The sequence below is a fragment of the Capsicum annuum genome, chromosome 7, assembly GCF_002878395.1.
Source record: "Capsicum annuum cultivar UCD-10X-F1 chromosome 7, UCD10Xv1.1, whole genome shotgun sequence".
Taxonomy (NCBI): Eukaryota; Viridiplantae; Streptophyta; class Magnoliopsida; order Solanales; family Solanaceae; genus Capsicum; species Capsicum annuum.
Window position 1 is genome coordinate 8,146,428 of NC_061117.1, and position 72,089 is coordinate 8,218,516.

Genomic DNA, 72,089 nt, shown 5'->3' on the forward strand with positions numbered 1-72,089 from the left:
TTTATCTAACATAAAATAGCTTCCTCTGTCCCACTTCATTACCCTTTACAAAGAAAGCTTTTAAAGAATCACAACATGGTCTACGGAGCCAAAATTTTATAGACAAACGACTTACAGTGTTTTGCAGGGAGCAATGGACCAAGACCTGGTTGGCATGTACGATGATATACATTTATCACTACAGAGATCATTATCAGATTATTCAAATGATTCTTTAGTTCTTGCTCAAAATTTAAAAATGTCCACCACCTGGGCCCAAATAAAAGAACCCGACAGCCAATAACATTCTTTCTTTCAATGTAAGCACTTGTGAGTAACAATAATAATATGATAACACTAATCATATTTCTTTGTTAATTGCTCTATATAAAGCTCGTAAAGCAATTTAGTACTTTCTTCAAACATTTATTTTGACAAGGTTCAAGCAAGAATGCAAGATGTATATTCAACCTCTACAACACTCTATACTTATCGACAAAGATACACAAGACAAAAACTTTATAGCACTCAATAATATCAATAAAGGTAAATTTCTTTGTTAGAAATAGCCGATTGTTGGCACTTCTTGCGATGCCAGCATTTACCAAAACCAGTCTTCTTGCATCCCCATATGAAGGGGAGCTTTGGAGTAACTGGTAAAGTTGTTGCCATGTAACCAGAAGGTCGCAGGTTCAAGCCTTGGAAACGGTCTCTGCTAAAAATGCAAGGTAAAGCTGCATACAACAGACCCTTGTGGTCGGGCCCTTCGCCGGACCCTACGCAAAGTGCGAGCTTTAGTGCACCATGCTGCCCTTTTTTAGTCTTTTTAAAAAAAGAAAAACGCAAAAAAACAATAAGGCCAATGAGGCGTGAGGCAAAAGCGAGAAAAAAGCACATGCTTCGTCGAAGTGAAATGCATAATTACAGGAGACTAAAAAAGATCAAACACCTACGAATTTAGTATCATAAAATTAATTTTTGCACCCAAGGGTTTGGCCGTCATGTATCAACGAAGTGGGAGAAGAATCATGAGGTGTTAAGGTTCAAATCTCAGAGGACGTGAAAAAAACATTAGATGATGTTTGCCCATTTGTCTAAGCCTGGCGTTGGTAAAAGGTAGCAGATATCCGATGAAACAACTGATGTACCGAGCAAGCTGACCCAGATACCATCATCATAAAAAACTTAAACTGCAAAAATATTACTAATTCCAGCATCTAATATACCATGTTGTCGATATTAACTCAAGTCGTCAAAGTTGAGATTCAAAGAAGAGATCGATACTAGTCGGAATCACTTTGTGCACCATTGAAGCACAAACTTCTCTAAAGTGAATGGCTTCAACCATGAAGCGACAACCCATCGCTTCGCATAGCTTCATCACTTTAAGATACAAAGCAAACACTGATGATAACAATGACCCAAACATATGGTTATTCGTAAGATTGTATTATTCATAATGGTCTTTCATAAGACTTTAATCACTCATGAGTTCACAGTACTCCATATTGGCTGAGCTTTTTAAGCTGGATCAACTTCATTCACAAAGATTAACTACCAATGATCCATTTCTACATTGTACTTCTTTTGGTCATTCTAACAGAAAAATTTTATCCATAACTATTTATATTACCCATTTTCCATAGTGAGTTGTGATAATGTCATTCATAATGATTTCATTCACAATTACTAATATATCTTTCGCCGATCACATTTATTGTTTAGTACCGTTCTAATCAAGATAGACCTCATGGGCAATGAGGTACACGCCTTAGTGCCTTGCCTACACTAAAGCCCCTTCCCTGAGCTTCAGGGCTTAAGCGCACCTCAAATGAGTCTCTGAAACACTCCTTTTTACAGAAAAAAAAATTGGGCCTCATCAACTGATTTTATTGATTAATGAAATAGATCCAACCGGCCCAAAATTGGCCGATCCAAGAAAACAAAAAACAATAACGAAGAGCAAATCGAAAATAGGACAAGTACAACACTAGGTGATGTCTTCCCATTTGTTCTAGCATTGATGGAGCGAGTTACCTAATACCTGTTGCCGGTGGGAGGTGGCAAATATCCCATGAAATTAGACGAGGAATGCGAAAGATGGCCCGGACACCACGGTTATCCAAAAAAAAAAGGGGCGAGTATATCTGCAATATCTGAGCTGGTCCTATCAGTTGTTTGACTCTTCGGAAAGTAGAGTGGAAACTTAAAGAGTTTCCTTTCTCTATTTCCACCACTGATCTTCTATGGGAACTCCGACAAACTAAACATACCCAGTATATTCCCACATAGTGCGGTCTGGGAGGGTAGAATGTACGCAGTCTATACCACTACCTCAGAGGTGAGATAGAGGAGAGATAAAGAGGTTGTTTCCGATAGACTCCCAGTTCGATACCAAGAACTCCGACAAACTCTCTCCTTAGAACAGTGTCTTCACCGTTTATAGCTTCCTATCTCAAAGTTTCACAGAAATTTCACCACATGGTGGATCTATCAATTTTAGGACAGACCAAAAGATTTTCATATGTGGCAGTAATAAGTTATAAAACACTTAGCAGAAACCGTGAGCAACATTGGACTGCTTGAGATATTTAATGGACAAAACTGCTCCACAAATGAAACATCAGAGGTGGATCTAGGAGTTGAAGTTTATGGTTTCTGTGAGGCTTGGAAATCCGAGATAGTGCGTAATTTAGCCAAACAATTTAATATAATGACAATAACAAGGAGGACAGTAACGGTAAGTCGAGAAAATAAACTAGGCACACGGATTTAACATGGTTTGGTCAACATGACCTATGCCCACAACCAAAAGGAGGAAGTTTACTTAACAACCAATACACAAAAAAGAGAGTATACAAAAGTAGAGACGAAACTCTAATGATCCCCAAAATATATCCCAAGAGTATAACAACATAATTCACTCACAAAAAGAGGTTCACCCAACGCGTTTCCCAACACTAACTCTATGGGATACATAAAAGTACTCTCTATTGCTACCAAAATATGGCATGACTGAAATGAAGAAACAAGACCAATATTTATAAGCCAAGCTTTTGGTCCACAAGTATGCTAAAAAGAATAAAAGAAAACTCTTCTATTCTTTAGCTCCAAGTTGAAATACTTCGGCTCCAAGTTTGCTTTCGCTCTAAGATTAGTCATTCGCACATGACTAATTTAGGTCATATTTTACAGTTTCTTTAGCGACTTCAACTTAATATACAATAGTAACTACACACACACACACATTATGTATTTTTTAATATAAATATAGGGTCTACGCAAAAGCTAACAGGTCGCCGTGAACCCATAAACTATGACCTGAATCCATCTCTGTTAAACATTGTGGAGAAGCCATATAAAAAGTTGCATTATGGGAAGTTACCTCAAACAATGCCTCAGCAAGCATAACTATTCGTGATATACTTGCACGACTGCCAGATTCTCGACTCATTAAAATTGTCTCACATGAACATGGGCCATCTGTGTGAATCCCCGTTGGACAAGTGGCACTTCGATGATCACTAGCAATAAGACCACCGGGGAGTCTTTCCCACATCTGCGAAGAGATAATAACCAGAACTTAATGGAGCAGCAATCAAACTTCCCATTGCAGAAAAAATAAAGTAAATCACATCACCTCAGATCTGGAATGCCGTCGCCGTTCATTCCGACCTCCATTTGATGGAAAATTTCCTCCAGCCTCCTCATGAAGGGAATTATCACTAAAGTTCAGCAGTAACCTGTCATGAGATGCTACAACGTCTGAATTATCATTTGGAAAATGAAAGTTACGGGGATCAGCACGCCTCCTAGGACTTCTCCTTGAAAAAGAATCCCAAAAGAGTCTTCTACTATTCCGTCTTGCTTCACGACTACTAATTTCAGCAGGAATATTAGGGAAAATACTGGGAGAGGCATTAGCCATGTCAACATGAAGTGCGCTACCATCTCTTACACCGTCTTCCCTGTCTGACACCAACAATTCGAAACCTGAAGGCGGTGTATCCTGACGCATATCATCTCCCGCTAAACGTGGCGTAACTGAAGAATCCGAAAGAGCTGATAGAGAATCAGAATTATTGAAGATAAGAATTTCATTTGTATGGTTTACAACAAAATCTTCACTTGATGAAGATTCTCCATTTCCATGAGAAGCTGGACTGCTAGAATGAGAGTACCCTGCAAAAACTTGAGAGGCATCTAGATTCACTGTAGGAGGGACATTATTTGCAACATCATCATCTGCCCTTTTGTTTAAAGAAAGTGGATAGGAAAATGATTGGTTGTCCTGAGATGTACTAGCAGCTTCACTAAGTGTACGTCCAGGATTATATTGAGAGACTAATTCCATGTCTTTGGCTGAGTTTTCTCTTCGATTACCTCCCTGAACATTGGTTGAAGCGCCTGCAGATGTAGACTTTTCACTATTTACCAGATTGCTTGCAGATGAAGCTCCACGTTCAGCTTGTGAGGGAATAAAATCAGGTGAAGGATCCTTCCCAGAGTTTTGGAGCTTTCCAGTGTCAACATGTTCTGCAGAAGCCACCAGCATTTCAGCTGGATCATCTTCCATCTACAGAGTAACGGATATAAAATATAATTGAAGTTAAACACCTAAAGTACCTACCCTATGTCAAAAGTTTTGTAGAAAAAGTACATAGCCTAAGCGACTGGCTGTGGTGCTTTAAATAAAATGATAAATACAAGATCCGTAAGTATTCGCCCGTTGCTTGATAGAACACTCCTTTCAAGAGGTAAAAAACACGAAGCACATTACTAGAATGACATAATCAGTAAATAAGAGAAATCAACCTGAACTTGTTAGTATTTTCTAGCATAGGAAAGATAATACATGTGATAAATAAACCAAAAAACACCACTATTTTACATAGACTGAGAATTTTCCTGACGGTCTTAGAGTAGACACTGAAATTTAAGAAAATTCACCCAAACATACCTATAAGACACAGAGCCTCCCACTGACATAAGAAAATTCAGCGCTGAAGTCTCTAGTCTCCCACAATCTAGATAACTGCAGCTGGAGATTCCTCGAAGGCTGTCAGATTGATTCTCATATTTGATGACTACTATATGATATCCACACTACTGGTAGCAATGAAAGACGACTTAATTGGAATGGTCACATCAGTGCAAATTTCTTATTTGCTTTTAAAATGAGGTTAAGCACAGATAGAAACGAAGAATACCGAGCACCAAAGGAAGTGCACTAATGCATAGACTATGACTAGCAATTCTGCTTTAGCAACCTAAAATCTAAGAGGAACGAAGAATACCGAGCACCAAAGGAAGTGCACTAATGCATAGACTATGGCTAGCAATTCTGCTTTAGCAACCTAAAATCTAAGAGGAACGAAGATCACTTTGTGCAACCAATCAAATCGACTTAACAAAAACTCTCTACAGCAATACTCATGAGTTCAATCCTAGATCGCTGACGTAATAGAATCATGAAAATAAAGAAGTGGCAATGCCAACAACATAAGTTAATGTTGACAAACTCAGGTAAATAGATATTCATAAAATTTACACTGTTCAGATAAATAAAACCCTTTAAATATCCTTGTTTCTGATGGGTGCATCTAAACTTCATCAAGGAAACCAAATATACAATAAAGTTCCAGTTCTCGCCACCTTCTCAACTCTCATCCTTACTAACAAGCCAAACAGATTACCGAGAAAACTTAACAGTACCAATTCTCTTAATAATATCTCACGAAACATCTAGCGTGCACCCAAGGATGTATCCTAATGGCCAATAAAGTGGATTAAGAACTACGAGATTAAAACACCAGGTGATTTCCTCCTATCTGTCGATGTCAGAGAGCTTTGGTGGATAGAGCAACCCAGTATCTGGTGGGAGACAGCAGGTATCCTGTGGAAACAGTCGAGATGTGACAAGCTGGCCTCGACACCATGATTATCAAAAAAGAAATTCTAGCAATTTCATTAGCCATTTTCCATTTGTGCTTGTTATCCTTTAGCAACATTAATCTTCCCTGATTAATTCCAATATCATGGCTATGTGATGCTAGAAAATAAGCCTTATAAATCAACTAAATCTTATAAATATGAAATCAACCATCAAAGAGCTAACAAGAGGAAGTTGCTCGGACGGTAAGCAACCCACCAACTTCCAAACCTAAAGTTCTGAGTTCGAGTCACCAAGGGAGCAAAAATGGCTGGGAACTCCTAGAGAGGAGAAAAAAAAAATTTTAAAAAAAAAAAAAAACATCAAAGAGCTATAGATAAATAACAAAATCAATTTCTGGGTACATCACAAAATTCATAACAATCCTATACAAACATCAAAAACCATAGCATAAAAATCAAATCTTGAAATTACAATTTTAAAAAAATAATAATAAAAGCAATCCCATCATACATTTCCAAACAAAACAATCAAAAGGGGTTATCTTTTCATTATTATTTTTCTTATTTTTTTACCTGAACAACTGAATTTGATGATGATGAAGCACCACATATAAATATAGATGAAATTGTTCTTCTTTTTGTTCGATTTGTCCTACGTTGCCTTGACCCCAAACGGCTACTCCCAGAACCCATTTCAACCCAACCAAGAACAAAGGGGGGGGTGTTTGGGGGGGGGGGGGGGGGTAAATGGAGGTTTTCTTCTTCTCTTGGTAATGGGGAGGTTGGAAAGTCACTCTCCCATTTTTGGAGTTCTTGAAAATCAAGAATCCATTTTTTGTTTTTACATTTTAATTTTCTCCCTCTTTTGTTTTTGTGAGGTACAAAGGAGAAAAATAATAATAATGATTTTGTTTTTGTATGATAAGGATATGTTACTATCAAATTGATTTGTGGTTAGGACCTAATATTGAATGTGATGGTTGTAATTAATTCTTTTTGTGGGAAATGTTACCTATGATTTGAGAATCTAGAAAGTTATGTTGGGCCAAGTATTATGATGTTGACTTGGTAGAGTTCAAATTCCTTAAATTGTATGATTATTATCTTGTTTTATTTTTTTGTTATGTTGGGCCAAGTATTATGATGTTGACTTGGTAGAGTTCAAATTCCTTAAATTGTATGAGTATTATCTTGTTTTATTTTTTTGAATTAACCTTACTTTTGAAATAAACTACCAGTAAGTTTGGAAAATATTACCTCTTAGGAGTTGTTTCATAGAGCCTATAAAAATAAAATATAGTATATTAGTAATGTTTGTGTTGGTTATATTTTGCATTAGTTATGTTTGTATTTTTTTAATGCAGTATTTGGTTTGGTGTATTAAAAATAACATAAATAACATAATATTTCTTTAAAAAAAATCTTTTTACAAAAATACCCTTCATATATATGTTGGAAAGGATGCTGAAAAATTTTTGAGGGTTAATAGCATCTTTAATCATGTTAATACATGCATTGGATCCATTGCATTGCTAATACCCTAAATTTTGATGTATTAATAATACACATCTCAATACACAATAGAGTGTAAGCCTTAGTTTTACATAGCATGAAAAAATATACCAAATAAGGTACTAGTAGTACATGTTGCTTGTTCTTTTCTTTATAACAACATACATAGTATATTCTCATAAAGTGGGTTTGGAGAGATTAAAATGTATGCAACTCATACCATTATCTACATAGTATATTCTCATAAAGTGGGGTCTAGAGATGTTAGAATGTATACAACCCATGTCACTACCTTAGAGGCGAGGTAGATGGACTGTCTTTGATAAACCTCTGGCTCGAAACCAAACAATATAGGGAAAAACATATTAATATAAGAATACGAAATAAAAGTTAGAAAAAAAACAACATATAGTACCAAAACAACAGATTATAGCTTAAATAAGATTATCACCAAATAATACCACGATCAATCTACTTGAAACCACAAACAACACCCAAAAACTCCAAGAACAAGACACTATTCGTGAAACGCTACAACTACTAGCACGAATAGGCCCCGTTTGTCCATGAAAATCATAATTTTTCGGAGTTGAAATTGGAGTTGGAGTTGGAGTTGTATTTGACCATGAATACAATTTTAAATTGTATTTGAAATTCTCATGGTCAAACACATACTGTTTTCACTTTTTTCACTAAAGTGAAATAATTTTTCGAAAAGAAGTAAAAACTTTTCATGGCCAAACGGCTACAAAACAAATGCTCCTATCTACTAGCCCCCTTCATTAACCTCGTACCCTAATACGCGTCCTCTACATCTTTCTATCTAGAGTCACGTCTTCGATAAGTTATAACTGCTCTATGGCATGTCTAAGTATGTCTCTTCAATATTTTTTCAGTCTACCTGTACCTCCTTTAAATCTATCCATAGCCAGATTCTCGCACAGTGTCCCTCCTCGTCACATGCTTGAACCATCTCAACCTCATTTCGCACATCTTTTCTTCTATCGAAGACACTACCACTTGTCACATATAACTTCATTTCTGATCCTATCTATCCTAGTAAACCTATAGATCCATCGCAGCATCCCCATCTCCACCACTTTCAACAAACAACAAACTTTATTAACTTCTATTATATTGCCATTCAAATGAATTGGTAGATATATTAGAAGAGACATAATTATGAACGAAGTTATATGATGTAAGGTAAAAGTGATATATGCGGTGAACAAGACGAAAAAACGAGGATGAGATGGTTTATGTAATACCCCAATCGTTCCTTAAGCTTAAATCCGTCTTTTGAGTGAATATGGATGACTTTCAAAGTGATTGATGTCTATACCGTGTTGTATTTCTCTAATTTCTACTTTTTGTCATGTAGATCATTGAGTAAGCTTTTCATCGATACCAAATTCGCCCAAATCCGACACTCAAGTGAAGAGTTAGAGTCATTTTAGTGAGACAGTGTGTCACCTGACACTTTAGCGCGTCGCGGAGCCAGCCAAAATGGCAATTGTCATTTTCCAGTGAGCCTCCGTGATATTGACGCATCGCGCCAAGGCTCAATATTAGGATTGTCAAATTCCAGTGCACCAACGCGATTCCACCGCGTCGCGGTGCCCTTCCAGGTCACGACCAAGGTGACAACGCGATTTCACCGCGTCGCGCCACTGAGCAGTTTCCCAATTGTCCAAATCCAGTGAAGGACCGCGATCCTGGCGCGTCGCACCAGAGCCAAAAATCGGGCTCCAGTTCTAGAATTTGCTCAAGGGTATTTTGGTCTTTTCCACCCGTTCTTACCCTCTATATATATCCAAGTAGAGGAGAGAAACCCATTTTTTTCCCTTTCTCTTCCAAGAAATATCTAGAACTAGGGTTTCTCTCTTCCAATTCCAAATCCAAATCTTCTCCAAGAAAATTCAAGAATCTTCCATAAGTCTTACAGGCTTGTTCGAGAATCAAGATATCCAAGTCACAAGCATCAAGGATCCTAACTCAAGAGTGTGAAAAAAGGAGTCTAAAACAAGTTTCTTCCTCTCAAAATCATAATCCAAGGTATGTGGGGCTTGAACAAGAATATCCTTTCATTCTTGTGACCAAAGAATTGATTTTTGCTATTAGAATTTCATGATCCTTGCAAGTGGGTTTATTCCCAAATTTCTTCATTGATAATTTATGAGAGTTGAGTTGATTAAGTTTGATATTTATGATTATTTTACCATCATATTTCTTAAATTGAGAATTTATGCCATGAATTGTATATTGTTATTATGTATTGATGATTTCTAAGTGATTTAAGATAAGTGTCATGAGTTATGCTTTTTCATGAGAAGTTTGAATATTAAATATATATATATATATCGATATTGAGCTTGAGAGTCAAGAATGAGTTCCATGATGTTTTCTTGAAGCTTTTGATATTTGATATGATTTGATAAGCAAGTGTACTTAATGTTGAGAAAGACTGTTTTAAGTTTGAGTCGAGTTAGGAATCCACAAGTTGTTTATGATTTACAGATGAGATGTATTTATATTTTGGTCTTCATGATAGACCCTTGAGTTGGTTGAGGTGGATTTCCTAACCCGTTCTGAGCTGAGTCTGGAAGGAGTATTTAGCACCGAACGGGAAGTGTGGGTTCAGCGCATCCTACTTTTCCAAAACTACGTGCCACCGTAGGATTAAGATTTGAGGGCCAGAGAGCCGAGTTTGTGATCATAGAGATGAGTTTGAGGTTATACTCCCTGGCAAGAGTATAACGCTCCCGCCAATGTCGGGTTCCTTCCTTAGGAGGGCAAAACGTTGGACTCCATGCGGCTCACATGGTTTATGTCGGTTATAAGAAACTTCCAAGTCTATAATAGTCTAAGTTTCTTGAGTTACCGAGTCACGAGTCAAAGAGTTTGAGTTGAGTCCAATGATTTATGAGATTTATGAAGCATGTGTTATTATTGATGATTTATGGAAATTATGTTTCAGGAAATTCAAGCGAAAAGAGTCATTATTGTCAGCATGCATGATTTTATTTTACATTTATGATATTATTTAAAAATGTTGCATACACCCTCACATACTCAATACATTCTCAAGTACTGATTCTCATACTCTTCTGTGTTCTATATTTCCTCGTGATGTAGGTTCAGGTGCTCAATCTCAGCAGCGACAGTGATCTTTGAGTACCTTCATCTATATTTCTGTAGTTGGTGAGTTATCATGGTTCGAGGACCTATATCCCTGATTTTGTCTTGCTAGTAAATGGTTGTTTCCTTTCAGTTCAATACGAGTCAGTTGGGGATCTGTCTCAATGGCTCCTTAGTCTTATGTAGTAGAGGCTTTGTCAGACTAGAGTACCAGTATGTACAGAACTTTTAGTATTTTGTTTGTACAGGACAGTATTTCTTCATATTCCAGTATGTTCATGACATGATTATTAATCCCTATTTAGCATGATTAGTGATATAGTGAGATCTGAAAGTGATGACAGGCTTAGAGGGTTAACTTGAGGCCACGTGTGACCTTAAGCACAGTGTGATGTCTCGGGATAGGTTTTCGGGTTGTTACAGTTTAGGTATGCGAAGAATTGTATGTGCAAATTTGCCGGTTAGGAGGTGTGAGAAGTCGACTACAACAAGAATTTAGAGAGGTAGATGTAGGTCGAAAAAGAACTAAAAGAGGTGATTCGTCATGACGTGACACAACTTTAAATTATTAAGGATATGACCCTAAATAGATAGATATGAAAATTGAAGATTAACGTAGAAGGTTAGTAGATAACTGTGTGTGCTCGCCCCTTAGTTGGGAGAGAAAATGAGCTAGTTTCATATCCTCTTGCATTTTTTATTTAGTGATAGTTTTTAGTTATTGTTGAATTTTTGTTTAAAATAAATTAATTATAAGTTTTTTTTTATTTATAAAAAGGTGTATTTAGAAAAAGGTTGTGTCTTTTATGAAAATAGATGTCTCTTAGTGAAGTGGCGACTTTTAGATGAAGAGGTATCTTTTATTTGAAAGGTTGTATCCTTTCATGATCATTTCTTTTTAAATCAACTTTCTGAAAAGATGAAGTGAATAGAGAAATAACTTTCCCCAAAAGGTTTTCTTTCTTCCCAAAAAGATTAAGTCTTGACTTTTTGCTTTTCAGAAGAATTTCTTCACTATTTGCTTAGTGCAAAATTCAATAGGTTTGTCATATCCATTAAAACTATTTGCGTTAAATCTCATAGCAATCTCGCAGAGGAGAGGGAACAAATATCATTTTAGGAAAGCGTTTCGAGCGTGTTTCAAGCCTCTAATCCCTTTTCAATGTTCATATCACTAATCTTCATCATTGTCTTCTTCTTCATATATTTTTATATGTGTTCATGAAATATATTTTCCAACAATCTAAAAATGATATTTTGTTATATACAAAGAAGATACTGCATAGTTGAATTTGGTGTAAAGTTGCAACGTTCACTTGACGAACCATGCTATAAATTGTAGAGACATGAAAGTGACGAAAGAAGTTAGAATATAGAAGATTACAACGGTGGTTGTCATGAAATCAATCTGTCATTCTTGGCTATACCTAGCAAAATACAATTTGTTGTTGTGATGATAAAGTCATTTAATATATTAAAGATGTGATGGTGAATTTGAAGGTGCGAGATAGGCGTCGATTGAATGCAGACGAAGGCACTAGTTTGAAGTTGATAAGAAGTGGTAGAATAAGTCATCTGGAGAAAAAGATTTTCACATGTAGATTTTCTTTCTTTGAGAAATGACTTGAAAAAAATTAGGGCTGCCACCTGGGTGAAATATTGAACATCAAATTCTTAAGTATATGAAAATAGTCGCAGTATGTTAGTGGCTTTGAAGAAAGGGCATTTGGTCCAGTAGTGGTAGCATTTTGAAGTTTGTGTTGATGATATTGAAAGTTCAGTAGATGTAACCATACAAACGGGAGTAAGATGGTGTGAGAGATTACAAATTCCTCTTCTTTGGCAAGAAACGGTTTTTTGTTTTAAAAAGGGAAGAAGTTTTGGACTTTGGTTTCTGTTTTGAGGCACCGATTCATTCATTAATGATACTCCAATTGTTGCTAGAAAAAATGAACGATGGACATAAAAATAGTTGCTCGTGTTGTCATTTGAGATGTCAAAGATGAAAGAAATAAAGCAAGCAATAAAAATCGGGTTCTACTTTCTTAACTCTACTTATTATTTACTTATGGGTTTCTATCCTTTGTGATTTCGTGAATTTATTTTCATAAATGGTAGGGTAGATGATATTTGTGATGATTTATTCTTGCATAAAGATCATATGTGAAATTCATTTTCATATCTGTAACACCCCAACTTAGAAAGGAGTCCCATATCGACAAAACACAGGAGGGATACTGGGTATATAAGTACGAAAGTCTTACTCCCTAGTGATGCGTTTTAAAGTCGTGCGGGCCTGGGCCCAGAGCGGACAATATCACTAGTGGGTTGGGACATGACAGGGATATCTCGGGTCTGTGTGGTTCGGAATGCTCATCGCGGCCAGGGTCTCGGTCCGGATCGTGATAATATCATAGGATGATAAGAAAAAATTACATTACTTACAAGTACATGTATATACTTGAAAACTATTTTAAGTGACTGTGATTTAGAGAACATGAGTTAGCTAGTGAATTCAATTCTCTATATAATATAAAAAGACAATTAATATATTCGAAGTATGGGGGTGTTTGGCATGTGAATAGAAGTTAATATTAGACTTAATATTTTTTAGAGAGAAGTATCGATTACCCCTGAACTTTTCACGTTTTATTCATGGTACATCTGAACTTTGGCTTGTCCTAAGTACCTCCCTAAACTTGTTCTTTTAGTACATCGCGTGACCCTTTTTTGCTGACATGGCAAAATGTTTGGTTTCACACTCCATCACGCGCGTGATGGAGTGATTTTTAGGCCAAATAAGCATTTTCAATGTTTAAAAAACAAAACAAAGCATTTTTCTTTAATTTTTTCAAAAAATTCAACTATCCCTCTTCCTATTTAACTTCCAAACTAAAAAAGAAATCATCAAACCCCCCAAAATATTAAAGGACTTGATTATTTTAATATTTGATGCTTGAAAGAAATGATAATTGTTGGAAATCATGTACAAATTTGAGTAATTTATTTGTAATGTGTATTAGTTATAATTATATGTAATTAAGTGTTTGATTTATATTTATCAGTAAAGCTAGGAGTTTTCAGTTTGAAAGAGTTTAGGCCTTTTATTAGTTAATTTTTGAAGATTAATTGATTATATCATAATATATATGGATTGTTTTTGTAATTAAATATTTTGGGGCTCCCCCCCCCCCCCCCCACAAATACCGTATCAAATACTAAGTTTCTTAAAATAATAATTTAGTATAAATTTATTGGGTTATCGGTTTACCCAATAACCCATTAAAAAATCAAAATCGAATCAATAACTCAATAATTTTTTTTTATAAAATCATTAAAAAATCGTTAACCCTATAATGATAAATTAATCATATTTTTATCGATTTGATTTTTGTACACCCCCCAACTTAAATTGTAATTTCTTACTCCATTAATTGTAATAAGAAACGTATTTGTACATGCGAGTCTCCTCAAAATCCTAATTGAAACACTAATCGAAAACTACTATGAAACACTAACCAAAAATAATAATTTCATATCTTTAACACACACCAAAAATATAAATTTTTAAATAATAGATTACTTGATTGACGAAAATTCAACCTTTCACAATTTTGGAGTAGAAGAAAACTGAAAAATGTAATTTTTTTAGAGAAAAATCGGATATTTAAGGATAAAAGTGGGTTATTTTTTAATATAGTATAAATATAAGGAAAGTGGATGGTATTTATTCACGTGGACAGCCACATCAACACTTTTTTTCCACGTGTACACGCGTGGTTTGCACGCACTGGTCCATCAGCAAAAAAAGGGCCACACGACGTACTAAAAGAACAAGTTTGGGGTGGGGTGGGGGGGGGTACTTAGGACAAGTCAAAGTTCAGGTGTAGCATGAATAAAACGTGACAAGTTCAGGAGGTAATTGATACTTCTCTCTATTAGTTATATTATTTATTATATATTTTAAAAAGAAAAACATAAACTATTTGAGATAGTTACTATGCCTTCACTTTAGAATTCTTAATGAATATTATTATATTGTGTGATAGCTTGTCGATATATTGATCGAAATAAATGATACAAAATCCATTATAGAAATGAGAAGGTTTTTTAAAATCTTCACATTTGTAATGAAGGATCTTGGAGAAATTGATACTATGTTGGGTATCAAGATTATACAAAATAGTGAGGATAATATGTTGAGTTAATCTCGTTACATTGAGAAAAGAGTGCTAAATAATTTATCGCTTAAACATAAGTGGTCAGAGTCCTATTTGATCCTAGATCGAGTCAATCCATGATGATGAAAGAATCTTGACTAATTAATTTGTGTAAAATGCTATTGGAAGGGCCAGTAGTTGAGTTTTGATTTTCTTCCGAGAACTAGAGATTTAAGAAACTCTAAGTTTCATACAATTTTATAAGAATATATAGATACAAATTGGTATTGAAAATGTGAGAAAATAAATTTGTCACATGATGAATATTTACCTCGCGAGGAGCTATAATTTCTTGAAATCAAGAAAACCTTGCATAGGAAAAGCAAGCAAACTAAGGAGTTGAGTGGTTGAGGAATTATTAAGAGAATTCATTGATTTTGCAAAATATGAGCTCAATTTGTGATATCAAGCCATTCTATCTCGAGCATATAGAGATTATATAATGGGAAGTCAAAATGTATAAGTTATTGACATGATTATGTGAGAAAGTAAATTCACAATGGAATTATAACTTCTATCATATTTATGGAGTCAAGTGAATTTGACGAATATTTACTAAGTTTATTAAAAGAAAGTTGTTGAATACATCTTAAAGTATGATTATATATATATATATATATATATATATAAAAAAAACTCCTTAATTAGGTCCACCAATAATGGCAACCCCTACCTAGCATTATGAAATGAATAGTTACGGGTTCAAAGGGTAACAACAGGTTATTGATACGTGGATTTCAGTACTTAAATAAGAGATATACTAGTACTGGTTGTCATAATTTGGAGGGTTGAGTTCTAATACTTTTAATGAGGTTCAGTTCGTGGAACAAGTATCTCAAATATGACAAAGACACCGGAAGAACTTCACCTATATGAACATAGACGTGGTGCCGCTTCGATTGGGAGTTGGAGTATCATAAATGTTCATGAACTTTGGATAGCACATGGCCATAAAAGTGCTAAGCATGTTGAGTGGAAAGCAGGAATAAAATGTTTATGCATGTAGTGTCACCGATGTTATCACAAGGAATAACATGGTCAAAGCTATTATGCTACATAAAATTTCGATTTCATCTTGTGGCATTGTGCTAAGGTGATGTTCAAATCGAAAGATACATTACTCTATGCTTGAACATGACTTGATCTTTGTGTCCTAATTTATATTTAAACAAGTGGGGGATTGTTGGATTTTTTGTTTAAAATAAATTAATTAAAAGTTTTTTTTTTTTATAAAAAGGTGTCTTTAGAAAAATGTTGCATCTTTTATGAAAAGAGATGTTTCTTAGTGAAGAGGTGTCTTTTAGATGAAAGGTTGTATCCTTTCATGATCATTTCTTTTTAAATTAACTTTCTGAAAAGATGAAGTGAATAGAGAGATAACTTTCCCCAAAAGATTTTCTTTCTTGCCCAAAAGATCAAGTTTTGACTTTCTGCTTTCCAGAAGAATTTCTTCAAGATTAATTGCTTAGTGCGGAATTCAATAGGCTTGTCATATCCCTTAAAACTATTTGCGTTAAATCTCATAGTAATTTCGCAGAGGAGAGGGAGCAAATATCATTTTTAGGAAAGCGTTCCGGGCGTGTTTCAAGTCTCTAATCATGTTTTCAATGTTCATATCACTAATCTTCATCGTTGTCTTTTTCTTCGTATATTTTTATATGTGTTCATGAAACATATTTTACAATAGTTATCACATGTAGTTTCTTCTTGTTCAATGTCCTTTGCTATCTTTTGTTTTTACTGTGCTTTGTAGCTTGATATTTTATTGTCATTTCTTTATTTTTTCTCCTGCAATCATTTTTCGAATAATTTTATTTCTTGTGCCTTGTGCCTATTAAAAGTTGTCTCTCTATCCTATAAAGATTGGAATAAGGTTTATTTACATCTTATCCTTCTTAAATCCTTCTTGTAAAATTACATTGAGTATATTAATTATATATGAGCATGTAAAATAATAAGTTAACGTTGACATGGTTTGCTTTAGCTACAACCTACCAGGGGCGGAGCCAATCTTTTGGCAAGGGTTCATCCGAACCTCCTTCGACAGAAAAATACACTATTTATATATGATTAAATTTTTTTTATATATATTTATAATAGGTGTTGAACCTCCTTCGACTAGGTTTTTTTCAAATATTAAATCTCTGAGTTGAAATCCTGATTCCGTCTTTGAACCTGCATTGCCATCGAGTGAAAGGAGAATTGAACATATGAATACAATCTTAAGTCGATAGTAATTGTTGCCATCAACACACCTTGAAAATTGATCGAATCCTAAAATGAGTTTTACTATGGGATATCACTTTGAAAATTGATCGAATCCTAAAACGAGTATCAAGTATTGCAGAGAAAACCTAAGAAAACAATTTTATGATAATATTTCATTGCAAAGATAAAAGATATTTATGAAATATAATAAAAAAGTTGTATTGAACTATGTATAGTTCCATTGCATTTTTTTTGTTATACAAAAGAAAATTTCCTTCAAAAAGACATTGCAGGCTACCCTTTGATTTGTGATTAGCCATCAGACTAGTAATGTTACATGAATGCATAGTTTATTTATCCAACAAATAATTGCTAGCCTAAAATAACAGAGTGATTGCCCAACATGAGTTATATATTGTGGGATGATTGACATTTCTCCGATTCGAGCCTTAATCATGAGCACGAAAAAATTTTGTTGAAAGTGCTGCCCTTATAAATGAGTCATGTAATGTACAAATTCGAATTAGTTAGACTCTAATACAAATATCAGACATCAAGTGATGGAAAATAAGAAAAAGAAGTTATTGTCAATAACTCATCTGATATACGCCATTTATTTATCTGATATGTAACCTCAAAATTATTAGTAATTTATACAGTTCAAATAATTCATTTGATAAGACACTGACCATTCTCGATTCATGCACTATAATTAAATACGAACCATATATTTTATGGGAAAATTTTACAAGTAGGTTTATTAAGTATTATGTAGTGAGGTTTCTATTTTATAATCGTTGTGTTTGGATCAATTTGTGCATACCTCAATTTATTTCAATTTATTTCACGGAATATTTGCCATCTCCACCAACAAGAGGTGTCAGCTCTCTTCAACAAAATTTTAACACTATATAGGTAAATAAAGTTCAAAAACAAGAAAATTCGCTCAGGATTATTTTGTGCTTCCATTGCATGTTACCCTTGCAATCCTTCACGCCCCCAATTTAAAATCAAAGGGAAATTACACATTTGATTGCTGGCTAAAAATACTTATACGGTAGTCAATAATCTATTGTAAATTTATTTTATTAAACTAATCTTATTGATTATAATTTTAAATTTTAAATTTTACTATAAGTAATACTTTTTGTATTATTTAATGATATTGGTAATATTGAAATAAAATGATAAATCTCTCTTGATTTTATAAATTAGATAAATAAATTAAAAGAACTATTTTCAATAAAAAGGTCAAGTATAATGAAATGAGGGAACTATATATTTACCCGCTAATTTTCTAAGTGACAACTGTTTATGTCAATTTGCTTAAAGAAAACATAACATAAACATACACCTTAATTTAGCATATTTACACAAATCCCCACTCTTAAAAGCAATTACAAAAATTTCAACTAATTATGTATCTTAGTTGGATGTATCGGGAGCTAATTATGTGTCTCGATAGATTCAAAATTAAAAATATATCGAAAACTAATTATGTATCCTTACAAAGGAAAAATGTATCTCCACAGATCCAAAATTGAAAAAAAACGTATCAGAAGCTAATTATGTATCTTTACAAAGAAAAAAATATATATTTGTTGGATGTATCGGGAGCTAATTATGTATTTTAATAGACCCAAAATTAAAATTTTCTGTAATTAAACTTCAAATAGTCGGAATCTATATTGTTTAAACATATATTACTACGTGTTTTCTGCTATTTTTTCTAAATGAACGGCTATTTATACCAATTTCTCTAAATCAATCCCAACTAGCTGGGGTTTTGGATCCACATGTGGCCCAACTTATAAAATCAAACCTAAGTAATTGGGCTTTTGGATCCACATGTGGCCCAACTTATAAGCAAGCACTCGAAAAGCTTCTTTCCCAAACATTACAAAGCTCAACTTTGAGCTGCTTGAACTGCCGCTGCTGTAGCTCCTTACGCCGCCGTATTCCGCCGCGGTCTCCGGCAATTCTTCCGCCTTCGTCTCCGGCACCGTATTCCTCCGTAGTATCCGGCAGTTCTTCGGTCGTATTCTCCGGCAGTTCGCGTTACTCTAGTAGGTAAGTCATTTATCTTCCGTCCAGTTTAAACCCTATGTTTTAGCAGTGGAATCGTTCAGCACTTATGTTACTCCTTTGCATAATAATGCTCTAGTTTTTGGCTTGTTTGGTTGGTAAAATTCTGCTGATTTTTAAATTTAATTTTGTTGAATAATAATTAAGAGAAAATTAAGCTCGATGTCTATTGTGTGAAAATATTTAAGCCACGATAAGCTCATATTTTGAGTTCGCTACCCAATTTAGCTCAAATTTGTGTATAAACACCTTTTATATAAAGGTTGATACATTAGGTATATAATGTTGTATATATTACTCCATTTCGTCTGACTTATATGGCACTGCTTGGATTTCGAGAGTGAAACAATTTAATTTGATCGTGAATTCCGGCATGAAATCTTTAAGTTTTTGAACTAAAATTACATATTTAATTTTCTTTAGTTGTTGAAGAGAAAATTACGCTCTATGTATATTGGGAGGAAATATTTACATCACGTATGCTCATATTTTGAGTTTGTTACACAGACTTAGCTCATAATTGTGTATAAACACCTTTTATACACTATTGTATTGATAGATTATATGTATAGGCTTTTCCGCAGGTATAATGTTGTGTACTATTCCCTCCGTTTCAATTTGTTTGGCCTATGTTGACTTGGCATGGAGTTTAAAGAAAGTAAATAATACTTTTGAATCGTATGGTCTTAAACATGTCATGTGGGGAAGTTGGAATTAAAGAGTTGCTAAAAAAGGAACGGGACATTCTTTTAGAAACGTACTAAAAAGGAAAGTAGGCCAAACAAATTGAAATGGATGGAGTATTATATAATGTTAGATAATGTTGTATATTGGGCACGTAGTGTGATATTTTATGTTAGACTATTTTTGAAAATTTCCCAATAATTAATAAGGTGGGTGGATTATTTTGTTTAATCAGGTATTGAAGAGCCATGGATGATAGCTTATATGATGAATTTGGGAACTATATTGGTCCTGAAATAGAGTCTGATCAGGAAAGTGATAGGGAAGAGGAAGACGATGAGCTCCCCGATAGGAGTGATGAGGAAAGAGCTGCATCTGACGATGAGCAGCAGCCTGGTGCATCAAATGGATGGCTTGCAACTCAAGACGACATTGACATGGATAACCAAGTTGTTCTTGCTGAAGACAAGAAATACTACCCAACAGCTGAAGAGGTTTATGGTGAAGAAGTTGAGACTTTGGTTATGGATGAAGACGAACAGCCTCTTGAAATGCCAATAATTAAACCAGTGAAGAATCTCAAGTTTGAACTTGGAGTGAAGGATTCGTCTACCTATGTTTCTACTCAGTTTCTGTTAGGTCTGATGTCGAACCCGTCGTTGGTTCGAAATGTTGCTCTAGTGGGACATATACATCATGGGAAGACCTTGTTTATGGATATGTTGGTGGAACAAACACACCATATATCTACGTTTGATCAGAACAGTGAGAAGCATATGAGGTATACAGACACAAGAATAGATGAGCAAGAGAGAAGGATATCAATTAAATCTGTCCCTATGTCGCTAGTCCTGGAAGACAGCAATTCAAAGTCTTACCTGTGTAACATTATGGATGCTCCCGGCCATGTCAACTTCTCTGATGAAATGACAGCTGCATTAAGACTTGCTGATGGGGCTGTTTTGATTGTTGACGCAGTCGAAGGAGTGATGGTAATTTCCTATTCATTTCTATGTATAATTCACTTGCAGATGGTAGCATAGTAGTATTAGCACCATTCTCGTAGTTTTTGGTCCCTTGATTTCTGCTATTGCATGATGTGTATTATGCTTTGGCTATCGTTTTATTTTTTGTGGTTACTGTTTCTTTTCGCTATATGTTTTAGAGTGCCTCCCCTATAATTTGTGATGTCTTCATTACTTCTGTTTTCTCCTTTTAAATCTGCTTTGATATGTGATAACTGAACTGAGGATCTTTCGGAAGCAGCAAGCATAGAATGAGGCCTATGTACACTCTATCCTCCCAGACCCCATCTATGGGATTTCACGGGGTACGTTGTTGTAGTTGTTAGTGACTTTGAGTTGCCAGCCTCTGGAGTTTGTGATTTGCTAACAAATATATGGTTTTCAATCCGTACATATATTGATAGACAGTATATCTAAGCAGAACTATCCTGGAAAATCGAGTTATATTCGCTGGGATTACTCTACTGTAACAGTAGCTAGTATTTATACATTATAAGTTAGTAATTTTGTTTCTGCCCTGCAGCATCCAGTACAGTGCTTCTGAATTACCCATCTTCCCATTTGCTGGAGTTCATGTTCTGGGAATCACGTAGCTGCTAGATAAGATCTAATACGTGTCTTCACAACTAATTAATCAAGTAAAAGAGTACTAAACCTCCACAACATAGAGTAATAGCATATATTCCTTAATTCTAAACATACATGAAGCACTATTTACCTTTGAAAATAATGTCAGAAGTATTGTCAAATAGAAATTGGTAATATATAAAAAATGTTTTGGAAATTTTTTTTCTCAATGCCTGGGACTTGGGACTATAGAAGTTTAAAGTAATGTATGGAGATTTAAATAGCCTGATAAAACATTCGACTAACGGAGTGCAGTGTTTATTCATATACTGTATCAGTATACCTTCTTCTGCCCAATGGAGAGTGGAAGCCCTTTAAGTTGCTGGTGTGTGGGGCCGAGTGTATAGAAGTATGGAAGTATGCAGGCCATGGTGATTATCACTTGGTCTAAGCTGTTGGCTATGTGTGCTCTGGCAGGCTTTGCAGTTTAAGGAAATGTATTATCAAAATTTTGGGGCTCATATGGGTTATGGGTGAGTTAATTCGGTAGACGAGCTGGGTGGTAAAGTTGTATCTTCTTTTTCTTTTTACATATTTCTTTTTGGAAGTCGTATTGGCCATTGTTACAGTTAGAGTTGTATCTAGTCATTATCTGGTATACGTACACTTGATAGATAGACCACTTACATTTGTTGCTTGTGTCATTGGTGACAGGTAAATACAGAAAGGGCTATTAGGCATGCGATTCAAGAACGTATTCCGATTGTTCTTGTGATCAATAAGGTATCTTGTCTATCACATAAAACCCATGAAGAGTCTAGTAGTGTTGAGACACATATTTTTACCTCTAATAATTTTTCTTGTCCTTTTAGGTTGACAGATTGATAACTGAGCTTAAGCTGCCTCCAAAGGATGCCTACTTCAAATTAAAGCACATAATTGAATCTGTCAACAATCAAATTACAGCTGCCTCATCCACAGCTGGAAATGCACAAGTGATTGATCCTGCTTTGGGAAATGTCTGCTTTGCAAGTGCAACAGCAGGATGGTCATTCACTCTGCAGTCATTTGCCAAACTGTATGTAAAGCTCCACGGAGTTGCATTTGATGCCAACAAGTTTGCTTCACGGCTTTGGGGGGACTTCTACTTTGATCCTGATACAAGAGGTTTCAAGAAGAAACCGCCTGCGAGTGGGGTCGAAAGATCATTTGTGCAGTTTGTCCTTGAACCTCTTTACAAAATCTATAGCCAAGTGATTGGAGAGCACAAGAAGAGTGTTGAAGCAACCCTGGCAGAACTGGGCGTGACCCTAAGCAATGCAGCTTATCGTCTAAATGTAAGGCCTCTGCTGAGGCTGGCTTGCAGTGCCGTTTTTGGAACTGCCACTGGGTTTACTGACATGTTGGTTCATCACATTCCATCTGCTAAAGCTGCTGCAGCTAGGAAAGTGGAACACATATACACGGGTCCAAAGGATTCAGTAATTTACAAAGCAATGGAAAATTGTGATTCCACTGGCCCTTTGATGGTTAATGTGACGAAGCTATATCCGAAACCAGATTGTAGTGTTTTTGATGCTTTTGGTAGGGTTTACAGCGGCGAAATAATGACAGGGCAGACAGTACGCGTTTTGGGTGAGGGCTATTCACCTGATGATGAAGAAGATATGACTGTCAAAGAAGTTACAAAACTGTGGGTATATCAAGCTAGATACAGGATACCCATAAGTAAGGCTCCTCCAGGTGCCTGGGTTCTGATAGAAGGAGTGGATGCTTCAATCATGAAAACTGCTACTCTTTGTAATTTGGAATTTGACGAGGATGTGTTCATATTTCGCCCTCTTCAGTTCAATACTCTTCCAGTGGTGAAGACGGCAACTGAGCCTTTGAATCCTAGTGAATTGCCCAAAATGGTGGAGGGGCTTAGGAAAATCAGCAAGAGTTATCCTCTTGCGATCACAAAGGTTGAAGAGTCCGGTGAACACACAATATTAGGTACTGGCGAATTGTACCTAGATTCCATAATGAAGGACCTTAGGGAGCTTTACTCCGAAGTGGAAGTGAAGGTTCTTTTATAACTTTCTCCTCTGTACTTACCTTTGTCTGTTCTTTACATGTTACAGGGAAAATACAAACTTTATTCATATTAAGGACTCTTCTGTCGAACCTTACTGATCTTGAGGTTCTTTTTCATTGTGTGCACAATATTCAGGTGGCTGATCCAGTTGTATCATTCTGTGAAACTGTGGTGGAGTCTTCTTCAATGAAATGTTTTGCTGAAACACCTAACAAGAAAAATAAAATCACCATGGTGAGTCGGTTATAGTTATATTTTTTTTTAAAATCTGTACAAGCTGTGAAAATTGCTGTCCTCCTTGCTTACTTATATTGCTTGTAGATTGCTGAACCACTGGAGAGAGGACTTGCTGAGGACATCGAGAATGGTATCGTCAGCATAGATTGGCCTAGAAAGAGACTAGGTGATTTTTTCCAAACCAAATACGACTGGGATCTGCTTGCTGCACGGTCTATTTGGGCATTTGGACCCGATAAACAGGTGAGTTGTTACATAGTTTCGGTCATCACTTAGTTGTTTTGGATTTCTGCTAATGGATTGCTTCTGCTGTTTAGGTGAACAACTTCTCTTTTGACACTTCAAATATATTTGCAGGGGCCTAACATCTTATTGGATGATACCCTCTCAACCGAAGTGGACAAAAGTTTGTTGAATGCAGTTAAAGATTCTATTGTTCAGGGGTAAGTTGAATTTCTCAGTTTTGTGATTTTCCCCGCCCCAGATGATGGACTAACAAAATCAACAAAATCTCAACAGGTTTCAATGGGGAGCTCGAGAAGGACCCCTCTGCGATGAGCCCATTAGAAATGTTAAATTCAAGATAGTGGATGCAAAGATTGCACCGGAGCCATTGCATCGTGGAACGGGTCAGATTATTCCAACTGCACGACGTGTAGCCTACTCTGCTTTCCTTATGGCAACACCCAGACTTATGGAACCTGTGTATTATGTGGAGGTATCCTGTTTAGCTTTAGTTCTTTTTTTTGGGGGGGTAGTGTTTTCGTGATAAATTGTTTGTTAAGCTCTTTGCATCACCATGTAAGAAAATAAGGGGGAGGGCTTTAGAACTGGACCTATGAGCTTTGTAAAACACATTATTGTACTTATTAGAGCTGCTAGGCCCATATGTATGTCAAGAAAACAGTTTATTAAGTTCTTTGAATCACCATGTAGGAGAATAAGGGGTGAGAGGTTCAGCGCTAGACATATGGGCTGACTAAAACACATCATTTTACTTGTTAGAGCTGCCTCTATGACATATATATTAAGAAAAAAGTTTACAGTGGAACTGTTTTCCACAACAGGATATTAGTGATGCTCCTGCTTGGTTTATACTATGTTCAAATTGACAAGAAAAGTAAAATTGTTGAGCGTTGGTTAGGTTCTCAATTATTTACAGAAATAGGAACCTAATATTTTCACCAAATTTTGTTTAAAGATGTTTTCTTATGTCAAACTAGAGCTAACTTTCTGGTGTCTTGCTTCAGATCCAAACACCCATGGATTGTCTCTCTGCTATATACACCGTCTTGTCTCGCAGGCGTGGACATGTTACTGCTGATGTTCCTCAACCTGGGACCCCTGCCTACATTGTCAAGGTTTGATTTCAAATATTGATAGAACCTTCGATTATTGATACAATGTTTTCATGTTTTAGCATCAGGTTTCTCACATGCACATCTCTTCTTTGTCCAGGCATTTTTACCCATTATTGAGTCCTTTGGTTTTGAAACGGACTTGAGGTATCACACCCAAGGGCAGGCGTTTTGTCTTTCAGTGTTTGATCATTGGGCTATTGTCCCTGGGGATCCTCTTGACAAGAGCATTGTCCTGCGACCACTGGAGCCTGCCCCAATTCAGCATCTGGCTCGTGAGTTCATGGTCAAGACAAGGCGTAGAAAGGTATACATTATTGCAGAGTTAAATTGAGTTTTGGAAGAAGTTATTTACCCTTCAGGTTTCTGGAACAACACCTGATTTGATAAATCTCTCCCTTTTCTTTCTAGGGAATGAGTGAAGACGTGAGCATCAACAAGTTTTTTGACGAGGCTATGATGGTGGAGCTTGCGCAACAGGATGCTGATCTTCACCTGCAGATGATGTAGATATAAGTTGAGATGGTTCTGTGTTTGCACTTAGGCGTATTCCTTTGTAAGTCCTGTTGTCAACAGCCTTTTGAAAGGTATTAGATCATTGATCCTCCTTGAACCACTATGTGGCACTAGTCCAGATCATGAATGTTTCTTACCTCATTCACCTCCTTGAGCTCGTCCATTTGTTGGGTGATCCCTTGCTATCATTCCGAGTGTTTTGAGTCGGTTTCTTCTATCAAAGAGTAGATTCTGGCATTGAGAATGTGTTTCAGTATGCTCAAGTGTTCCAAGTGTAGTTAATGAATGTGCGTCAGTTCAAATTCTTACTTTATCCTCGTTTTGCATCTTCTTTGGATTCTATATAAACTTACTAAAGCTTGAGCTCGTTGTCCACGGTGCTAGAATGTCGTCTCTTTATACGTATCTGTTTTAGGTGAGTTCTATGTAGTCGAGCCTCATAGTAACGTTAAAGTTGTTTTCCTTTGACTATAGGTCACAGGTTTGAGCTATAGAATCAGCCATTGACACTTGCAATTGGTTTAGATGACCCTTTTCTTAGGTGAATTTTGTAGCATTTGATCCCAGTTTTAGAGGATGAGAGTTTCATACCCTGAATTGTTTTCAGTTTAATTACATTGACATCTGGATTCTTTCTTCGAATTGTGTGAATTAATCTAAGAAAAGTTCAAATTTCAATGATGGAGTGCTATTTTATTTATTTAAAAATTGTTTGTTGTCGAGAATAAGATGTTTCTTTATTTGGTACAAATTACAATTGGAAATTAAGCAAAATTTTCAAAATCATTCAAGGGCTACATGGTTCCAACGTCCCACATAATAATTTTGATGTTGATCCAATCCAAGAAGAGATTGATGCTCGTTGTAAGTGCTTTATGCACCACTATTAGAAGGTATAATAAATAAAGATATTTATACTCTTTAACGTTTGAGTGTGTTGAGTAGGCACAAACTTGTATAAAGTTGAACGAGTAAATACGCGTCCTGCATGTCGTAATTAAAATTAATTTGAGTGTGTCTCACGCGAGTTGCCACGTATGTCTGGCTTGTACACATTCAAAGTCTAGTGCCCACATGACTTCACCTATAAAGCGATGGCCCCATTTTTTACATGGTGACGAATGCTGGCCTTTAGTAATTGACTCATCACTTATGTGCTTGGTAAGGACAACATACGTTTTCTTACTGTTTTAAATAATAGTATGCTCTCAAAAATAATGTCTAACCCACGGCAGAGCGTAGTTACACCGCCCCCTAAATCGAAACTATCAAAACCACCAGACCAACCAACCAGCATGGAGGAAGTCCCAACTGTACCACCAGAGGAACCCAGAACCAGCTTCAATCAGCCTTGCTTATGCCAAGCCCACACAATCATCAAGCGAGATGGCAATCGATCCAGATGAAGAAACGATAATGCTATCAGAGGAAAACAAATTACGGATCTACCAACGACAACATGCGATTATCATAAAGCTATTTGGAAAAAAATTAGCCCACGCATACCTTAAGAACAAGTTGCAAGACATGTGGAAGCCCTCTGAACCTCTTTTAACGCTTATCGATCTTGGGCACAACTATTACACAACAAAATTTAAAAAAAATGGAACACACTCAAAGAGTCCTACATGGAGGGCCCTGGTTTGTCACTGAAAATTTTCTATCTATAAAAACATGTGAACCAAATTTTATCCCTGAAAAAACAAAGCTAACGCACACAGCGATCTGGGTAAGACTACCGCAATTGCCCACAGAATTCTATGATAGAATCATCCTAGAAAAAATTGGTAGGAAATTGGAACAACTACTCAAGATTGATACGTGCACGTCAGCTACACTCAGAGGGAGATATACTAGGATATGCATACAAATCCCATTGAAAGTTCCTGTTAAAGCGAAAGTCAAAATTGGTACCCACATAGAGAAGGTGGTCTACGAGGGGGAGGGAGTGCTATGCATTGCATGTGGGAGAATTGGATACACAATCAAAAACTGCTCTCACATCATAACAATTATTGCCCCATCCACCACCACCCCGCAACCCCAAGTCCGTGAGAAACACAAGAATGAAGAAGATGAATGGCAATTGGTAACCTTTCCAAAGAGGTGGCAACAACCCAGGAAAGACAAGGAACAAATGACCCAACAGAGGGCCCATTCTCAGGCAACCAACACAGAAAAACCACCAGGTATGTTACCCAAATCTCCAACAAATCCCATGGATCTGAACGGACAAACATTCGGCCCATTTTTCAATACCTTTGCTGGTAATGGGAATAATTCTAATGGAAAAAATGGGTCCACTCACAACGGACCCACCCGGCCCACCAACTCAACAAATCACTCCAAAAATAACTCTAATTCCCCTTCCCCAAAAGAACTAATAATATAAATTACTCTAGCAAAAAGGATAATAAAGGAAAGGCTGCCATATCTGCTTCCATTAATTACTTTGGCGGCAGCTCCTCAAAAACCAAAGAAATTAATAAAACCCCCATCCACGCCCCTCCTCCGGGGGAACCTATGGAGAGCCCCATGGCCACCTCTCCGAGAAACACCAGCTTCGTCCCCCATGCAAGTAATCATCACGTTGAGAAGGCTGAAAAGACCCCAAGAGTCACATCCACTAACTCTTCAGCTAACCTCTTATTAATTAATTCACCATGCCCAGAGACTCACTCCTCTCCCAAAAGTTCTCCAATCTCTGCAACCAAGCTCACTCCAAATGGAAAACCCTCTAACGTCCCAACCAGCTTCGATTGAGCCCCTCTTCTATGTCACCACTCCAACACAATCGGACCGGAATCCAACGTCGTGGATGGAGATGACACTCGAGGGAAAATAGTTGCAACTGGAGCTAAAAATAGTCAACCAACCTGTAACCCTGATAATCAACGATCCATCCTATCTTGCTCTAATAGCACAGGAGATCATGGACCAAGCGGTGAAACAAATGGGATCGGAGCTCTAGCAACAGTCCATGCTAGCAACTCAGCTACCACATCTTCAAGGAATTTCCTCAATGGGGGAGCTGAACATTCTCATGAAGAGTATGTTCTAAACACTACCAATCTATCCAACCTCACCATATCTCAAGGCCAACCAATCACCGACCTTTACTCAATGGACCCCCCTCCCCACATACTGTCCCTGACAACACTACAGGGGGAAGAAGGCCAAGGCCAAAGAAGCAAGTCCATACTCGAAGCTCTCAAACAGAGCAACTAGGAAATGGAGTCATTCCTAAACTCCTTCGGAGAACCAATTCAGGAGCTCTTCGTATTGGAAATGACCCTTCACAAAAACTTCAACGAGTCCTTCAGCTCAGCTATTATAACACACTCAATGGGGATGAGGAAATCCTTCACACAGATGGTGAAGAATTCAACAAGAAAGTTAGCGGCGACTTCGATACTGAGCCCTCAGACATCACTCAACGAAAAAAGGAAAATCCCAATGTGTCAGCAAACCAACAACATGAAGTTCATCATTTGGAACACAAGGGGGTAAATAGTACTAGTTTTCGGCGCTAATGCCTCAACATGGTCAACACTCATAGGCCCGCTATGTTAGTACTGTTAGAAACTAAGATGCAGGAACACAAACCTTTGTGCGATGCATTTGGCTTCGGTCTGTTCATTCAATCGTCTGCAGTTGGTCTGATGGGAGGAATAGCTGTGATGTGGAGAGATAATTTCATCCATCTTGACAACTTACTCACCTCCCCTCAAGGTATTTATGTTATTATCAAGGTATGTTTTGATTAACCCTCTTGGCTGTTTTCGACTATTTATACTAGCCCAAACTTACAAGTCCAATGGGATGAACTCTGTCATATTTTCCAAAGTTACAAGGGGAGTTGGTTTATGGGTGAAGACTTGGGTGGAGCCCCCATCAATGTCAATGGAGTTAACAACTTTAGAAAATGCCTTAACCAGTGTAATATGATCGACCTAGGATATAAAGAGAGTAAGTTTACTTGGACTAATAAATGTTATAGAAATAGGGGTCACCTCATCCTAGAAAGACTTCATAGGTGCCTGACAAATAACATTTGGATCAACCAATATCCCGAGGCTATTATCACTCACCTACCAAGAACAAAATTTGACCATTCTCCCATGCTCATAGACACCTCTGGTAGCAGGCCTCACCAGGCCCAAAAACCTTTTAAATTCAAGCCTATGTGGTGAAATCATTGCTCCTTTCAAGGCCTGGTCGACCATTGTTTTGATACCCCCAACCCTCTCCTTCCCACCATTAGCCAATTCTAACGAAGGGCCAGAGATTGGAATACCAAAAGTCTTTGGCAACATCTTTTAAAAAATCAAAAGAATCTTTGCCAGACTAGATGGTATTCAAATGTCTGAACATTACCAGTATAGTTCCTTTCTCCACAGTTTTGAGAATGATCTCCTAGCAGAATATAACTTCACTCTCTAGTGTGAAGAAGAATTCTGGAAAACTAAATCCAGAATTAATTGGCTCTCACAGGGAGATGCCAACACCAAGTTCTTCCAAACATCCACTCTTAACAGAAGAAGAAACAAAATCCTCCTCCTTAAAGATAATGCTAGTACTCATATACAGGGTGATAAGGGCATCACTGACCACATCACCAACTTCTTTGGCACCCTCTACTCCTCTGACCAGTGCCAATCCAACCGGTGCAACCCTTGGCCTCTAAACTCCCTCTTTTTATCTGAAGAGTCCAAAACCAACTTAGCAACCCTCATGAGAGATAGTGAAATCATCACTGTCCTCAAATCTTTCCATCCCAAGAAAGCCCCAGGCCCAGATAGACTCTACCCTCTCTTTTACCAGAAATACTGGGCCACTGGTGGTAGCAAAACCATTGATTTCTGTCATAAGATTTTTAGAGATAAGGAAATGCCTAAAGAAGCTAATACTACATATCTTTGCTTAATCCCTAAATGCCCCAATGCCAACACTATCAGAAACTTCATACCCATTGGCTTGTGCAACTTTACCTATAAAATCATTACAAAAATACTTGTTAATAGGATAAACCCTTACTTGGATCACATTATTGGGCCAACCCAAGCCAGTTTCCTAGCCAACAGAAGGGCTGCAGACAATGCTATCGTTGTTCAAGAGTACATCAGTCACTTCAAAAAAATGAAGGGTAGACAAGCTCACATGATTCTGAAAATTGACTTGGAAAAGGCTTTTGACAGGATTAAATGGGCCTTCATTCATGATACTCTTCTTCAGTTCAACTTCCCTCAAGACATAATTGATTTGATAATGTCCTGTGTCTCTTCATCCTCAATTTCCATTCTCATTAATGGCAACCCCATCCCATTCTTTGAACTATCCAGGGGCATCAAACAGGGAGATCCTCTATCCCCCTACTTATTTATACTCTGCACGGAGAGACTCTCCAGAAACATCAACCTAGATGTCAAGCAAAAAGACTGGAATTCTATCAGGATCTCCAGCAATGGCCCAAAAATGTCCCATCTATTCTTTGCTGATGATCTCACTCTGTTTGCTCAAGCCAATCCTAAAAACTGCAGAACTATCCTCAAAATCCTCAATGATTTCCATGAAAACTCCAGACAAAAAATGAACAACTCCTAGTCCATAGTCATCTTTTCTAAAAATTGTTCCTCCTTTAATGCTAAAGAATGCTTAAACATTCTCAGCATCAGGAAAAGAGAGCAATTTGGAAAATATCTGGAGTTCTCTATCCTCTCCCATAAACCTACCCATCAAGACTTCCAGTTTATCCTGGATTCCATGAATAAAAAGATAGAGGGTTGGAAAGTCAACATGCTCAACATGACAGGTAGAACTGTCCTCACAAAATCTACCCTTAATAGCATCCCCACCCACTTGATGCAATACATCAAGCTTCCCTAGAAAACTTTTGAAGCCATTAATAAAATCCAAAGAAACTTTGTTTGGGGTAGCAATTCCAATAGAAAAAAACTCCACCTAGTCAGCTGAGATAACCTTAACAAACCAAAAGCCAATGGGACCTTGGGCTTCAAAAGGCTGAATTCAGAAACAAGTCCATGCATGCCAACCTGGCCTGGAGACTTCTCAAAAATCCCAACTCTCTTTGGGATAGAGTCTTGATCTACAAGTACTTCAACCAGAGAGTAGGCGCCAATAGGAAAATAGCTTCCACCACTTGGAAGAATGTTCAACAGGATTGGAATACATGCTCTAAGGGTCTAGCCTAGTCCATTTATAATGGTAACAAAGCCAGATTCTTTTATGATGCCTGGATCCCCCATACAGAACCCATAAGGAACCTCATCCAAGGCCCTCTCTCCAACCATGAAGAGGATCTCAAAGTGATAGGTGCCACCAATAACAGAACTTGGGATTAGAACAACATATCTTTTAACCTACCAGAGACCATTACCAATCTAATCTCTACCATCCCTCCTCCCCTCATCACCACCAGAGATAATCACCCTTACTGGAAACTCACCAGTAATGGGATATTCACAACTGGTAGTATCTACGAAGCCATAGCTAGCACACAAGGAAGTATTCCTGAAGATATCAGACACTGTAAGGCCATCTAGAAAGCCAATGCTCCCAACAAGATTAAGACCTTCCTCTGGCTTTTTACTTTAGACAAACTTCCAACCAACCACTACCTCAGCCGGATTGGGATGAATGTTCCCCCCCATTGCCACTACTGTGAACAAGAGCTGGAAACTACCTCCCACATTTTCTTCCATTGTAGGAATGCTATCTATTTCTAGGAAAAAATGCAAGCCAAGTCTGGAACTTAGCTTGTCCAACAAATAAACCAGTTGACCAGTGAGAATTAGACTAAGTTGTGGATGCATGTTAAAGACCACATCTTCAGCCATTACACTACTTAGGGTACCATTATTCCCTTTAGCCTTTGGACCATTTGGCTTACTAGAAATGACAACTAATTCAACAATAAGAAAGCTGAAATCCCTGTGGACTTCCCCATCAACCATGCCATAGAATACATTTTCCCCATCTAACCATATCACAATAGTGGAGAGAAGACCCAATTACCCCTTAAATGGGATCCCCCTCCACCAAATTCCTTTACCCTGAACACAGATGGGTCCTGCAAAGGAAAAATGGGTATCGCAGGCCTTGGAGGTATCATCCGGGACCACCAAGGGAATTGGGTTATGGGATTCTATGAAAAGATTCCTCATGCAACCCCAACCCAGGTCGAGATCATGGCCCCTAGAAGAGGTTTAACAATTGTTGCTGATAATAACATTAAACCTTTTCACATTAACATTGACTCCCTACCAACCACTCAACTACTGAACAAACCTGACTCACAATACCATAATTTACTTTGTGAATGCAGATCCTTGAAAAGATGCTCCAGGCACCTCCACCAGTCCACATCTTTAGAGAACAGAACAAAGTTGCGAACGCTCTGGCAAAAATGGGACACAACGCCATGGAGTTTAACTTGCCAGTTATTTTGTCTACCCCCTCCCCCCTCCCCTTTTGCTCAGGAAGTTCATGAAGACTCGGTAGGAAAGACTTATCTAAGAACAATTAATTCAAACTCTATTAACCTAGTAAGCAGAGTTGTGGCTACTGATGCTAACAGTTTTTGCGAACGTACTTGATTAATATTAACAATCCTTTCAACCAAAAAAAAAAAATTGACTCATCACTTTGATCTCTCCAACAAGATGTCCTTTACTTTACCACAAATGTTTAGAATTAAAAAGTTGTTTGTACGCTAGAAAAGAAGTTGAAGCTCTAAGCATATAATGAAGTGGGGAATTCATTGATGAAGTCGGAATCTTTTGTTAAATGACCTTTTCAAGTCTTCTTTTTAATTAAATAAACTACAAGTTATTTTTTTAGGAAAATGACCCATTTTTGAGACAGATCTATTATCTATCCGACCAATATATAGACAACTCGATTATCAATCCAACAGATCCATCATCAATCCACAGATCGATTATTGATTCGACCTATATATGGACAGATCGATTATCGATCCGACGGAAGGGAAAATAGAAGTAGGCCATTTTGCTAGTTGAAAACTTGAAGAGGCTTAATAGCCAAATTTTCACAATAGACCATTTTGCTAATTGGAAACTTGAAGTGGCTTAATAGCCAAATTTTCTTGATGAAGTCCTATAATGGGTACTTATGCTGATGTTTTATATGTGAGCCAACTCTATGTTAGATCTTTGTGTCAAAGATGTAAAATTTGAAAGTATGATGCTTCATATGCACCAAATTCAGTAGAATCTACATTGTTAAATCTGCAAAAGTTAATTGGAAACTTTAAGCACCATTATTGGTAACAAGGTATAAACTTTATTATGACATCAAAAAGGTTGGAACAAACCAACAATTCAATTTTGAGTTTCCCTTTAGTCAGGGAAAACCATACAACAGATGAATAGTGTTTAATTTATGTACAAAAAATTGGCTCAATGGGTTGCTTCTATCTCCCTAGAGCTTTATTTCATCTTGGACTTAAGGTCTAGATGGGAGAATTACAACAGAACATGATACGCTTACCTCTGATGTATTTACAAAGTTGTCCAGAAGTAACCAAGTGATCGTCATTATCGTTGTTTGTTTAGGTGGATATGTTGTAGTAAGCTGCCAAAATTGATGTCGAAAAGTTGCAGCTCTAGCCTTCAAGCAAAGATCTTAGATTCTGAAGCCCTTCGGCGGATATACTTTTCCTTATTCTTGGTCTTTGAAAAACAATAGGAGGTGGAGGCTCGGAGTGAAAACATACCATGACTACTGTTAAGTTGTCTATGGCACTGCGCTTTTTGGCCTCGTCTACTATTTCCTTGCAGCATCGCCTTACATTGTTATGCTCCTGCAGTCTTCTCCGAGCAAAATCAACTGCGTTTTGGCTTCGGAAAACATCCCATATTCCATCGCTACCGATGATCAGGAACTCGTCTTCCTTAGTCAACGTCAACAACTTAAGTTCAGGTTCAGCACTCAATGGCCCGCCCTTCTCAACTTCCTTCAATCCTTTAATGTGCCAGTCACCTAATGCCCGGCTCACGCCTATCTGTCCATTCAAATAGCCATCATCGACAAATCCACCCACGGACTCTATGCGAGATCTTTCAGTAACACAACAAGGTCTGTGATCCTTTGACATTTCTATAGCCAGTCCGCGTCGAGATACAACTGCTCGACAATCACCAGCATTTGCCACAAGTAGTGATCTGTTCATAAGACAACACATGAGTATAGAGAACTGACGAAAGCAGCTAATAGTAGCATATAAATTTCTGAACATAGCGTAATGAGATGATAAATGTCAGCTTATTAAGTACAATTTGCACTGATTGTCAACAAAGTTAACCATATTCCTTGCTGAATGAAATAATGTTCTCCCCTAGTACCAACTACTTGTGCAGGAATACGCGAATAACAAAAACCTCAACCAAACTTCAGACTCTGTCATTTCACAATTGAAACATAAATCCTACCATAAAAAATGTAAGATTGTGAATGGAACAAAACAAAAACAGGAGACAAAGTTAGGCACAGGAATAAATTACCTTCCAAATATCATTGCAGTGAGTGCAGTAGTGCCCGAGGACAATGCTGAGTCAACAGAGCATGACTTGGCGAAGGCAGCATCTGTCTTATCGAAAGATCTTGTCACTACTTTCTCAAGTTCCAGAGGAAAATCAGCATCCTCGACAATGACCTTTGGTAAGTAATCACGAACAAATTGTGATGCTCCCTTCCCTCCATGCCCATCAAAGACCTGCCAGTAGAATTGTTTGCATTAGGCATCATCTGAGTAGAATATCACACAGAAGAAACTCCCAAGCCTGCCTAGAGAACATGGCTCCTCCCCTCACACACAAAAAAAAAAGAGAAAAAAAAAAAACTAAACAAAGGCGTCTGTGCTCCTCCTTGTGGTACCAAAAAGAGGAAAAAAAAAAAAAAAAAAAGGAGCTCAATTTCATTCTAATCCATATAAATTGAAGGAAACAATGAAAAGCGGGACATAGTCGTAAGTAGAATCTAAGATATGCATTTAGCACAGCAGTAGTTCAATTACTGGTGCTCTACGTACTGCTGTTCAATAGGTTCATTCCAAGACTCCCAGAAGAAGCAACACCTTTGTAATTCCATGGTGAGTTGTGTTATGCTTTAACTTTGGAGAGATGCAGTCTTTTGAGTTTTTTTGTCCAAGAAAGAGTCGTTATTTTGGACAATGCTAAACTCAAGGAGTCAGTTGTCACCTAAGCTTTTCATACTTCTCTTTGATAAGAAATACCACCGAACATTTCGCTCTACCAGAAAATACTTAAAATTATCTTCAGCACAGTATTTGCAGTAACATGACAAAAGAAGTACTCATACGGTGAAGAGATGTGCCCATCTCACAACTCTAACGAGTAGGGCACTCCAGTTTGTGACTTCATAGTGTAGGTCTTTTTTACGCATTACTTCCTATGTTCACAGAGAAAGAGCTAAGCTAAACTTTACTGACAGTTAAATTCGGCCTAAAGATATATTAGTAAATAGTCAAGAGTGACATATATGATGTCCAATGAGGTTAAAGAACTTACTCCATAAAAGGAAATAGCATCCTCACCAAGTATATTATGGCCAAAATTCTTAGCTAGGTCCGCAATACATATGTGTGTGTCTTCCATGTCAAGGCGACCTCCAATGTCGGACCAATCTCCAGACCTAAGGGTCGGGAGGAAGTTACTAAAGAGTATCTGTTTCCGATCTGCAATAGTTGTGTCTTCTGAAATACTTTCCAGCTGCAGAAAGGAAAGAAACTAATTAAGGTGAAGAAATAGTTTGTATTCGAGCAACAAGCTTAGGAACTTCAGTGCAAATTCTCTGTTTAGGAAGCTTACGTAGTATGACTGTACAACTTTGATAATGATATACAATACATGAATTTGTTAGCTCTAAATCATTTGCTACATATGTCGACAGGCGAAAAGATTCTATGAAGGACCACAAAATTTCTTGAAATTGTTTTTTCAGAAGACAATGATTGAAAACTATCATCAGGAAATTTCCAAGTCCATAAAAAGATGAAAAAACATGTACATGAAATTTAGGTTCACTATATTCTGATGTGAAAAGTTAGAGAATAACTACATATGCAAATTACAAAGCATAAAACCCCTATTATTCATAAATTGACCATCTAACAGAAGAAGGTAGTAAAAACACACATATAACATAGATGTGGATGGAGCCCATTACTAAAGTTTCAACAAATACTAATTTTGAACCAATAATTTCAAAAACATACCCCGTGTAATCCCACAAAGGTAGAGTGCACACATACCTTACCCCTACTTTGGGAGTTAGAGAGGCTGTTTCTGATAAACCCTCCGCTAAAAGGGAAAAAAAGGACTGGAATACTAAAAATTGAGTAACTACAACAAAACAGTAAGCTAAATTAATCGCAAAAGGACAACAATTTTAATGGTAAGAACTCAAAAGTTGAATTCATCATATTTAAATCGCAGATCGCCTTTGCATACGCACATCGAGACACAAAAAAAATAAAGATAGATTGGGAAGAAAACAGTACACAAGAAGAGACTAATAACCATAGCTTTACAGCACTGTCTCCTAAGCTAAGTTGCTCAGACTCTCCAAAATTGTTGCTGCACCTGTGTTGGATCCTTCAAAAATACACTATTTTTGGAGGATCCAACGCGCAGCCGTAGACATTTTTGAAGAGTTCGAGCAACACAGGTCCTAACGGCAAAAAAACACCATAAAAATCAAATCTTTTAATAGCATCAACCAATAAAACTCCAACTTGACACCAATCAATAGCTCTACGAAAACCAAACAAAGTCTTTCCCCAATTAACTCACATAGGAACACAATTAAGACTACACATTCAGCATACACAAATTCAGAGTCAAAGAAACATATCAACATGATATCAAATGAAGAAAGACCAATAACCATAGCTTTAAGTACCTTCCTAAAGCATAAGTACACCATAAAAATCAAATCATTAAACAATATCAACCAAATCCCAAATTAACCAAACATTTATTACCAAAAAGAAAAACTAATAAAACCAATCAACATCCATATGCAAACCAAAAAAATATTCCCTAATAACTCAAAAAAGAATACAATCAAGACAACATAAAAACTCAAGAACAATAACCATAGCTTTAATTACTGTCCTAATGCATAAAAACACCATAAAAATCAAATCTTTAAACAGTATCAACCAATAAAACTCCAAATTAACACAATAAATCTACTTATGCAAATCAAAAAGTACTTCCCAATAACACAACTAAGAATACACTCAAGACCAACCACCATAGCTTTAATTACTGTCCTAATGCATAAGTACACCATAAATATCAAATTCTTGAAACAGTATCAACCAAATTCCAAATTAACCAACACTTATTACCAAAAAAAAAAACTAGTAAAACCAATCAACATCCATATGCAAACCAAGAAAATCTTTCCCAATAACTCAAAAAAAGAACACAATCAAGACTACATAAAACCTCAAGATCAATAACCATAGCTTAAAGTCCGACATAAAAATCAAATCTTTAAACAGTATCAATCAAATTCCAAATTAGCCAAAATTTATGACAGAAAAAACTACTAAACCCAATCAACATCATATGCAAACCATAAAAAGTCCTACCCAATAAACTCAAAAAAATAATACACTCAAGACTATTAACCATAGCATTAAGAACACCATAAAAATCAAATCTTTAAACAATATCAACCAAATTCCACAACAACATACCAAGTATATTGCCACCAAGTGGGGCTGGGAGGGTAAGTGTACTCAGTCCATATCACTACCTCATAGAGGTAAGATAGAGAGGTTGTCTCTAATAGACCCCGGCTCAAGATAAAACAATAATAAAAAAAAAAAATAGTAAAAGTACAAGCTACAATAGAAATTACCACATCCATAATACCATAAACAAGACAATATCAACCAAAATTCCAAATCAACCAAAACTAGTAAAACCAATCAACATCCATATGCAAACCATAAAAAGTCCTCCCCAACAACTCAAAAAAGAGTACACTCAAAACTAATTACCATAGCAATAAGTACACCATAAAAATCAAATCTTTAAACAATATCAACCAAAACTACTAAAACGAATCAACATCCATATGCAAACCATAAAAGGTCCTCCCCAATAAACTCAACAAAGAAAAAATCCGTACTGGGAATGAGTTATTCATGACAGAAGTACTATGTTGAAATTCAGGTTCAGAATTGTCATCAGTGTTAGAAATGGCCAAATTCTCCATAGCTTCTTGAATGCACATGTTACTCAATGGACCAAAAAAATATACTTAATATATTAAAAGGTGTATAGGAAAAAGAGAGTGGAATATATAGACCAAGAAGAAGAAGAATGGGTAGTTGTTGTTTTTGTTTTATGAGTTTTAAGGTAGAGCAAGTTGTGTGTGGAGCAAGTAGAGGAAGTGAAGAATATGTGTGAAATTGTTGATCAAACAACAAGATTCTTTGGAATATGGAATATGTGATTTACGGGGTTCAGAGAAAAATAGTTTTCTGCTCTGGCAAGTTATTGAAAATATTTATTTTAATTTAATTTTTTTATTTATAAAATTAAGATTATTTTATTTTATTTTTTTAATATTATTTTTATCATTAAATAATTATATATAATATATAACATTCAAATTTATATTTTTAAAATATAATTAATAAAATTAATTTTATAAAAATAAATTTCTAATAAATATTTTTTAAGAATATTTTTAAGTCAACAATAATCAACTAATTTGAAATCAACTAGTTTGAAATGAAAGGGCATTCCTTTAATAATTCTTTTGATATATTTGATTTACTTATTATATTTTAACTTAATATAACTATTAAAAAAAATTGATATAATAATTTTATAATATTACTATTTATCGTGATGTTTAGTACTCCATTCGTTTCAAATAATTGATTTGTATTGACTTGACACTCCGTTAAAAAAAATTATTAAGAATTTATTTTATCAAGTTAATGTTATTAATTATATTTTTAAAAATATAAATTTAAGTGTGTGTATATATATATATATATATATTATGTAGTTATTTAATAATAAAAATAGTATTAAAAGAATATAATAATATTTTTTTATTTCATAAAAAGAATAATTAAATTAAAATAAATATGTATAAAAAGTGAGCTAACTATTTTGAAATGAATAAAGTGAGCTAACCATGTATAAAATCATTTTCCTTCCCCAACTTTGTCTTAAAAGTCAAACTCCCCTCTTAACTTTAAATAATAATTGAGGGAGAGTATGCTTATTATTCAATGTTGAGGAGAAATTTGATTTTTTAATCAAAGTTGGGGGTGAAAATAATTTTTACTCTATTATAAAATAATTTAAAAAATAAGTAATTAATACTAAAAATAATTCTATTTTGATTTATTAAAAATAGCAAGTAAAAATAAATAAAGAAAAGAGTACAATGTGATGGAATGATTGATGTTCTTCCAATGTCAATCAAAAGTTTTGCCCTGAGACTTTTAGAATGAAAAAATCTCATTAGGGGCGCTTCTTTTATAAATCAATCTGTAATATGTAGTTTGAATTTAATCGCTGATAAAAAAAAGAATTGTTTGAATGATAAATATATTTTACTTTTAATATTAAATCATGAGTTTGAATTGTAAAAAAAAAACAAAAAAAATGGAATTCTTAGAAAATAAATTAATCAAACTTAAATATTTAACGCTAGGTCAATATAAAATTTGACAATTCATGAAAAAATTTTCATAAAACTCTCAATTTATTTTATTTGAAGATGAAGCACAATTATTAATTAGTCAAAATTAGGAATTCGAATGGATTTGAAGCTAAATTTGCCCTATCAACTGCAATTTTTGTACTGCAATAACAGATTAATTATTATATTTATCAGGTTGTCTATTAATGATAGTACTAAATTATGAAAAATTACTGTAATTATTTCATTAAAAATAGACATATATTATTTATAATATTAAACACATGCAATACTTTGTTGATAAAGATAGAAAGACGTCGAAACTTTCATTTCCAGAATTTTCTCAAGTGGAAAAGAGGTTTCTTTTGGAGATTTTTAGGTTTAGATATTTTAAATTTATTGTCGGTTCAAACGTACTTTTTTATTTGAAGTTTTTATTTGATATCCGATATTTATATTTGAGTTAGATTATATTTGAGTTTGTTCATTATCTGACCCACTTTTACAGGTGATGTTTTCAACAATATTTTTTTTTTCATTTTTAAGTCTTGAATTTGAAATCTCCAATTAAAAAATCTCAATTATTTCATCACAGTTCTTAAATTGGTTTATACTAATTGTTTTCTTATTGAATGTTCGATATTAATATTAAAACTCGATTAAATTTAAATTTGTTGGATGCATGCATCACTTTTAAAGGTGATGCTTCTATTAAATTTTTTATTTTTTTTTTTAAATCTCGAACTTGAATCCTCTTATTAAATAAAGGATACTTTCTTCATTCACTTTTATTTTTTTATTAAAGGATACTTCCTTTATTCACTTTTACTTGTTACTGTTTCAATTTTTGTGGTCAATTAATATGAATTCTAATTAATATTTTAAAATGTATAATTTAATATTATAAATTTAAAAATTAAATAATAAAAAATAATATAAAAATATTATAAATTATAATTCTTCTTATATTAATATAATTAAAAATATATTTTATAATGTAAGTCATAATTTATATAAATTGACTTTAAAAAGTAAAATAATGAAAAATAAAAATAAACGAGGGACTATCAACTATTTCATCACAACCATTATCTTGGTTCATATCAACTTACTAGAAACTTCGGTGCATTTAGTACCTTATTTTCCACTTAATTAAAAAAGAAGACTTTTTGTCAACATCTATATTCTGGAATTTTCTTTTTGTTATTATTATTAAATGAGAGAAAACTTTCAAACATACAGCTTTTTGTTATTATTATTAAATGTCGTTTTTTCAAAGAAAAAAAATACAGCTTCCACCAGCAAATGTTTATCTCCAAAAGGGGAAAAAATTAATTAGATAAACTAAGAATTCAAGAAAAAAAAATCAATTTTATTAACCATTTGTGTTGTTTCAATTTTGATCTTCGATTAAATCATAAACAGGCTAATTGGTAGTTGACTAAATTATTTTTATTAATATTCTGGATTAGCTAATAATAAATACAAAATGCCTATTAAACTTTATATTGTTTCAATTTTTTTTTTTTTGGAGGGGGGGGGGAGGTTCCAATAGTATATAAAAGCATCATTCTAGAATAATAATAATAATAATAATTCAACAAATTCTTATTAGTTTTATAAGTGATCTAGGAAGAGTAAATTGTAGGCTAATCTTATATCTATCTTTATAAGATAAAAAGATTGTTTTGATCAAACTTTGACTCATAAATATAATAACAAAATGAAATCACACGAAATATCTAAAATTACAATAAAATAATTTTTTTAAAAAAAAAAGACAAAGGAGGAGTTAGAGTAACAGTCCATCTCTATCAAACTTTAAAAAATAAAAGGAACTATTAAAAATGTAGAAGTAATAATTATAAAAAACTAAATAAAGACATAAATGGACAAGGAAGTAGTCAGAAAGACAATTTCTCTCAAAAGTTTTTATTTTAAAAAAAGAATTTAAAATAATTAAGTTAATATACTTACTTCTTACTTTAATTTCATATTTGTGGTCGATATTTTTCCTAAGAAGTTAAATATAAATTAAATAAAACAGCTTTATTCCCTCGTAAAAAATATATGAATATAAGAAGAAGAATTTAGGAGTGGAATAGGAACAAGATACGTGTTCTTCTTCTAAGAAAAAACGTGGTAAATTAAATTGCAATATACAATTGATTATATTAATTCATAACCTATTCCGTTATATATTAGTTGTCATATTTCACTTTTTAAAAGTTAATTTAATTAATGTTTGAATTTAAATTAATTAATTTTAATATTTTAAAATTATAATTTAAAAATTAATATGAAAATCACTATAACAACAATATTTGTAGTCCATGTAGTTCCATAAGGAAGTCTGAATATATAAAAAATAATTGTATATTATAATTTATTTTCATATCATATAATGAAAATACACACATATATATATACATCAAAATATTTATTAAACTTGTACTCCCTCCTTTTCAAAATAAGTGAATTGTTGGAATATTTATTGGTGTTTCAAAATAAGTGAATCATTAAATTTTTTTGCAAATTTACTTTTATGATTTGACAACTAATTAACTTTTAAAAAGGTATTAGAAGATCAACTTTTTCTTTTTTTTTTTTTGGATAAAAATCAAAAGTTGTGTTAAATTTATGTTTTTAATATTTTTTCCTTAATCTTTGTGTTAAAATCTAATAATTCATTTATTATGAAACGAAAGAAATATAATTTAACCCTCCTAAAATGAAACCATGATAAGTATTTCGAAAGAGAGAAATTATTTATAGAGTCAGACAAATAATTGCCACCACAATTTCTCTACACGCAAAACACGTTTACTGATTTATTAAAAAACAAAGAGAAAAAAAGAGAGGAGAAGTTGGGTTGCAGCATTTTTATTTTTTTTTATATATAGTAAAATAAGATTATTTATCTCATTTCTCAGTATGTTGATCCCATTTATTATGAGCTTTGACCTGCAGTTACTTAATTCATATTACAATAATACAAATTTATTTAATCAATTATATATATATTAAGTCAGTAAATATTATTGTATATGATGCTTATATATATATTTTCTAATAAAATCATGGTTAATGATACTGTATCTATTTTCATTTTAGTTTAATTTTTAAGACTTTTATATATTAAGGCGTAAAAGTGGAATTTTTCTTCATTAACTCCTAGAAGGAAAATCGGTATTTACAAAATTGATTTGGCCATCAATATCTACAAACACTTACCGTTGGTACTTAAAATATTTCTAATAAAATATTAAAAATCTTATTGAACATGCTTAGTGATTTCTACACATAAATTTTCAATCAATTGAAATAGTGAAATATTCTAAAATCACTTGATGAATTATATTAATAATTATTGTTGTTGGGATGCTGAAATTATAAAATATCAAAATTGCTAACCTAAAGTCAAATTAAACTTTAGGAAATATACTAGTACTCCATTTTCTCTTTTGAAAGCTGTAAAGTTGTAGTTAGGTGAAGTGTCTTATTAGTTTACATAATACTTGTCTAGTTTTAAAAAATAATAAATAATTTATTTATTTCTACTCGTTTTAATCTTATCATTAAATATAATATTTTTTATTTAATTAATTTTTTAAAGTATTTAATTTATTTTGTTCAAGAAGTAATATGGTAAAATTACCCTATGCTAAGTTAATAGTAATGAACAACTATTGATGAATGAAGAGAATATTAATTAAAAAAGGACCTTAGATTACTTGATAAATAATGACCTAGATCTAGAATCATTAATTATAAAGTGAAGGCTTGATTAATGGAGAAGTAGTTAATCCCAAATCTCTCTAAAATGTAGAAGTATTAGGTAAAAAAAAAGAAACTGAAAACATAAACGAAGGAAGTTGTCATAAACGAAGCCAGACTTTATAAGAGTTGAGTAAATTATTTAAGAGTTTATGGGTTAAAAGTGATAAATAAGATTGATCTAACAATTATCAGGTCGAGTATACTATTAAAGATTATTATTTGAAGTTCAGGATCTAATTAGCATTTGGTTAAAAGAGAAAAACTAAAGGTTAGAAAGAACATATTATAATATTGTGAAGTCAGATTACTTTTCTGAATCCTGCTTCTTTGGATTGTAATTGTTAGCTACCGTTATCTATAATTCAAATTTCAAAAGAATTATAAAAAATACCAAGCATTTCTTAATAAAATTATATTAAATATAAATACACCATATAACTATGCATGCAATAACAACAAACCCAGTGTATTTCCACAAAGTAAGGTCTGGGAAACGTAAAATATACGAAGTCCATACCGCTACCTTCGAAGAAATAGAGAGTCCATATAACTGTGCATACATGTTTACAAATTTCTTTTATGTGAATTTAAATAGTTGTAGCTATGATATAATAATTACAATTTCAAATCTCAAATTTGGTTCTTGTTTAATTTGGATATCTTGGTTCTTCTTTTTTATTTTTGTTGGGAGGCAAGGCACAGTCAGAAGTGCACGGCAGGGTAACAACAAAAAATATCCAAGTTTAAATTTTTCCTTTCAATTTGAACCAAAATGAGACAAACAAAACCAAGAAAAACAAAGATAATAGCAACAAATAAATCGACACAAAAATGGTAAGACTAGAATAATGAGACACAAAATTTACGTGGAAAGTCCTTTGGTGTGAAGAGTAAAAAATTACGTGACCAAAACCTCCACTATAATCACCAAGAGTTACAATATTGTCCTCCAAAATGGCCATCAAACAAGTGTCAAACAACGAGCAACAACACAACAAGATAGCACCAAAACTAGAGAATCAAAAGGAGCACAAACACCAAAATTTAGCTACTGTCCGGAAATAAAAAACAGGAGCTACAGGCCACCAAATCCAACTCCGTCAATTCTTAATCAAAGATTGAGATGAGAGGAACAAGCTGTCTAAAAATTAGCTCAATCGAAGAATAAACAAAGCAGAAATCACAATTTGAAGTTGACAGTTGTGACTGAAATTTTAGGTGCAAAAATCTGCTTTGTTTTTTCACTGTGGCTGCTGAAACTCTCTTTTGTGGATAGTGTAATAAGACCTCTCTGTCTCTCTGTCTCTGTCTCTCTCTCTCTATATAGTAATGGGCCTATGAGCAAAAGTGGATTGGTCCATATTGGGTTTTATTTATCCATATAGGAAGAGACAAAAACCCATATTCTAATAATTCTCCCCCCCCTCCCCCGACTATGTGGAGGAGACCGCCATTCCAACGATCATGCAACAATCTTTAAACTTCCCTCTTGAAAAAGCTTTAGTCATCATGTCAGAACCATTATCATACGTATGAATCTTCTCAAGTTCAAGCAATTTAGAATCCAACACATCTCGGATCCAATGGTATCTCACATCAATATGTTTAGACCGACCATAAAATGTAGAATTTTTGCCAAGATGTATAGCACTTTGACTGTCGCAATAAAGAACATACCTCTTTTGAGCAATACTAAGTTCCCCCAAGAATTTCTTCATCCAAAGCAATTCTTTACAAGCTTCAACAACAACAATAAACTCAACTTCTGTAGTAGATAGAGCAACACATTTTTGCAACCTAGATTGCCAAGACACAACCCTCCTGGAAAAGTAACCAAATATCTTGAAGTAAACTTGTGAGTATCAACATCACCAGCCATATCTGAATCAGTATAACCACAAATAATAGACTTCTCTGTACCAAAACACAAACTCAGATTAGAAGTGCCACAAAGATATCTCATAATCCACTTCACAACATTTCAATGTTCTCTTTCCAGATCAGAAAGAAAACGGCTAACAATACCAACAACATGAGCAATACCTGGTCTTATACAAATAATTGCATACATCAAACTACCAATGAATGAAGTATAAGGAACCTTTCCATATCTTCTTTCTCATCATCATTGGAAAGACACTGCTTCGTACTCAATTTGAAGTGCATAGCTAAAGGTATACTGATAACCTTAGCCTTGTCCATTTTGAATCTTCGAAGTACTTTCTGAAACGTCTTTTGTGATAACCACAACTTCTTGGTCTATCTATCACCGATAATCTGCATGTCAAGAATCTTCATTGCTGGTCCTAAGTCTTTCATAGAAAAAGACTTACTCAACTCTTGCTTCAACTTTTGAATCCTGCAAGCGTTATGACCAACAACAAACATGTCATCAACATAAAGCAACACAATAATAAAGTCACCATCAGAGAATTTTTGCACAAAAACACAATGGTCTGAAGTAGTCTTCTTGAAGTCTTGCTGACTCATAAGGGAACCAAACTTCTTGTACCATTGTCTAAGAGCTTGTTTCAAACCATACAAGCTCTTCTTCAATTTGCAAATATAATTCTCTTTTTTCTTGACTTCAAAACCTTCAGGTTGCTTGATATAAATTTCTTCATCTAAGTCACCAGGAAGAAAAGCAGTTTTAACATTCATTTGTTCAACCTGTAAATCTAGACTCGCAGCTAAGTCTAGAACTACATGAATGGATGACATCTTCACAATTGAAGAAAATATCTCATAAAAATCAACTATTTTTTCTGGTAAAATCCTTTTACAACCGATCTAGTCTTGTACTGTGGAACTGGGTTACCATCTTCATGTTTCACCTGAAAAATCCACCCTTTTTTCAATGCTTATCTGTCTTTAGGCAGCTTAATCAAATCAAAGGTATGATTATCATGAAAAGATTTAATTTCATCTTCTATAAAATCAAATCACTTTTCTTTTTCTTCACTTTCCATGGCTTTATCAAGACTCTCAGGTTCTTTCCCATCAGTCAAGAGTCCATAATTACTGGGAGAGTAGCGAGATGAAAGTATTCTCTCTCTAGTAGATCATCTAAGAGAACTCTTTGGAGCATCAACAACTAATTTCTGATCAACCACATCAACTTGCACTGGAGCATCAACAACATCATGCTGGTCATTCTGGACAGGATCATCATCTTCATTATCAACTTTATTTTCATCATTATGAAGATTTTCTTCAGGAGCAATAGTCAAAGGAACTGGATCAACATCAACCAGGCTCTCACTACTCTGAGAATCAACCTTCTCAGCTTTATCAAAATCTTCAATTATTTGGTCTTCAAAGAACACAATATCACGGCTTCTAACAAGTTTTTCTCAACTGAATCATAGAAACGATAGCCAAATGCATCTTGACCATAACCAATGAAGATACACTGTCTAGTTTTAACATCCAACTTTGACCTCTCATCTTTAGGAACATGCACAAAAGATTTACACCCAAAGATTCTAAGATTATCATAAGAAACATTCTTACCAGAACAAACTCTGTCAGGGACATCACCATCTAAAGCAACAATAGAAGATAAATTGATAACATAAGCAGTAGTATTAAGTGCTTCTGCCCAAAAGAAATCTGGCAGTTTAGCATCTGAAAGCATATATCTAACTCTTTCAACTAGAGTTTTGTTCATCCTCTCTGCTATATCATGCAACTGAGGAGTTTTTTTAGGAGTTTTCTAATGTCGAATACCTTGCTCTCTACAATATCTATCAAAAGGACCAATATACTCACCACCATTATCTGAGTGGATGCATTTTAATTTCTTCCCTATCTGCCTCTCAATCAAAGCCCGAAAACCCTTAAACACATCAAGTACTTAATCTTTGGTCTTCAAAAAAAATACTCAGAGTTTGCGAGAATTATCATCAATAAATAAAAGTCACAAAATAAAGTGCACCACCATGAGACCTTACTTTAAAAGGACCATACAAATCATAATGTACCAACTCAAACAAATCAAGCTTTCTTGAAGACAGATGACTCTGAAAAGAAACTCTTTTCTATTTATCGGCTAAACAATGAACACACTTCTTCAACTTTGCTTGTTTCACTCTAGAAAATAAATTTTTCTTAGCCAAACTATCAACCCCCTTCTCACTCATATGACTCAACCTTCTATGCCAAACTTTGATGAAATATCATTCTCCACTAAGTTTATAAAGCCTCTAGAAGTAGAGCCCTGAAATATGTACAAGTTAGACAACTTGTCACCTTGAGCCACAATCATCGAACCTCTAGTAAGCTTCCACTGTCCAACACCAAGGGCGTTAACATAACCCTTATCATCAAGGTTCCCTACAAAAATCAAATTCAGGCGAACATCTGAAGCATGCTTGATATTATTGAGAACCAGTTTGGAATCATTGTTACTTTCCAAACAAAAAGTGCCAATGACAAGTACTTTAACTTCATCATTATTTCTCATTTTCAACATTCCAAAATTACCTGGAGTATAAGAAGAAAATAATTCTTTCTTTGGCGTAACATGAGAAGTAGCACCAGAATCCACAAATCAGCTAAACTCATCACGAACAAGATTAGTGACATTCTCATCAAAAGCAACAAGAAGATCATCATTAGCAACAACTGCAACACGATTTTCATTATCGCTTTCGTTCTTTTACCGTCTCATATCTCTCTTATGCTTGTAACAATATTTCATGGTATGCCCCTTTTTGTTGCAATAGTCACATGTAATATTCTTGAATTTGGACCTCGATTTACTTATACTTTTATCTCTATCATTCAAACCTCTAGACTTGTTTCTTCCCCTCTCTTCAGTAACCAAAACATCAGAGTGTAAAGATGAAGAAGATGAGGCCTGAGATCTTCTTTTCATCTCTTCATTCAAGACATCACTCTTAACATATTCCATAGTTACAACACCACTCGGAACAGAATTAATCAAAGAAATTCAAAGAGTTTTTCAAGAGTCTGGCAGACTATTAAGAAGCCAAAGTCCCTGAATTTCTTCATCGAACTCTACACTCATTTCAGACAACTGGTCAAGGACACCCTGTAAATCATTTATATGATCAGAAATAGGATTGCCCTCTTTATACCTGATATTCATCAATTGCTTAAGCATGAACAACTTGTTATTGTCAGTCTTCGAAGCATAAAGTGTCTCGAGTTTGTCCCACAAACTTTTGGCATATGTCTCATTCACAATATGGTTTCTAAAATTTCTTCAATTCATTGTCTGATATAGCCACAAACCTGTAGGTGCTCAAATTCTCAATCCCCATCTGTCATGGATTGAGGTTTAGTATATACAAATACAGATAGATGCATTTTCTTGACAAATAAAAGATCTTTCATCTTGCCTTTTTAAGTATGATAATTACTATCATTCAAACACACCATTTTGCTCATATTTGCCTGTATCAGTCAAATCGACAATCAATAACAACCAATGCTCTAATACAACTTTGTTGGGAAAAGTAAGGACACAGTAAAAAATGCATGACAGGGTAGCAGTAGAAAATACCCAAGTCCAAATTTCCCCTTTCAATTTGAATCAAGAGGAGACAAGAAAACCCAAGCAAAATAAAGATAATAGTAGCAAATAAATCAAGCACACAAAAATGATAAGACAAGAATAATGAGACACAAAATTTACGTGAAAAACCCTTCGGTGTGAAGAGTAAAAAATTACGGGACCAAAAACTCCACTATAATCACCAAGAGTTATAATATTGTTCTCCAAAATGGTCACCAAACAAGTGCCAAACAACAAGCAACAACACAACAAGATAGCATCAAAACTAGAGAATAAAAAGGAGCACAAATATCAAAATGCAGCTACTGTTCGGGAATGAAAACAAGAGCTACAGGCCACCTAATTCAACTCTGTCAGTTCCTAATCAAAGAGTGAGATGAGAGGAACAAGTTGTCCAAAAATCAGCTCAATAGGACAAGAAACGAAGCGGAAATCGCAATTTAAAGTTGACAGCTGTGATTGAAATTTAGGTGCGAAAATCTATTTTGTTTTCCCTCTATGACTGCTGGAACTCTGTTTTGTGGATGTTGCAATAAGACCTAAAAGATTTATATATATATATATATATATATATATATATATGCCTCATAATAATGAGCCTATAAACAAAAATTTTAGTCCATATTAAACTTTTTTTATCAACACAGAAAAGAACAAAGACCAATGTTACAAACAATTTTTCACATTCATCAACTCCCCCAAAAGTGAATTACGAAAAAGTACAAAAATAAATAATTGTAGTACATCAAGTTGCACTATGAAATTGTCTTTAAAATAATAAATTTTGGACCATATCTTTGCTACATGGTAAACACGTGTATTTTTATTGAAATAAACAATGTCTGTGATGCGACTAGTCGAATCCGCTGTGAAATTATCAGTCGTGATTTTAAAAAACAGTTATCATAAATTATTTATTATTTTAAACTTTCTAGTAGGCTTGTGAAAAAATTGAACCGACTGATAAATCGAATCGATAAAAATGTTATCGGATTATTGATATTGGGTTATCGGGTTAATGATTTTTTATTGATTTTATAAAAAAAATTATTGGGTAAACAATTCGATATCGATTTTAACTTATTGGGTTATCGGTTAAACTGATAACCTAATAAGGATACACTAAGGTATTGTTTTATCCCTATTTATGTTATATATTTAAATATCTCTCTCTCTATCTATCTATCTCTCTCTTTATATATAAAGAGAGATAGATAGATAGATGTGTGTATGTATATAGATTATATGCACTATTAATTCATAATTCAGTGATTCACAAAATATTAATCTATTCAGAGCAATAAAGACACAATATAAAATTCAGCTATTATTGTAATAAAAAACTTGAAGCATTTGTAGCTTCCAACAATTAGGATTCAATTTTTTTCCAAACTAACATTCAGTTCAAGTTTGAAGATTCTTGTAAACTAAAATACATTGCATAGGTTTTGGTGGTAATTAAGATTTCATTTTTTTATGTTAGTTGTTACTATTTCTATTTTATAAGTATTTTCTTATTGGTTAAACCGAAAATCGAACCGTTAAGGATAAAAAATCGATAAACCAAAACCGATAAGAAAATATCTTATTGGTTGGTTATTGGTTTTACATATTTAAAAATCGAAAACCGATAAACCGAACCAATAATACATAAAATCGAACCGAACCTACCGATACACACCCCTACTTTTCAGATAAGTAAATTATTTTTTTATTTGTCTTGATTAATAATTATTCTTAAAAATAATAAACATTTTAATTATTGAATGATGACACATAAATAAAATAAACATTGGATCAAAATAGATTATATCTTAGACATAAAGAAAGATAAGATTGTTACGGTCGCTCCTAATTCATTAATATTTTTTTAAGAGATGTGTACAAGAGAGTTACAACATATAACTTGAGTTGGAAAAAATATAATATGATTTGTAGGGTGAAAATTATTTCCCCCTTAATTTTACTTTAAAAATCAAATTTCTTACTTAACTTTAAATAATAAGTATTCTCTTCCTTTTTTTCCCTATTTGTCTTTTTTAAATACCTATTGTACCCTTACACTATTAATCTTTATTTTTCTTTACCTCTTTAAACTTATTATATTTTTTATTTTTAATATATATAGTAAATTTTTGTAAATAAAAAGAAAATTATTTTCTAGACAAAAGACGTGAGAAATATATATTAAGTATATAAGTTGGTGATGTTCTAACTGAAATAAATGATCATGATATGAAAATTTATTTATTAATAATAATTAAAACAGTAATATCTATTTATACTAGTGAAAATAACAAATAAAAATAATTTCATAAATATATTTCAATGCATGTAATATATAACATATAACAAAAATAGAGATATATTTTATACTAAATTAATTCAAAAGTTTACTTATATTATAAATATATACTCCCTCTCTTCACTTTTACTTGTCATTATTTCACTTTTTGAGGTCAACCTGCATGAAATTTGACCAACATTTTAAGATGTGTAATTTAATATTTAAATTTAAAATTTAGATGATCAGAAAATATATGAAAATTGCTCTAAGTTGCAATCGTTCATCATATTAATAAAATGAAAAAATATATCTTAAAATATTTGTCAAAATTTATGCAGGTTGACCTGAAAAAATGAAAAGTGACAAGTAAAAAAGAACCTAGGGAGTATATCGAAACTTATGTGCATATATATCTACACACGCACACACTTAATGCATGTAAAATAAGAGATAAGGGATAAGGTACCCCTAAACTATATATGAATTTGATATGACACACTTAAACTTTAAGGGAGACCTATTACCACCTAAACTCATTTTTGTTGATCTGGCCGCCAAGTATTAGAATATTTTTGTACTTCTTTTGGGGGAGACGAAAAATACTTGTGCGTTATCTCAATAAAATAACAATCATGAAAAATAACGTTAGCTTTTGTGACAAGTTCATTAAAAAAGTTATACTAAAAAATTTAAATAAAAATATATAAATACTTGACTAAAATAAATAATGTATACTATAAGAAGATATTGCTAATGACAAGGTTAAAATAGATATTGTCAAGATAAAAGGGGGGAAAATGCTTATTATTCAAAGTAGAGGGGGGAATTCGATTTTTAAATTAAACTTGAGGGGGGAAATAATTTTCACCCATGATTTGTATGAATTTTGCGAACTATTAATATATAAGATTACCTAAAAGATCAGAATTTGAATTTTCAAAATTCAATATAGGATCTTTCTATTTTCAAAAATCAAAACGCACAATTTCAAATAATTTAGATACAAATTTGACCATATTTCACTTAATATACATAACTTGTATGAATTTTAAAATCGACGACGAAACGTGATATAAAATAATAGCAATTTATTTATATATCAAAATTAACTTGATTTATACCTCATACCAAACAAACAATTTGCCTATATTAGAAGTGATGATAATTTCATTGAGAAATCGAAATTCAAATGGTCAGTGTGACATAGAAATATGTATGATTTAACATATGATTACCTCCATTTTGTGTGGAGAATTATTGGGCCACGAATAGGGAAAGTGATATCTTTTTGGACATTTTTCTTGGTGTGATATGAAAGAGACATCATATTTTATTTATTTGTATCTTGATAAATTACTTAAACTAGCACTTTTGGTTAAGATGCTACTCATTATAACGATACTTTAAAAAGATTATATAACATCATAAGATTATGTTCATACATATGTAATTTACCATATATAGTACATTCAGGGGAGTCTTAGAGCAACCGTTATCGTTGCTGTTATGTGATCAGGAGGTTATTAATTCAAATCCTAGAAACAACCTTTCGTAGAAATATAGGATAAAACTGTCTAATATATTCTTGTGGTAGGGACCTTTTCCGAATTTCGCACATACCGAAAGTTTTAATACATCAGACCGAACTTTATGTATGTACATCCAACTTATGTTTTGAATATATATACACATATAGTTATAATTCAATATCTTCTTTGCAAGATTTTCAATTAGGAGGAAACCTTATTTGATATGTGAACAAATACACTGTATTTTACTAGATTTTGAAATCAAAATATTGTTGCATTTTGAAATATAGCAAATATCTTGCTATTTTTAACAAAAATAGGCTCTAATAATACTATTTATGAAATTTTTCCTATTATTTTTTTTCTGTGATGATGTAAGAGAATGAAATTAGATTTCACCTTTTTTGGTGCTTTTTGGAAAGGTTAAAAAAAGAGATGAGAAGATGGTGAAGCATTATTAATTAATTAAGGCAAAAAAAAAAAAAGTGAAACACTATTAAAAATATTTTACTACTAATTAAAAGACATTTTTTCTTTCTAAAAAGGATACCTACTACCTAGTCTAGCTATTGGTGGGTATAAACAAACGAGTCACTTTCAATTAGAGCCTCCATTAGTTGATTGCTCTTTTGGTAAGTGTTTCCATTTGCAAACTTTGCAATTGATGTTTAATTATAGTGTAAACAACATAAATCCCTTCCTTAAAAGAAATTGATGTGCATAATATTTTTTATGCTATTTCTTTCTCCCGATTTTGAAAAATACATATACATGTCATTAAGCCTATCAAACAGGCCGGGTTGACCCATCCCAACCCGACCCATTTAATGATACCGGCCTGGTTTGACCCAGCCCGGTAAGCCCAAGGACTTTAGGGTATCGGGTCCGTGCCGTTTTTTTTGTTTTGGGCCCGGTTAACCTGGTTCGGACCCAACTCGGTTGGGGCCTGCGATTAATCGGCCCGACTTAATTTTTTTTTGAATTTTGAGCCAAACTAGCCGTTGGCCCAACGGCTATATAGCCATTTTTGGGTCCAAACGGTTAGTTTGAGCCCATTAATTATTATTTTTTTAGTTTTAAAATTATTTGTTAATCCCAAATTTTTTTCTATAAATACCCTACACCTTCAAATCATTTTTCATACAATTTTTAATTCTCTCAAATCTCAATTCTCAAATATTCTATAAATTTAATTTCCTAAAGTGCTCACTTTAATTTTTTAATTTTGCGATTACAAAGTATGAGTAGAAGTTTCTAAAGTCGCAACCTTCGGATACTTCCAAAATTTGAAATTGTCGTTCCATCTCTTACGTTTAATTTTTATTTAGTATATTAATTGTTGAATATTTAATTTTATTATATTTGTGTATTTTAAATTTTTTTAGGTTAATTTATATTATGGATAAATTAAGAAACCTCGCTACTAAAGGTGTTAAAATTTTTTGTCCCGGAAGCGGTATGGTAGTAAAAAGCGAATTACTAGCGATGGAGGTAGTTCAAGTAGTAGATATACCCGTGTCCCTCCGACACTGCTTACTCAATCTTTTGAGGAAGAAGTAGGTGTACCTTTAGGTGTATGTGCTCACGATATGGATTATGTAGAAGCTCGGAAAAATTATGGTATAGAAAAAGAAAATGAAGTAGATGCGGTTAATTTAGACGAAGATGATGAAAATATTGGTGAAACACCCACAGTAGGAAATGCTAACGTTAGATCTGAATCGGTTAATCTCCCTTTCCGTCCTCCCCGTGCCCCAAGAGCTTGTAAAACAACTAGTATTGCATGACAATTTTTTGAACGTATATCAGATACTGAGGTGCAATGCAATATTTGTCAACAAATATATAACCATAAAAGTGGAGGCAAGCAAGGGGTAGGGGTACGTTAATGAGACATATAGGTGATGCTCACGAAAGAGAGTTAAATATTACATGAGGTGGTGGGGATGTTGGTGGGACAACGCAAATTAGAATGGACCCAACAACCAGTTAGGTAACGAAGAAGTATAATAAATTGAGGGACCGGGAAGAAATAGCTAAAATGGGTTGTTTGCCTTTTAGTTTTCCTTCTTCTAATGCTTTTATTCATTATATTCAAGCAATTTATAATCCTATGTTTAATGGTGTTTCTAGAAGTACTTGTCGATCTGATATTTTTAGACTTCATTCACAATATTATTTTTATTTATCAACATTGTTAAAAAATATTCAATGTAGATTGTCTCTAACTTCTGATCTTGGTCGTGTTGTAAATAAAAATGATTATTTAACAATTACTTGTCATTGGATAGATAGTAATTTTGTGATGCAAAAACATATTCTTGTTTTTTTATATGATGAAGATAGTAAACATACCGGAGATTTTGTTGTTGATTCTATTGTTAAAGTTGTCGGATTTTATGGTATTGAGAATAAAATCTTATGTATTGCTTTTGATAATGCTTCTAACAACAAGACTGCTATAAAAAAAATTAAAATCTAAGCTATCTCCGCCTTGCCTGAAGTTTTTTATATTAAATGTGTATGTCATATATATAATTTAATTGTAAAAGATGGTCTTGAGTTTTTTGACCTTTATATTGAAAAAATTTGTCTTGTTGTTGGTTTTATTCAAGGAAATAATCTAAAAAAAGAATTAGAGAATTTAAAGTTAAATGTCAAGAAAATGAACTTGCACCAATATTGATGCCTGAGGAAATTGATATTAGATGGAATTCTACGTATGATTTTTTTAAAAACTTGTTCTAAATATAGAGTTCCTATTACACTAGCTTTTAACCAACATTGTGGTTCATTTGCTGATTCTGCTGATTGCATGCTACATGATTCTGATTGTGTTGTAATTAATGATCTTGTTAAGATTTTAAATTTTTTTTATGTAGCTATGGTTGATTTTTTCGGTGCTTATTATCCTACTGTTTGTAACATTTTGGCATATAAAACCGATATTTCTGGTTTACTTAAAGAATATAAAAATAAAGAAAGGTTATAAAGAAGCTGTTGGTGCCATGTTTACTAAATTTTAAAAATATTTTTTTTTTGATTCCCCCTATTTACTTGGTTGGTGCTATGCTAAATCCGTGCATGAAATATAATATTATGTGCCACTTTAGTACTATTATTTATGCTAACTTAGAAATAAATAGTAATAATGATTCTGAACAAGTACAGCCTGATTTGTGGACGGCTATGAGTGATGCGAATGAATACATAGAAAAATTATATAATCACTATGCTGATTTATTTGATTTAGCCGTACCTACAAATATCACTCCAACTGTCGCTCCTCATCCTCCCGAGGAGCCATCATCTTCTAAAAGGCCGGCACATAGTGGTTTTCCTGATTCCTTTTATGATTTACCTTGTTGGAACAGTGTTGATGACAGAGCTTATACATCAACTTATCGAGAAGAGCTTAAATATTATCTTTGATCGCTGCCAGAGGATCGCAGACGACGGATCAATGCGTTGGATTGGTGGAGGAGTAATGAAACACAATATCCTGTGCTTTCAAGATTAGTTAGAGATATCTTGAATGTTCCAATGTCAGCCGTTGCATCAGAGAGCGCCTTTAGTCAGGGACGACAACAACTTGGAGACAACCGACACTCATTGGAAAGCAATGCAATGAATGTTCTAGTTTTCCTCAGAGATTGGATTAGAGCGGAAAGAAGAAATCAAGGAATGGAACCGAAGCCGAACGACGAGCTGAAACTTGAAAAAATTATGTCTTCAAGGGAGAACTCACCAGAATCAAGTCCAATGCATGGTTTTGCCCCCGTTGACTTTGACTATCGTATGAAAGTTCCCGTTAATATTAACATGAATGAGTTGGAAAAAATGATGCATAATTTGTATATTTTTCATTCATGTAAATTATAAATTTTGGATCATTTCGCAATCAATAAAATTCAACATTCATTCACTTCTTAGTCCTTACTTTGTAATTTTTTTCATTTAATGATTTAAATTGAATTTCTATTTTAAATTAAAAACTTACTTCTAATATATTATTAATTTACTACCAAGTATTATTAATTTATTATATTAAGTAGCATATGTTTTGTATATTTGTGTATAAAATTTCTATAGATATGTATATTTAATGTATCCATGTGTATATGTTTTATAAATTGTATATATATTGTAGTGTGTGTGTGTGTGTGTGTGTGTGTATATATATTGTAGTATATGTTTTATTGAAAGTAATACATATATATTGAATGATGCGTATATGTGTGTATATATCTTCTGTAGACGTGTATATTTAAAAGTCGTGGGTAGGCTAGATGTCAATGTATTAGTGTCAATCTTTCAATTACAACACCAAATTTCACAAATGGGTTCTTTCGAACACCTCACAAGTGTGACAATTTTCCATATTTATTACCTCAAGTGACATCCTTATGTCTAAGAGATGTCATTAAATGAAATAAATCAAGTTATTGGTTGCATTTATTTCTCACCCATGTCTCCTCTTTCAAGAATGACATAGGTTCTAGGGTGGTTGGAGTTTGCAACCCCCAACTTTTAGTTAAATCATGAAATAAATGCAACACCCATCACAAATAACTAATTAGGAGAATAATTAGTTAAAATCCATGCACTACCACAACCTAAGCAAGCATAACCCCAAGATTTAGAATTAGCTACTCATAGAAAAAATGGGTAAGAATATACCAAAGTTATCATTAACTTCATCCATGAGAAATAGAGACAGTGTAGTTCCACACTTGGGATTTTAATAATTCTTCAATGTAAAATCACTAATATATATTTTTCATTCAAGCTTAGTACAAAAATCTCAAAAGATAAAAAGATAGATGCTAAGTTGAGAAGAGAGAAGCTAAAAAGCTAAGAGAGATGCTATATTTAAAAGATAGAGGCTTGGTCTTGAAAAATGAGCTACAACCGTATTTTTAAGCTCCACTCTACATTTGATGAAAATTACAAAAATGCGACCTTGTTCTTGATCTGCTTCAGTGGATCCAAAGCGGATGGAGAGCAGATAGAGAACAGATGGCTAGCAACTCCAAAGCAGATACGAAGTAGATGCAAAGCGGATGACTCTTTTCCTTCACCTTTGACTTCTTGGTGACTTGAATGACTTTCCATCTTCTCTTTTTACTTTCACCTACATGAATTAGCATTAAGTGAGAGAGTACATAAAATCAATGAAAAATCATGATAATTTAGGCTTAAAAGGTGCTAGCAAGTAGTTAAATTGAGGACTTATCAATCCCCCAAACTTAAACTATTGCTTATCCTCAAGCAACCAAGACTAATTCAATGAGATAGGGTATTTAACTCAAATTCACCTAGAAGAAAGCTATATTAAAGAAATAAGCTAATAAAGCTCTACAAACACTTTTCAAACATGTCATGGTAACAAGTAAACCAAAAATTTTCAATAAGCACATATTTATATAGCAAGGATGCAAGTTTGTATCAAATGAACTTTCCAAATCACAAAGCATCTTAAGATAAGACACAAAATCTTAAAAAAAAATTTGATCTTCACAATGCAACTTACTTCACCCATTTACCCAAATCGAGAGTAAGATTTTGCCCTCTACTCCAAAGTATCGATGCCGCTCACAAGCAAGAGTTATCTCCACACACATAAAAGACATTGAAATTTCTAAAGGAGCTCAATTAATAAAAGAATTCACACTCACTTTCGCAAAGAAATTCAAGTATAATGAGCAGAACCATAGGCTTGCCCTTCGTGTTTTTTTTGCCACTAATATAGACTTACCTAGTTTGGAATCACCAAGGTCTTGCGGGTTAAGATAAAGGTTTAAGGTATGGTAAGAAATATATATGGATCAAGTGACTAAAAGACCTCCTTTGATGCAATCGTTCAATCTTTTCTACCCCCAAAATTTCAAACTACCCATCTTATTCTTTTTCAAATCATTTCCCATATTTTCCTACTTTTTTGTTTAACATTTACTAAACAATTCAAAGCCACCATTTTATTTCTTTCACTTCTTTGACTTTTTCAAGAGATTTTCTACCTATAAGCCTTTCTTAGCCCCTCACTCCTTCATTTGTTTTTCTTTTAAGTTCTATGGGCTAGGCTATTCAACTTTATCATCAAGTGCATCTCTTGTCTTCTAAGAACGTGTGTTGACAACCTTACATACACCTTTTTTATCCTTTCTTTGATCATATTCTCCCAAATACATAACCCCCCAAACTTAGGCTTTTGCCTATAATCCATTATTTAGAATCATCCAACGCATCAAAGGAGGTTAAGTGTCAAAAGAGAGATTTTCAAAAGGGTTTAGGTGTTTTAGCATGATCATCATTACAATAAGAAAGAAAGATGGGCAAAAAGGTTCAAATAGGTTGAGTAGGGAACAATGTTAAGGTGGGAATTTGGCTATGTGACGGGTCAAAAAGGGCCTCGGGTCATCCTCCAAACCAAGCTGGCCTAGAATTTCTCTTTGAATATAGTCAGACCAAGTTCTAGACTACACATATGCACAAGAATTATTCCAAAAGCTCACCACTTATGGCATCGTACTTATAAAGCAAAAATTTAGTCTCTCAACCAATTTGAGCAATTTGAGCTTCATAAGTTACTCCAAGTCAACGACTCATCCTTGTAAAGAAAGAGCCAAAAATTGAGTTTAATGGTCTCACCCCCAAAAAAGTCAAGACATCCTTGATCTTGCAACTATATTTTCAATTTTTCTCAAAAATATTTCATTCCTTGACAATGACATTTTGGAAGTATTTTTGAATTTTTGCTTCTTCCTAGTTAACCAAAATGAGTAGATACTTCACCTAAGGATGTCGCCTCGTCATGCTCATGGGTGAATTATCACTTGGTTCGACGAAGAAATTAAACTAAAATAAAAATAAAAGATCAAAAGAAAGAGAAAATAAAAATTTGCTCCTTAGGAAAGAATCGAGTTTTGAAAAAAAAAACCCTTGGAGTTTGTTAGACACGTATATGCAAAAGGAGACAAGAGCAATGCGCACAATCGGATACCACATTTAAATTAAGCGCGTGACACAAATTCAAAAATAAAACGACAATATTTGACATCATTATCAAAATGCCCGACAACGGCTCATCCAAAGCAATGTCAATAATGATAATAAAATAAAACAATAAATAAAAAAATAAAACAACATAAACATCAAAGTAATAACATAAAGTATGTCCATATAATCTTTCCACAAAATGCCATAAAGTGAAACAGTAGGTATCGATCATCAAACAAATCATAAAAATGCCCCACCCCTCACTAAAGATATTGCATTGTCCCCAATGTGAAAGTAAAAGAGAGTAGAGGAGGGTAGAGACTCTCTGTGGTGCACTAGACGCTCGAATCCCTGTCGGTGAATGATCACACTATCTCAATAGGAACCTCGTCAGATTGGGATCCTCTTATCGAGTCTGCTATGAAGGGTGACTCATCATCATGTCGAGTGCTAGAACTAGCCCCAACCATCCGTGAATGCTTCTCATCCCTGGATAATTGCAAGGCGAGCTCAACCTGTCGGGCTTTAGGTAGTCTCTCTAAAAGACCAACTTCGGCCTTATCATCAATGTCCTCATGACCCTCTCCGACCAAATCATCAAATGGAATCACTGGGCCTAAAGTCTCCAGAGAAAAAGCAATCTCCACCTCATCAAGACCAAAGGAGGGCTGTCCGGAGTGAATCTTCGCCCGTAAACTATCAAGGTCTGCCGGCACAGATAACACTCCCTCATAATCTTCTCTTCCCTCAAGCATGGACACTCTCTGCTCTAAATTCTCTATGCGGGCACGAAGAGGTTCTATAGCAGCCTGAATAAACTGGGGAATGTCCGCCACCAATCGGGTAAGAGTAGCATTGTTTGCCAAAGTCATGGAAGTAACCTTGGCAAACGTCACCGTAGAAGACCGTGCTGATTATGTGGACCGAGATGGTGGTGCGGTTCTTGATGATGGAGAAACATCGGTGGAATCATGATGAGTCTCAGCATCAAGTGTAGAATCCGTAGGGATCTCCATTTCCTCTTAGCTCGGCAACCCTTCTGCACTCGATTCTACCAAAACCAAAGCTTTTCTCTTTATGCCTGTAGGGTTATCCTCATCCTTGCAATGTGTGATGTCAATGAATCTGGTGCATATAACCCCTCTGTCAATCTTAGAGAGTAGCGGGACTTTAAAATTAAGGCAAAACATAGATATGAGTGTCGAAAAGAGTAATAAAGTGCCCGGTTGCTTTGCCCAGACCTTCATTATCTCTGCTATCAACTCTTCCGGATTGATCTCAATTTTAGTCATGATACATCCGAAAATGATAGCCCTATCAACCCTAAAATTTTTGTCATTTCTTGAGGGGAATAGACGATTACCCATAAATCCAAACCAATGTTTGGCTTGAACTGAAAGATCTTTCCTCTTGGTTTGACTTTCACCATTACCCCATGGAGGAAGGCTATTAACAATCACCTTAGCAAGCCACAAAAACTTTGACGTCCGTCAAAAATCCTCTTTTTGCACTTCACCGCGGAATCTAAGTCACAAGCAAAATAGAGCACATTGATCTCTGAGGCCATGCAAGGAACTTTCACCCTTTAAACTAATACACTCTCGAGACACGGTTGTTTGGTAATTGATATTTTATATTTTTGTGCATTATGCAGAACAACGTAGGAAGCGTAGAATTCATGAACAATATCCGAGAAGTAGCATAGTGGGTGAATGGAAGGCGTCATATTCGTGAAGAGTTTCCATACCCATTCTTTAACCTCGATGATGATTTCGAGGAAATGGGTGTCAACTTCCTTCATGCTAAAGACCTTCTCGGGATGGAAGCCCCGAGTAGTTACCCAATCATCATATAACTCCTTCATACCATCCATACTAAATTGCATTTGATTGACCTCCTTTCTAACCTCCCATGTATGTTTAATGGTAGCTTGGACATTTGAGACTTTTTTTTGGTAATTAAAAATTTTCATTAATACCAAAGTGCATCCATTACATAACCAAGCAAAGAGCTGACCTTTTTCCTCTCAAAACATATGAAAAAGAAAAACAAGCTATACTCTAACTATTATATATTCAGTTTCTTTTCATGACACTAGCAGTACTTATGGAAAGTTGTTCAATTGTTGAAGTTGATTCTGCCAGTGAGCATTTTCCTTGCCAGTGGTGTGCATATGTAGTGCGATTTCCTTGCATAATTTATCTGCATTGTAGTGTCCAGCTTGAAACCTTATTTTATTTCTCTCTCTCTCCAGATATAGTCACCAGCATACCAAATACACAACTAATGATTGGTCATTTTCTTGTCTTTTTTTTACCCATACGTTCGCCCATAATACTTCCTCTTACCAACCTCTAATTGTCCTTTGGAGTTTCAACCATTGCAGTAATCTTTGCCATAGATTCTTGGTTACTGAGCATTCAAATAGTAAATGGTCCAAAGTTTCTGTGGTTGAGTCAGAAAATATACAACTTTGAGGCACATGAATGCCAAATTTCAGCAGTCTATCTATAGTTGCTAGTCTCCTCCTTATAGCCAGCCATAGGATAAATTTGTGTTGGGGGTGAAGTTGTTGTTGAAGAATTATTCTTTTCCATGGTATCTTTTGGTACTGAGGTAGCATCTTGATGTACAACTTCTTGATACTCAGCTTGCCTTCAATTATCGCAATTTGGAGTCTAGTCTTCAGGCCTCCCTGCAGAGTTGGACATTGCATAATATAATCCCTTGATGCTATGATTTTCCGGATGACCCATGTTATATTTGCTGGGATATTACATGTCTCTACTGTCTCACTCTTCAAATAATATTCTTGGATCTATTTAATCCAGAGGCAGTCTTTCTTCTCACTGATTGCCCATAATAGTTTTAATATTGTTGCCTTGTTCCACAATCTCACATTTTGTAAATTTAATCCTGCTGCTGCTGTAGGCATGCACAATTTGTCCTAAGTTACTAGAAACTTTCTAGATGTCTCTGTAGAACCTGTCCGCAAGAAATTTCTACTAATATCTTCTATCATTCTCAAAATCTTCTTGGGTAGAACAAAAATTTATGTCCAATAGGTTTGTATGCTGAAAACAATTGCCTTGAGCAACTGTAGCCTACCTGCATATGATAACAATTTAGCAGACCATCATTTGATTCTCTCTGTAATGTTCTCTACTAGGGGTTGACATTGGCTCACTATGAGTTTTTTTTGAAGAGAGAGGGACCCCCAGGTATTTGAATGGGATTTCTCCTTCCCTATATCCAAGTACCTGTAGAAGTTCATGCTTTATCTGAGATTTCACACCTACCATATACAAGGAGCTTTTCTCTGGGTTTCCCTGAAGGCCTGATGCTGCTAAGAATCTTGCAAATGCCTTTTGAAATAGGTGAATTGACTTTACTTCAGCCTTGCTGAACATTAGCAAATCATCCGCAAAACTGATGTGAACCACACCCATATTTTTACATCTGGGATGATGTTTGAACTCTGTATGTTGCTGCACAAGTTGGAATTCCCTATGGAGGTATTCCATTTCAATGACAAATAGGTAAGGGGACATAGGGTCCCCTTGCCTTATGCCCCCTTTTCCCTGAAATGGCTTTGACAAGCAACCATTGATTACAAGGGAATAGGAAACAGATGTCACATATTCCATGATCTATGCTATGAATTTTATTGGGAAGCCTAATTCAGCTAGCAACACCTTCATAAACCCCCACTCAATTGAGTCATAAGCCTTCCTAAGGTCCACTTTCATGACACATCTAGGTGGTAGTCCTTTCCTGGTATACCACTTAAAGATTTCATGGCTGAACAAGATGTTGTCTACTATGTTCCTACCTTCCATAAAAGCTGATTGAGAAGGGTTTATAATATGCTGGGCAATACCTTTGATTCTGCCTGTCAGTATTTTAGTGATAATTTTGTAGACTGTGGTGCAGCAAGCTATGGGTCTATAATCCCTCACATAAGATGGATTGGTTACTTTGGGGATTAAGGTCACAACTATACGACTGAAAGCTTTCAAAAGTTTTCCAGATTCAAAAAATTCGTTTACATTATCAATTACATCCTGTTTTATCATGGGCCAATTTTGTGTAAAAAATTCAGCTGGATAACCATCAATACTTGGGGATTTATTATGTGGCATGCTTTTTATGGCTGCATAGATTTCCTGCTCAGTAATAAGAGTGATTATCTTGCATTTCTGATCATGTGATAGGCAGGGTCCACTTCTGATAACTTCAATATTTGGACAGGGTAGTTCTGTTGCTGCTGAGCCCATGAGGTTTGAGAAAAATTTGGTGAATTTAGCTTCAACTTGCACTGGATCCTCTAACTTATTTCCCTGTTCATCATAGATACTAGTAATGGCATTCTTACTTGTCCGGATCTTTAGCTGCGCATGGAAGTACTTTGTGTTTGCATCCCCCCGTCTATCTAATTGACTCTAGCTTTCTGTTTGTAAACCAGCTCCTCAACTTCACTCCATTTCTTGAGTTTACTAAGCCAGATTCTTTCTTGCTCAATTAAATTGGGACATAGAGGCTTTCCAATGAGCATGCCTTATGTAATCTCAAGACCCTGTCTAGCCTGCTGGATTCTCTGACTGTAGGAAGCTAAATAGGTGTTCAAATTTCTTAAACTATTCTCCAATGCCTTTAGTTTATACCAAAGGTTGAACATTTTAGTACCTTGACATGGAGTGTTCCATGTATCTTCTAAAATCTTTCCAAAGTCGGGATGTTTCAACACTGTCATGTATAATTTGAAAGGTTTTGGACCTGTTCGTGGCTGAGAGCATATACTGATAACTATGGGGGAATGATCAAATATTTCAGGATTCGAAAACTCTGCCTCTACATGACTATAAGTAGATACCTAGTGAGAGTTGCCGAAAGCCCAATCTATTTTAGAATATACTGTACTACTGGGGTCCTTGCTATTGCAGAAGGTGAAATGACATCCTTTAGCTTTGAGCGTAGTAAGAGAGAGGGTAGTGAGACACTCTTGGAAGCTGTCAACTTCACTAGGTAACACAGGTGAGCCAATTCTATCTTCTGTTGTCAAAACATTATTGAAATCACCACTAAGCAGCCAAGGATTCTGGAGATCGGTTCTTTTCCCTTTGAGGAAGTAGGCTTTGCTTTGCTCTTATCCGGGGCATTACCCTTTCTAGCTTCTTGCGGAAAGTTCTTCCTTGAAGACATACCTATGATAAAGAAACAAAACAAAATAAAAACAAAAGAGAAAAGGAAAAACATGTTTTTGGATTTTTGTATGTTAAGAAAGAAAATTAAAGATAAGAAAAGAAAATATTTGTTTGATAGATGCAAGGCCCATGGGATGCATTGATTACAACACTTAATCATTTGGGTGCTAGATTATCTCACATTCTTCACATTTCACAAAACTAATTCATAGGATATCCAATACCTCCAATGGAAAAAAGAATGACCAATACCCTTAAGAATGATGTCATCCAATCTTTCATTGGGTAAGACAAGCATTCATGTCTCCCGATTAGGCATAGTGACCAACAAGAACCATGGATTCCATATTTCTCAACAAACTCTTTCAACTAATGACTACCGAATATTTTATTTTTAGGATCAATTGGACTCATAATGATGCATAAAAAAATGACCACATCATGCCCTAAGGAGAACACATTGATAATTACAAGCATACAAGACATTTCTCTCTTATTATTATTTCAACAAACACATGGTGGGCATGCTAGCTAAGGACTTGGAGAAGGAGAATAGTAGCACAAGAGAACAATCCCATCTCACCAAATCATCTCCAAACACATTCAAGATGCTCATATTATCATACTTGAGCCACCCCACCACACAAAATAAGCAAGAAAGGTTTGATGAACATTTTGTCAAACATATGATGCACTAGTTTCGTTCAAGAGAGTATCATTAGTCAAACAAGTGAAACAAGACATCAATGACAACATAAGGACTCCAACAAGTAACAATCATCCCAACTAACTCATACACACCAAACTCAAGTGACCAGTCATCATAAGGTATGAAGCACCATATCCATTTTTAAGAGAATTTAAAAGTGAAACTATGAAGGAGCATACCTTTCTTGAGTTAAGAGAGAGGAAAAGTGAAGCACAAGTCCAAAAGAGTTATCTCAATTGTTGGTAGCTCATTTTTTTTGTTAAAGAAAGGAAGAATGCTAAGTTGAGAGAAAAAACTCGTTTGAAAGGAACTGTGATGAAAAAAATATTTAAGATTGGACTATTTTGGCGCAACTTACGTGTTTTAAAAAGATTTTGGGCTGACCGGGTTGGGTCATCCCAACAAGATCCGACCAATTTTTAACAACTTAACAGCTTAAGTGCAACCTGCGTCTGAACTATTTTTAACCTGCGGCTGGATTACTTAAGCAGTTCCAGCGCATATCATGGCAGTGAGTACTAGCCTGGTTTGCGTCTAACATGCTTCTGGCTTGTGCTTGGATTACTGCAATAAGTTCATTGCAGGTCCAGGTAGTAACCTTCAGTGAAAACAACCACTCCTGTGCCCTTTTGCGCCTGGATTGCTTGAGCAGTTCTAGCATATCTCACGACAGAATACCACGGCCTTATCTGCATTCCAAGTGCGGCTTACTTGTGTCTGGACTGCTTGCGCTTGTCCAGCACAGGTTGAGGCAGAATAGTTGCTGCACCTTGGCTTAAAACTCGAACAATCTACATTTTGTTTTACTTGTACATGCGGCTAGCCTTCTCAAGTAGGTCCAACAAAGATTGTTATAGTTCAGTACATATTTTTTTGAACAAAATTTTTGGTTCGGGGCTCACTTTTGAGCCCCTGAAGATACTTCTAGCACCCCAATTTCGTAATATTACCCGCATCAATCAAAATTAATCTAAAATTAATATAAAAAACATAAGAAAGCATCAAAAATAAATCTTGGGTTGCCTCCCAAGAAGCGTCGTAGTTATAGTCGTGGCACGACATCACTCGATCATCATTTTGGATCTTTGAAGTGAAACGACTCAACCTTAGTCGCTCCAGGTACACCCACATGATAGTGTTTCAATCGTTGCCCATTCACCATAATTTTTTTCTTCTCGTGATCTTCCAACTCAATAGCTCTACTAGGATAAACATTTGAGATCACGAACGGGCCCGACCACTTTGATCTAAGTTTTTTTGCGAAGTATTTAAATCTTGAATTGAAGAGGAGGAAATAATCAACCACACGAAACTCTCTTTAATATCTTGGCGTTATGCCACCTTTTCATCTTCACTTTATACAACACGAAGCTCTCATATGCTTTTAATTGAAACTCTTCCAACTCATGAAGTTGATTCACTTTCAATTTTGAAGCGTCCTCCCAATCCAATTCAACTTCTTCAAAAGCCCATAAAGCCTTATGTTCTAACTCAACGTATAAGTGACTAGCCTTCCCAAATACTAATTGGTAGGGGGACATACCAATAAGAGTTTTATAGTCTGTCTATATGCCCAAAGAGCATCATCGAGTTGTCTCTCCCAATTTGTATGACCAACATTTATGGTTTTCTCAAGGATGGACTTGATTTCATGATTCGAAACTTCAACTTAGCCACTAGTTTGGGGATGATAAGGAGTAGCAACCTTATGCTTCACCCTATATTTATCAATCAAAGCACCAAAGACCCGATTACAAAAATGAGAGACACCATCACTAATAATTGCCCTTAGAGTCCTGAACCTTGTAAAGATGTACTTATTCAAGAAAAAAGTGACACTTTTGCCTTCGTTGTTTGGTAACGCAATGGCTTCCACCCACTTTGAGACATAATCGATAGCTACCAAGATATATTTATTACCATATGAGCTCACAAAGAGACCTATGAAGTCCATCCCCCTCACATCAAATAGTTCAACCTCGAGATTGGGCTTAAGAGATATCTCATGCTTCCTCAAAAGACCACCTTGCATTTGACATTGAGGACATGTTTTGACCAACTCATAAGAATCTCTATGAAGGTTAAGCCAATAGTATCCACTCTGAAGAACCTTAGCGGTCGTTTAGATCCCACCATGAGGACCACCGAACGGAGAAGAGTGACAAGCTTTAAGAATATCTCTCATTTCTGCCTCCATGACACACCGACATATCACACTATCCGCACACTCCCTAAATAAGAACGGTTCATCCCAAAAATAATTTTTCACATCAAATAGGAATGGCTTCTTTTGATAATGATTTAGCTCGTCAGGAACCATAGCACTCATAATATAGTTAGCATAATCCGCATACCAATGTGTAATGCTCTCCGAAAGTGAAATGACTAGCTTTTTGGGGAAGGTTCCATTAATATCAATCTCACCCAACTTCTCATGATTAGATTCAAGGTGGGAAAGGTGGTCGGCTACTTGATTCTCACGCCGCTTTCTATCTTTCACTTCAAAATCGAACTCTTGCAAGAGCGTTATCCACCTAATCAATTGAGGTTTTGCCTCTTTCTTAGACATGAAATATCTAACAGCGGCATGGTCTGTGTGCACAACCACTTTCGTGCCCAACAAATAGGCCCAAAACTATACGAAAGCATATAACACCACTAACAACTCTTGTTCCGTAACTGTATAATTACGTTGAGTATCATTCAACGTCTTTTTTTGCATAGTATATTGGGTGAAACAACTTCTCTTTTATTTGGCCCAAAACTGCACCTAGAGCAACACTACCTGTTTCACAAATTAATTCAAAGAGCAATGACCAATTCGGAGCTACTATGATAGGAGCCGACACAAGGAGTTCCTTGAGGCAGTTAAAAGACTTTACACAATCATCATCAAATTTAAATTTTTCCTCATTTTCAAGAATCTTGCACAAAGGATGAGCAATTTTCAATAAATCCTTAATGAAACGCCGATAAAATCTGGCATGACCATCGATAGAATCTGGCATGACCAAGAGAACTTCTAATGCCCTTCACGGAGATCGGTGGGGGTAACTTAGCAATTACCTCAACTTTTGCTTGATATACTTGGATGCTCTTTCCCAAAATTTTGTGGCCTAGAACAATGCCTTCCTTGACCATGAAGTGACATTTTTCCTAATTCAAAACAAGATTAGTCTCCACACATCATTCAAGGACCTTGCTTAAGTGAGCAAGGCAAAAATCAAATGAATCCCTAACCACAGAGAAGTCATCCATGAAAACCTCCATTGTATCGTCTACCATATCCAAAAAGTAGAGAACATGAATCGTTGGAATGTGGCCGGTGTGTTTCATAACCTAAAGGGCAGGCACTTGAAAGAAAATGTGCCATAGGGACAAGTGAAAGTGGTTTTTTCTTGTACTTCTAGGGCGATGCAAATTTGATTGTACACTGAGTAACCATCAAGAAAGAAACACCAACCTCGATCGACTATTCTATCCAACATTCGATCCGTAAATGGCATGGGAAAGTGGTCTTTCTCATTCCATGAGTTCAATTTGCGATAATCCATACACACTCTCCAACCCGTGACCGGACGCATAGGTACAAGATCATTATTCTCATTAGGGAAAACCGTCATGCCACCTTTTTTGGAAACACATTGGATCGGACTCACCCACGTACTAGTCAAAATTGGGTAGACAACTCCTGCATCAAGCCACTTAATGATTTCCTTCTTGACCACCTCTTGAATTGGTTGATTGAGTCTCCTTTGGTGTTCCATACTAGGAACATGATCAACATTTAACTTGATTTTATGAGAACGAATTTCGGGAGGGATTCCTATAATGTCCGCGATAGTCCACCCAATAGCTTGAATGAATTTTTTCATAATTGATTTCAAGGCATCCACTTGGCAAGGTTCAAGATCACCCGCTACAATGATTGATAATGTCTTTTCCTCACCCAAGAAAATATATTGGGGATGAGATGGTAACAAATCAAGTTCAAGTTGAGGTGGTTCAATAATAGACGGCTTGGCGGGTGGACTCTCATGGTTTTTCAAATCAAGATCCAATTTGATCGGGTTCTTGGTGTAAGATCCAAGGCCCGTCAATGAAGTTACCACCTCATCATATTCTTCAACCACCTCACTTTTAAAGTTCTACAATACACCCACCAAGGGGTCATTCACAAGATCCATTTCAACAGTGTTGGCTACCTTATTGTCAACCACATCAATCAATGAAATAACTGCAAGTCCATAGGTTGCTTCATGGACTTACACACATTAAAGGATACTTCGTCATTGTTCACCCGAAATTTCATCTCCCCATATTCCACATCTATAAAGGCCCTTCCGGTAGATAAGAATAGTCTACCAAGAATGATTGGGACCTCATGATCAATCTCACAATCAAGAATAACGAAGTCGGTCGGAAAGATAAATCGGTCGACTTTCACCAAAACATCGTACAACATACCAAAAGAATTTTTGATTGAACGATTGACCATTAGAAGTCTCATAGTGGTAGGATTAGGATCACCCAAGCTTAACTTTCGAAACAAGGCAAATGACATCAAATAAATAATTACCCCAATATCACACAACGCTTTTCTGGATTTGTAGACCCCAATAGTGCAAGGAATTGTAAATGAGCCCAGGTATTCTTTCTTCACCACTATTGCGTAAGATATTATAGCACTACAATTATGGGTTATCTCAATTATTTCAAAATCCATGACTCGCTTCTTTGTAACCAAGTCCTTTATAAATTTAGCATACCCGGGCATTTCTTGTAAGACTTCTAACAAAGGAATATTCACTGATAAATTGATAAACTTCGCAAGAAACTTCTTGAACTTGGTATCATCATCCTTCTTCTTGAGCCTTTATGGGAATAGGGGAGGAATTTTGATTTATGGCAATGGAATAATTGGAGTTTCATCCATTTTTGGAGTATCATCATCAACCACCTTCAGAGTTTTCTTACTTTCATTGTCTTCTTCAACTACCGTCGGCCGTTCAACACTTATCTCATTAGGCTTTGGATCATTATCAATTGGCCCTTATAGCCGCTTTCTCTTTGCATTGGCTTGTTCTTCATTTGCCTTATCATTAGGGTCTTTACCAAAATCAACATCTTTACCAAGAGTCCAACCACGCTCAGTGATAATAGCCATGATGTGAGAATCATTTTAAGGATTTACATCTGTGTCACTAGGCAATCCACCATTTTATCTTGCATTAAGTTGTGCTGAGATTTGACCTAATTAAGTTTCAAGTTGCTTGATAGAGGCCGAGTGAGATGTCACCATTTGATTTAGTTGGGGTTATGCAATTCTAGGAATGGGTTCATGCATGGGTACTTGGCAATTTATTCAACCTTTAGCTAAAAGTCATGGCTCGGCTAGATGTCAATGTTTCAGTGTTAATCTTTCAATTGCAACACCAAATTTCATAAATGGGTTCTTTCGAACACCTCACAAGTGTGACAATTTTTGACATCTATTACCTCAAGTGATATCCTTATGTCTAAGAGATGTCATTAAATGAAATAAATCAAGTTATTGGTTGCATTTATTTCTCCCCCATGTCCTCTCTTTCAAGAATGACATGGTTTCTAGGGTAGTTAGAGTTTGTAACCCCCAACTCTTAGTTAAATCCTGAAAAAATGCAACACCCATCACAAATAACTAATTAGGAGAATAATTAGTTAAAATCCATGCACTACCACAACCTAAGCAAGCATAACCCCAAGATTTAGAATTAGCTACTCATAGAAAAAATGGGTAAGAATATACAAAAG

At 34.9% G+C, this 72,089-nt stretch overlaps 5 protein-coding genes across 9 annotated transcripts in view; 2 read left to right on the top strand and 3 right to left on the bottom strand.

Moving 5' to 3' along the window:
- LOC107876357 overlaps positions 1–6,825 on the bottom strand; it is a 9,993-nt gene extending 3,168 nt beyond the window's left edge. The window contains exons 1-3 of one of the 3 annotated variants that reach the window (XM_016723300.2): positions 6,448–6,825; positions 3,620–4,555; positions 3,365–3,538 (exon numbers count right to left, since the gene is read on the bottom strand). In XM_016723300.2, the coding sequence (XP_016578786.2) occupies positions 3,365–3,538; positions 3,620–4,555; positions 6,448–6,567 (1,230 nt within the window). In that variant the 5' untranslated portion in view covers positions 6,568–6,825. Of the gene's footprint in view, positions 1–3,364; positions 3,539–3,619; positions 4,556–4,939; positions 5,089–6,447 lie in introns of those variants that run through there. The other 2 variants (XM_047415181.1, XM_047415180.1) reach the window with 2 other exon arrangements.
- A 12,000-nt stretch (positions 6,826–18,825) lies between these two features.
- Positions 18,826–25,864, top strand: LOC107877688 (110 kDa U5 small nuclear ribonucleoprotein component CLO). Its single transcript, XM_016724381.2, has 11 exons — positions 18,826–19,022; positions 19,957–20,713; positions 22,028–22,096; positions 22,186–23,379; positions 23,526–23,624; positions 23,712–23,870; positions 23,985–24,070; positions 24,147–24,345; positions 24,878–24,988; positions 25,086–25,292; positions 25,397–25,864. Exons 2-11 carry the CDS (start codon positions 19,970–19,972, stop codon positions 25,493–25,495), a joined length of 2,967 nt encoding a protein of 988 aa, XP_016579867.2. The 5' UTR covers positions 18,826–19,022; positions 19,957–19,969; the 3' UTR covers positions 25,496–25,864.
- A 308-nt stretch (positions 25,865–26,172) lies between these two features.
- LOC107877690 lies at positions 26,173–33,360 on the top strand. Of its 3 annotated transcripts, none has more exons than XM_047415182.1 (2): positions 26,173–27,690; positions 32,847–33,360. In XM_047415182.1, exons 1-2 carry the CDS (start codon positions 27,105–27,107, stop codon positions 32,852–32,854), a joined length of 594 nt encoding a protein of 197 aa, XP_047271138.1. In that variant the 5' UTR covers positions 26,173–27,104; the 3' UTR covers positions 32,855–33,360. The 3 variants fall into 3 exon arrangements, 2 of the variants coding, with proteins under 2 accessions (XP_047271138.1, XP_016579870.1); XR_007057579.1 differs by lacking the exon at positions 26,173–27,690 and adding an exon at positions 27,705–29,233; XM_016724384.2 differs by lacking the exon at positions 26,173–27,690 and adding an exon at positions 27,709–29,253.
- Positions 33,361–33,806: 446 nt separating this feature from the next.
- On the bottom strand, positions 33,807–39,045 carry LOC107877689 (probable protein phosphatase 2C 27). The gene is made up of 4 exons (XM_016724382.2): positions 38,711–39,045; positions 36,073–36,273; positions 35,047–35,258; positions 33,807–34,707 (listed from the first exon to the last, which is right to left on the bottom strand). The coding sequence occupies exons 1-4, from the start codon at positions 38,813–38,815 to the stop codon at positions 34,149–34,151; spliced, it is 1,077 nt and encodes a 358-aa protein (XP_016579868.2). The 5' UTR covers positions 38,816–39,045; the 3' UTR covers positions 33,807–34,148.
- Positions 39,046–68,418: 29,373 nt separating this feature from the next.
- On the bottom strand, positions 68,419–70,806 carry LOC124885667. Its single transcript, XM_047393907.1, has 4 exons — positions 70,582–70,806; positions 69,760–70,444; positions 69,062–69,297; positions 68,419–68,931 (listed from the first exon to the last, which is right to left on the bottom strand). The coding sequence occupies exons 1-4, from the start codon at positions 70,804–70,806 to the stop codon at positions 68,419–68,421; spliced, it is 1,659 nt and encodes a 552-aa protein (XP_047249863.1).
- Between the last annotated feature and the right edge of the window lie 1,283 nt (positions 70,807–72,089).

Bases quoted from the DNA above. Each gene is read 5' to 3' on its own strand.
- LOC124885667 (XM_047393907.1), bottom strand. From the start codon at position 70,806: ATGAGACTTCTAATGGTCAATCGTTCAATCAAAAATTCTTTTGGTATG. The intron at 70,445-70,581 runs GTATCCTTTAAT...GGTGTATTGTAG, and splicing joins TTCGGGTGAACAATGACGAA to AACTTTAAAAGTGAGGTGGT. The intron at 68,932-69,061 runs GTTTTGGGCCAA...GCTTTCGTATAG, and splicing joins GTAGTGTTGCTCTAGGTGCA to TTTTGGGCCTATTTGTTGGG.
- LOC107877689 (XM_016724382.2), bottom strand. From the start codon at position 38,815: ATGTGCATTCAAGAAGCTATGGAGAATTTGGCCATTTCTAACACTGAT. The intron at 36,274-38,710 runs GTACGGATTTTT...TCCTTTCTGCAG, and splicing joins TCATGAATAACTCATTCCCA to CTGGAAAGTATTTCAGAAGA. The intron at 34,708-35,046 runs GTAATTTATTCC...TCTTATGAACAG, and splicing joins ACTGCAATGATATTTGGAAG to ATCACTACTTGTGGCAAATG.
- LOC107877688 (XM_016724381.2), top strand. From the start codon at position 19,970: ATGGATGATAGCTTATATGATGAATTTGGGAACTATATTGGTCCTGAA. The intron at 23,380-23,525 runs GTTCTTTTATAA...CACAATATTCAG, and splicing joins ACTCCGAAGTGGAAGTGAAG to GTGGCTGATCCAGTTGTATC. The intron at 23,871-23,984 runs GTGAGTTGTTAC...ATATATTTGCAG, and splicing joins CATTTGGACCCGATAAACAG to GGGCCTAACATCTTATTGGA.
- LOC107877690 (XM_047415182.1), top strand. From the start codon at position 27,105: ATGGAACACACTCAAAGAGTCCTACATGGAGGGCCCTGGTTTGTCACT.